Source organism: Zosterops lateralis (genome assembly GCF_965231275.1).
Source record: "Zosterops lateralis genome assembly, chromosome: 25".
Lineage (NCBI taxonomy): Eukaryota > Metazoa > Chordata > Aves > Passeriformes > Zosteropidae > Zosterops > Zosterops lateralis.
The window spans coordinates 1653359-1714306 of NC_139785.1; the positions used below are offsets into that span (position 1 = coordinate 1653359).

The 60948-nt window shown below is 48.1% G+C and overlaps 7 protein-coding genes across 9 annotated transcripts; 2 read left to right on the forward strand and 5 right to left on the reverse strand.

Annotated features, from left to right (window-relative positions):
- Positions 1 to 3225: 3225 nt before the first annotated feature.
- On the forward strand, positions 3226 to 9159 carry LOC310918952 (uncharacterized protein). Its single transcript, XM_083878002.1, has 4 exons — positions 3226 to 3468; positions 5356 to 5566; positions 7108 to 7166; positions 8152 to 9159. The coding sequence occupies exons 1-4, from the start codon at positions 3303 to 3305 to the stop codon at positions 8271 to 8273; spliced, it is 558 nt and encodes a 185-aa protein (XP_083734128.1). The 5' UTR covers positions 3226 to 3302; the 3' UTR covers positions 8274 to 9159.
- A 6695-nt stretch (positions 9160 to 15854) lies between these two features.
- Positions 15855 to 19849, reverse strand: PTS (6-pyruvoyltetrahydropterin synthase). 3 transcript variants are annotated; one of them, XM_083878075.1, is made up of 7 exons: positions 19747 to 19849; positions 18428 to 18507; positions 17732 to 17754; positions 17251 to 17307; positions 16892 to 16962; positions 16412 to 16590; positions 15855 to 16311 (listed from the first exon to the last, which is right to left on the reverse strand). In XM_083878075.1, exons 1-6 carry the CDS (start codon positions 19818 to 19820, stop codon positions 16452 to 16454), a joined length of 444 nt encoding a protein of 147 aa, XP_083734201.1. In that variant the 5' UTR covers positions 19821 to 19849; the 3' UTR covers positions 15855 to 16311; positions 16412 to 16451. The 3 variants fall into 3 exon arrangements, with proteins under 3 accessions (XP_083734201.1, XP_083734202.1, XP_083734200.1); XM_083878076.1 differs by having other exon boundaries at positions 15856 to 16256; XM_083878074.1 differs by having other exon boundaries at positions 15859 to 16590.
- A 2944-nt stretch (positions 19850 to 22793) lies between these two features.
- BCO2 (beta-carotene oxygenase 2) lies at positions 22794 to 37886 on the reverse strand (the record flags this gene model as incomplete). The annotated part of the gene is made up of 12 exons (XM_083878130.1): positions 37811 to 37886; positions 33404 to 33608; positions 31802 to 32013; positions 30740 to 30855; positions 29250 to 29352; positions 28043 to 28171; positions 27770 to 27930; positions 27080 to 27247; positions 24066 to 24203; positions 23728 to 23910; positions 23215 to 23325; positions 22794 to 22907 (listed from the first exon to the last, which is right to left on the reverse strand). Exons 1-12 carry the CDS (start codon positions 37824 to 37826, stop codon positions 22794 to 22796), a joined length of 1656 nt encoding a protein of 551 aa, XP_083734256.1. The 5' UTR covers positions 37827 to 37886.
- A 4531-nt stretch (positions 37887 to 42417) lies between these two features.
- Positions 42418 to 47266, reverse strand: TEX12 (testis expressed 12; the record flags this gene model as incomplete). Its single annotated transcript, XM_083877931.1, has 4 exons — positions 42418 to 42562; positions 42826 to 42877; positions 42981 to 43086; positions 47072 to 47266. 4 exons carry the CDS (start codon positions 47264 to 47266, stop codon positions 42418 to 42420), a joined length of 498 nt encoding a protein of 165 aa, XP_083734057.1.
- Positions 47117 to 51234, forward strand: IL18 (interleukin 18). The gene is made up of 5 exons (XM_083877889.1): positions 47117 to 47392; positions 48273 to 48346; positions 49447 to 49584; positions 50338 to 50483; positions 50601 to 51234. Exons 2-5 carry the CDS (start codon positions 48280 to 48282, stop codon positions 50826 to 50828), a joined length of 579 nt encoding a protein of 192 aa, XP_083734015.1. The 5' UTR covers positions 47117 to 47392; positions 48273 to 48279; the 3' UTR covers positions 50829 to 51234.
- Positions 51235 to 51979: 745 nt separating this feature from the next.
- Positions 51980 to 55897, reverse strand: SDHD (succinate dehydrogenase complex subunit D). Its single transcript, XM_083878105.1, has 4 exons — positions 55838 to 55897; positions 54993 to 55097; positions 53812 to 53956; positions 51980 to 52628 (listed from the first exon to the last, which is right to left on the reverse strand). The coding sequence occupies exons 1-4, from the start codon at positions 55881 to 55883 to the stop codon at positions 52463 to 52465; spliced, it is 462 nt and encodes a 153-aa protein (XP_083734231.1). The 5' UTR covers positions 55884 to 55897; the 3' UTR covers positions 51980 to 52462.
- A 630-nt stretch (positions 55898 to 56527) lies between these two features.
- Positions 56528 to 60281, reverse strand: NKAPD1 (NKAP domain containing 1). Its single transcript, XM_083877886.1, has 5 exons — positions 60125 to 60281; positions 59252 to 59352; positions 58854 to 59009; positions 58312 to 58365; positions 56528 to 57745 (listed from the first exon to the last, which is right to left on the reverse strand). The coding sequence occupies exons 1-5, from the start codon at positions 60191 to 60193 to the stop codon at positions 57220 to 57222; spliced, it is 906 nt and encodes a 301-aa protein (XP_083734012.1). The 5' UTR covers positions 60194 to 60281; the 3' UTR covers positions 56528 to 57219.
- Positions 60282 to 60948: the final 667 nt, after the last annotated feature.

The window sequence follows — 60948 nt, forward strand, 5'->3', positions numbered from 1 at the left end:
GTGGTTGAAGAGCTTTGTCTTCTTGTCACCAATTGAATTGGTCTGTGTGAAATGGTATAAAAAGAGAGACACATCCCAAAAATAAAGGAGTCACTTTTTCAGCCTTCTGAAATTCAGAGTCTGTGTTGTTGTGGTGTAAAACAGTCACAGGGCTGCTCCTGTGCTGGGCTCCTGCTGCCCCTTGGGCGCTGCTCCGAGCACTCTCAGCCCTGTCAGCTCCTCTCCAAATATCCTTTGGGCGCTTCAGCAGCTCAGGTCCCTCTGTAAGACACAAATCTCCACAAACAATTTTCTGTTTGCTGCCCTTCCTCCTCTGGGCCTCACACCCGTTTGATTGGCTCTGTTTCAGAGGGGTTTATCCCTGGCTGAATTAACAATTGTGCACTCACCTTTAGGGATAAAAATATTCCTTTTCCTGCTTCCCAGAGCTCTGTGGCTGTATCCTCTCCCCAAGGCAGGGCTCAGCTCCCACTCCCCCACAGGACATCAACCTGTTCAACAACCAACACGGAGCAAAAGCCCCAGAGAGCAGATCATGGAACAAAAATTGTCACTTCCACCAGCCCTTGCAAGGCTCTCCTCAGCCCTGGGGAGGTTTTTGTAGCAACCTCATCCTGCCTTTCCTCTGCCAGGTGGAATTCCCTGGGAGAGGGCAGGACACAGGCGGCTCCTGCCCTGTGACACCCCGCTGAGTCACCCCCACCACCCAGAGCACGGCACAGAGCTTTTGCAAGGAGGATTTACATGAAACTGCCCAGGGCAAACAGCACACGAGGGAAGCTGGGCTTGCAAAACCCTCTGCTCCCATTTCCATTTCTTTTCCCCATTCCCAAACCTTTTCCCCATTCCTTTCCCCATTCCATGTGCTCTCAGGTTCCTGACATGCCCCTCATGGTGCTCCCAGAGGTTTTCCAGCAGTTGGGAAGTGCAGTTCCCATTCCCAAGGAGCTGCAGCCCGAGGGCCCTGGGAGGAGCTCTGTCCCTCCCAGCCTGTGCTGACCCTGGGCACAGCCCAGGGAAGATCCCAGAGGGGCAGAAAAGAAGATAAAAACCACACAGAAATGAGGCTCTGCAGGAGAATGTGATCCTGGGAATTCAACAGACATGAAAATCTCCCCTTTTTTTGTCCAAATTTACCTTCAACCAAAGCAGCATCACTGAACATCCTTCCAACACATTTTCCTGCTGCTCTCTTTGACCTGAATTCTAGTCCATCCCATCCCACTCCATTCCATTCCATCCCATCCCATCCCATTCCATTCCATCCCATTCCATTCCATCCCATTCCATTCCATTCCATTCCATTCCATTCCATTCCATTCCATCCCATCCCATCCCATCCCATCCCATTCCATCCCATTCCATTCCATTCCATTCCATTCCATTCCATCCCATCCCATCCCATCCCATTCCATTCCATCCCATTCCATTCCATTCCATTCCATTCCATTCCATTCCATCCCATCCCATCCCATCCCATTCCATTCCATCCCGCTTCATCCCATTCCATTCCATTCCATTCCATTCCATTCCATTCCATTCCATTCCATTCCATTCCATTCCATTTCATTCCTCCTTTTCCTCCCACTTCTGCTCAACCTCTGTTGGAAGTATTTTACACAAGCCCAGTGGGTGAGGAGCTCTGGGAAGATGAGGGAAGGAAACCCAAACTCCCACTCAGGCAGCACCAGTGACTCAGCAGGGCCAGGGAGGAGGAGGAGGATGAGGATGGAGTGGGCTTGGCAAAGCCACACCAGGAGGGCATCAGAAACGCCAGTGAGATTTGTCCCCTTCTCCAGGGGAGGAGCAGAGGGTGTATTATTAAAAAAAAAAAAAAAAAAAAAAAAAAAAAAAAAAAAAAAAAAAAAAAAAAAGAAATCAGAAAAAAGAGTGCCCAGGCATTGGAATAATTTGCCCAGAGAGGTGGTGGAGCCAGGGGATGTGTCAGGGGGGGTGTGGGTCAGTCTCTCCCACCCTCGATGATCCCGGGGTTCTCTGATCTGCAAGGCAGACAGGGAGAAAGGAGAGGCCATCCCCTTATTTTGGGGGGGATCCAGCTCCTCTGAAGCCCCTGCATTGCTGATTTTGGTTGCTGGAGGCAGTGGGAGCAGCTCCGGAGCCGTCCCGGTGCGGGGCCGGTGACTCAGGACCATCACCTTAATTACCGCCCGTCCCACACGCCGGGTTTCGCCCCGGCCCGACTCTGCCCCTTCCCAAGGAGGTGGAAGGTGAGCGGGAGGAATGTCTCCTGTGACGGGGACAGGGACAGGGAAGTGCTGCCCTTGTCCCCAGCGCTGATCCCACAGCGCTGCCCCAACAGCTCAGGGAGGACTTGCAAAATCAGCCTCGAAATCAGCACCAAAATCAGCCTCGAAATCAACTCTAAAATCAGCCTCGAAATCAGCACCAAAATCAGCCTCGAAATCAGCACCAAAATCAGCCTCGAAATCAGCTTCAAAATCAGTCTCCAAATCCGCCTCAAAATCAGCATCAGAATCAGCTTTGAAATACTTCAAAATCAGCTTCAAAACATCCTCAAAATCAGCTTTTAAATATTTCAAAATCAGTTTCAAAATCAGCCAAGGGCATGGAGGGCAAAAGGAAAAATCCAGGAACTCAAGGGAAAGAGGAACTCGAGCTGGTTTTTTTCCTCATGTGATGCTGTTTGAGGTGCTCAGCCGAATTTACTCGAGGGGAATCACCCCAGGGCTGTGTCCCCAGCAGGAGAATGTCCTGTTCATCAGTGAGGGGCTGGGAAAGGGGCTCAGGAGAGACCAGCTCCCAATAGGGTCTTGTCCCTTCGTGTTCAGCTTTTACCGAGCAGGATCAGAGGCTGAATTGGAGCATTTCCACAAGGATGTTCGCCCTGTCTGGGTTTTTTTCACATTTTCTGGAACTTTTTGGCCTTCAGGAAAAGCTTGGACCAGAGCTGAGAGCAAGACTGGAGATTCCTCCACATTTCCAGGGCTCCTGCAAGGGCTGCTCACCATCCCAAGGGACACAGAAATGCACAGAATCTGATGTCCAGCCCACAGATTCCTCAGGAACATCCCACTGCCCATTTTAACCCCTCAAACACGGGCTCACTCCTTTATTTTCACCATTTCCCCCGAGGCTGGGCAGGTAGGAGGAAGTGTCTCTATCAGTGAAACCTCCGGGGGGGTGTGGACGTGTGAGCTGGACGGGGAAAATTTGCATTTACCTCATCCAAACGGCGGGTTATAAAAGGGGCTGGAGGAGGAGTGAGGCTTTCTCAGTGCCCAGGTGCAGGTGGGTGAGGAGGAGGAGGCACAAAGGAGGTGATGGCAGTTTTGTTCCTCCTGTCACCGCTGCTGCTGCTGCTGGGGACAGTGGCCGGGCAGGTGGTGCTGGAGGAGGACGTGTGTCTTTCGGTCGGGAATGCCACCGAGGGGAACTTCACCGTGGAAACAGATCCTGGCACTTACCAGCCCAACACCACCTACCTGGGTAAGGCAGCCCTGGATCCCACTGAGCCCCCCAGACTGTCCCTCACTCCTGTGCTGCTGCTCAAACCAGGCAGCTGTGACATCCTTTTTCTCTTTTTCAAACTGGGGGAGCTGTAACATCCTTTTTCTACTTTTAATTCTTCTTCACTTCAGACAGGAGATGGATAAATGCTGCTTTTGTCGCCTCTTTGTTCCTATTTCATAGTTCTGTTCTCTACAGCTCAATCCCAAATTCTCCTCAGGATGGTTTTTTCCCGTCTTTTTTTTTTTTTTTTTTTTTTTTTTTTCCTGAACTTGCACGGAAGGAGCCGAATGCTCTTGAAAAGGCAGAATTTGGGGAAGCTGTTTTGTGGTTTGGTTCCCTCCCCTCCGCCCGGACAAAGGGGAAGAGCTGAGCTCACTTTGATGCTGACAAACGTTCAGCATCCAGGCTGGGAAATGGATCTCGGGCTGCAGAAATGGAGTTAAATGCCAGCCTGACCTGTGTGGGCCCTGCCACCAAACCTCCCTCTGCCCTGAGCCCGGCAAAACCTCAGTGCTGAGGGAACAGCGGAGGGGAAACCTCCTGATCCCTCCCTGCAGGGCAGGGGGGACAGAGTCCCTCAGCTCCCACCCAGCCCAGGCAGCACCCACAGCAGTTGGTTGGGTGGGTTTGTTGGGTTTTTTGAGAGTTTTTTGTTTGTTTGTTTTGTTTTTGTGGTTTTTTTTGGTTGGTTGCTTGGTTTGGGTTTTTTTTTGGGAGGTTTTGGTTTGTTGGTTGGTTTAGGTTGCTATTTTTGGTGGATTTTTTGTTGGTTTTTATTTGTTTGTTTTGGTTTGGGTTGTTTGTTTGTTTGGGGGTGTTTTTTTGTTTTTTGTGGGGTTTTTTTTGAGCACAGAATTGAGGTTTGATGCCTCACATCAGCTCCTGGAGGTTCTGATGGCCTTTGGCAGCTTTGGCTGGGGACAGCAGGTCTGTCCTGGGGGGGGCTGGAGGCTGGGAGGGACAGCAGGACACCCGAGGGGACATGGGCGGTCACTGGTGCTGGTCAGCAGCTCCTCTCTGACCACAGCCCGGGAAACCCTCTGACCACAGCCCGGGCAGGGTGAGGCACAGCCCGCCGGGCTCAGGGCTGCCCGCAGGATCCTCTTCCAGCCCTTCCCATTTGCATGGGATGCGCAGGGCTCTGCTTTGTGCCAGGTGTGGCCCTGCCTGAGCCCGGTGTGCCGGCAGCTATGGGGCGGGTAGAGGGGAATTTCCTCCTCTGCTGGGGGCAGATAATGGGGTTTTCCCTCCTGTGCTGGGGCAGAGCAGTTTTAGGGCACATAAAGGGGTTTTCCCTCCTATGCTGGGGCATATAAAAGGATTTTTCCTTCTGTTCTGGAGGCAGATAATGGGGTTTTTCCTCTTGTCCTGGGGGCAGATAATGGGGTTTTTTTCCTCCTGTAAAGGTTTTTTTCCTCCTATGCTGGGGCAGAGCAGTTCTGGGGCAGGTAAAGAGATTTTTTCCTCCTGTCTTGGGGCAGATACTGGGGGTTTTCCTCTTGTGCTGGGGCAGACCAGTTCTAGAGCACATAAAGGGGTTTCTCCTCCTATGCTGGGGCATATAATGGATTTTTTCCTCCTGTCCTGGGGCAGATAATGGGGGTTTTCCTCTTGTCCAGGGGCAGGTAAAGAAATTTTTCCCCCTGTTCAGGGGCAGAGCAGTTCTGGGGCAGGTAAAGGGGTTTTTCCTCCTGTTCAGGGCAGGTAAAGAGGCTTTTCCTCCTGTGCTGGGGTCAAACCCCCAGTGCAGGCTGCTGGTGCCGCTGTCACCACAAGCATCACTCACCTGTGTGAGCAAACCCTGCGGGCTCGGGGTCCTGGCAGGGCAGAAATCTCATTTTGTCCACCCTGCTCATTCCCTAGTGAGAATAAAGGATGACAGAAACCACAGCAGCAGCTCGGGGCACCTCCTGCTGCATGCCGTGTCCCCCCAGAACGACTCTGTGGGGCACTGGGAGGAGGGAGCCACGGGGAACTGCAGCTTTGGGGTGACGGCAGTGCTGAACATCAATGAGAGCACGGCCCGCTGGACATCCCCGGACAGCAGCACCAACCTGAGCTCTGTGCACATCAGGTCAGTGTCTGTTCCAGTTATTGCTTGTCTGTGCCCTCCAGCTGGGACACAACCCACAGCCAGCCCCTCCTCCAGGGCAGGCCTGAGAAAAACCTATGCAGACCCTAAAAATAAGTTGGGGGGGTTTGTTTGGTTTGTTTTTTGTGGGTTTTTTTGGTGGGTTTTTGGGATTTTTTGCCCTGGTTTTTTTTTTGTTTTTTTTTTTTTTTTTTTTTTTTTTTTTTGTGTCAGAGCCAGGATTAAATGCTCGGGAGATGCAGTTTTTGTGTTCAGACTCAGTGTTTATTAATTCTTATCTATAGCACAGTCTCAGGAGCTGTGAACTCTGCTAACAAGGTAGAAAATGGCTTTGTCTCCAACTCCTTCCAAGGTCTTTTAAGCCCAAATTCTCTAATTAACAAAGGACACTTAAATTATTTTTACTTTTAACCCAATAACCAAACACCCATCATCTGCAACGTGGATTATTCCATCCAATTACAAGAAACCACCCAAATCCATGAAGAAAAGGGTGAAAAAAAAAAAAGTTAGCCAACACCCTAAATCCTCCATGTTGCTTTATATATATTACTAAATACAACATAACATAGTATAATATATTATTATATAATATACTATAATATAAAATAATATATAATGTATAATATGTTATATAAAATATATATTATATTATGTTATATGTTATATATGTTATATATAATATATAATTTTTATATTATATATATAGAATGTATTTTTATATATTGCTATATTCTAAAACCTCAAACTAAGTTTTCCACCCTGTGATATCACACACTTCTATCCAAACCCCACACCCACAATCCCAGTGCTGTCGCTCAATTTTGGGAGCCTTTTCCACAGCCTCAGGTCAGTGCAGTGTTTGCTTGGGGGAGTCAGTGCCTGTGAGCACAGAAAGTCTGGAATTCTCCATGCCCAGGGCTCTAACAGCCCCCTGTGTTTTCTCCCTCCCTTTACTGGGGAAAATTGTGCTGCCAAAAGCCACACCAAGTGTGCTCTGGGAGTTTGCAGACTCTCCCCTGGACAGAAGTGTGAATTAATTCAGTGGGAATGGCCCGGCCATTGTCCAAGGGAAGCCTCATCCTGCTCAGCCTCAGCCGGGGGAGCCAGGACAGCCCAGCCCCTGGCAGGAGGGTTCTAACCACAGGAGCAGATGGTTCCCAGGGAATTGTCACCCTGCCACCAGGCACCCTCAGCCCAGCCCAGAAATGGGATGGAGAAACAATTTCACAGGTTAAAAATACCCCCAAAAAACTCAGTGTGGCTGGAGGGGAACATGAGTGAGCTGAGGATGGCTCCAGAATTCAGAGAATCACCAGGTTGGAAGAGACCTTCAAGGTCGAGTCCAACCCAGCCCTGACACCTCAACTAAACCCTGGCCCCGAGTGCCACATCCAGTCTTTAAACACACACAGGGATGGTGACAATTCCTGTCCTTCATCTGCTTTCACTGTCCCCTCTCCATCCCACATGAGACACTCAGCTTCTCTCCCTTGAATTTGTTGTCCTCTCTCCTCCCACAGGGTCTATCTGATCTTCCCTGGTAACATCACCGAGCTCAAGATCCACACGCTGGACACAGGTAAATAATGTAAATAATGTAAATAATGTTCATTTCCAGCCCTGGGGAAGGACACACCCAGCAGGGGCTTCACTCGTGCTCTGGGCTTTGGGGAGAGGGCAGAGAGGGGTTCGGGGTGCCTGGAGCTGAGGGATATCCCACATCTCCAGCAGTCAGGCAAAGACAGAGCGTTTTCAGGTTGTAATTCCAACTTAAAACCTTTTCAATCTTCCTTTTTTTTTTTTGCTTTAAGGGATGTGAGACAGCCACAAAGCAGAGACCAAGGTCATTTATCTCTGCAGGGACTGGCACAGGGGTGGATGGGGAGCTGTGGCTCTGCCATCAGGGACGGGTTCTGGTATCCACAGAACACCAGTGAGGAGGAGGATGGTGTATTCAGACATCCCACTCCTCCACAGAGCGTTTGACCCCTCATTCCTGGGAGATCAGTCTGGGCCTGGTGTGAATCTGGTATTTTTTGAGCTTGAGAATTGCTAGCTCTTCTCAAGGGACACTTTTTTAACAGTTTTCTTTGAGAAGAGCTAGCAATTCTCAAGCTCAAAAAATATCAGATAAAATATCAGATCCACAGCCTGATATTTCTGGGTCTGAGGGATTTCAGCCTGCTGGCAGCTGCTGACTTTGTCCCAAGGAAAAATTTCCCAAGAAAGTTTCTTCTCCAAACAATCCTGGCAAACAACTCTCCTTTCTCAGAACAATCTTTCTCCAGGTGGTGTTTTGCTGTTTCTCTGGTTTAACCCATGGGATCAGAGAGGTGTCGTTCCTATTCCCCAACCATGTTCAGTCTGGATGGGAACACCTTATAAAAGGCAGTGAGAATTAGACAATAAAGCCTTTTTTCTGTGCTCTTTGCTTTCTGAAATATTTGGAGTCTCTCATCTTTCTTTTGTGTCCTACAACGACAAGATCAGAGTTAGGCACAACCTCCTGGAGAAGGTCTCAGCTGTTAAATCGATTTGTAATTGATTTATTTTTTCCATTGCAGGGGCTCAGAGCACCATGTCTCCCTCCACCACCACTCCCAACTCGGTGTGCAGGGCTCAGAGCAGCTCCCTGCTCCTCCTGCCTGTGCTGCTGCTGCTCCTCTCGGGCACCCTGCTCTCCTAGGGAGGGCACCCAGCTCTGCTGCCCCTTTTCCTGCTGGGCAGAGCCGGGGCTGAGCTGATTGACTCAGGAAAACTGTTCACTGCTGTGTGTCAGGGTGGTCAATGCACTTCCACAGGAAATAATAAAGTTTTGTGTGGTCTCCCAGCTGATCCTCCCCTGCTCCCCTCGCCCACAGCCTCGGCAGAAGGAAATATCTCAAGCAGAGAACCCTCTGGGCTGGGTTTCCAGACACAAAAACGGGAGAGCAGAGCCAGTTTCTGGGGCTCTGTGATCTCCTCAGCACCTGGGGCTCTGTGAAGCACAAAACGCCCGAAGGGAGGAGAATTCCTGCTCCTCTCAGGCCACCAGAGCTGCTGAGAAGCTCCAGGAGGGCTCTGGGTTTGCCTCTCCATCCCCTCCTGGCACTGCCCCGCAGCTCAGGGGCAGAGCTGAGCCTGGGGAGGGAAATCCTGCCCAAAACCCACCTGGGAACCTCCAGGGCAAGGCCAGGGAAAACCAGAGTGCAGCTCAACCTGCACTGGGGGAGCAGGGCAGGCTGGAGATCCTCCACTCCAACCCCCGGTAATTCATGCTCCATGTTGATATTTGGTCCAAAAAATCGCCTCAATTTTGTTCTTTCAGCAGATCACAAAGTTTCTCTTTGTTTTCCCTCTATTTAATTTTTATTTTTCTGGAAAGGCGAGGTGGGCATTTTTTTTGTTCCTTTTTTTTTTTTAATCAACAGCTGATTTTTTATGTGGGCCAATGGATGTCTTGATTTCATTGTCATTGTTTGTATTTTTATATGGGCAAAAACATTTATTTAGTAATTTTCCAACTTGTGGGAAGCAATTTTTGTTTTTCCCTTAAACCAATCTAAATAAAAGAATTAAAATTGGTTCTTGGACCTCCTGGGTTTTTGTTTGTTTGGTTTGGTTTTTTTTGTTTGCTTGTTTGTTTGTTTTGGGTTTGGGGTTTTTTTGTGGGTTTGTTTGGGTTTTTGTTTGTTTGTTTGTTTTTTGGTTTTGGTGTTTGGTTTGTGGGGGTATTTTTGTGGGTTTTTTTTTTTTGTTTTTGTTGGGTTTTTTGTGGGGGGGGGTTGTGGTTTTTTTGGGGGGGGTTGTGGGTTTTTTGTGGGGTTTTTTTTGTTTTTTTGTTTTTTTTTTTTTTTTGCTGGCTTCATTGTGATGTTGAGAGGGGTTGAAAGAATTCTGAAATATTTGGCTTTGATCCCAGAGATGAGCACATGAAAGAACAAACAGAGGTGAGGCCTGAGTGACCTCGGGGTGACCCAGAGGGTTTTTTGGGGGAAGGGTCAGGAACAGATCCCTCCCCCTTTAACCCCCCTGTGCTCCCTCCTCACCAGGCTGAGCCCCAACCACAACAACAGTTCAGAGCTGAAATGTTACACAGAGCCCTGGCTTTAAACTGCCCTTCCCAGCCCAAACCTGCCCAAATCCCCTCATTTCTGCCGAGTAAATCCTAATTCCCAAGTGACTGAGGAGCCTGGGAATAAAGGAGCCTGGAAATTTAACACAGGAGATGAGCAACACAGGAAAAAATTGTGCCTGTCCAGTTATATTTCTTAGGAATTCAGGGAAAAATGTGCCTGCACATTTATATTCCTCAGGAATTCAGAATAAAATTTTCTTTGCCCATTTATATCTCTCAGGAATTCTGAAAAAAAAATTTGCCTGTCCATTTATATCTCTCAGGAATTCAGGAAAAATTGTGCCTGCCTGTTTATATTTCTCAGAAATTCAGAAAAAAAATGTGCTTGCCCATTTATATCTCTCAGGAATCCAGAAGAAAATTTTCTTTGCCCATTTATATCTCTCAGGAATTCAGAAAATATTGTGCCTGTTCATTTATATTCCTCAGGAATTCAGAAGAAGATTTTCCTTGCCCATTTATATCTCTCAGAAATTCAGAAGAAAAAAATTTCCTGCCCATTTATATCTCAGGAATTCAGGAAAAATATTGTCCCTGCCCATTTATATTTCTCAGGAATTCAGAAAAAAATTTTCCTTGCCCATTTATATCTGTCAGGAATTCAGAAGAAAGTTCTTCCTGGCCATTCATATCTCTCAGGCACTCAGATATCAGGTCAAAGAAAGACTTTTTTTTTTTTTTTAATTCCCCCAGAATTTTCTGAAATATTCCCAGTAAAAGAGGACGGTTGTCATTGAACACCTGCTGAGGCTGGTTTGGCTTTCAGCTTGAGATATTACTCAACTCTCGCTTGTCCAAATTGTACAAAAACCGCAAAAAAATAAAGGTAATTCTCCCTCTCATGCCCTCAGTGTAAATTCCTCTTGTTTCATCCTAATTTCCACGTTTTTTCCCTGTTTCCTGCTGGGTTGTGCAGGGATGGGGCTGTGCAGGGATTGGGATGTGCAGGGATTGGGATGTGCAGGGATTGGGCTGTGCAGGGATTGGGATGTGCAGGGATTGGGCTCTGCAGGGATTGGGCTCTGCAGGGATTGGGCTGTGCAGGGATTGGGCTCTGCAGGGATTGGGCTCTGCAGGGATTGGGATGTGCAGGGATTGGGCTCTGCAGGCATTGGGATGTGCAGGCATTGGGATGTGCAGGGATTGGGCTGTGCAGGGAGTGGGCTGTGCAGGGATTGGGATGTGCAGGGATTGGGCTGTGCAGGGATTGGGTTGTACAGAAAGGATTCCCCAGCACAGTTTCAGAGATGAAATCTGAGCCCGGGGCTCTGCATTCGTGGAAAGTTCTCGCAGAATTTCAGAGAAATGAATGTTTTAGTGCCCGGCCATTACAAGTGGCATTTGTTTAGCAGAGAGGGTGATTAGCAGAGATAGGGACGGGCTTTATCTCCTGCTACTCCAATGCACAACACACAATAAAATCCTAATTAGTGCTGGAAATGACTGCCGGGCTCCAATCTTTCCGTTGATCCATCTCTCTCCTAAGATTACAGCCCTGGATAATAAATATGAAATCGCATTTAAATGTCCCTGTGGCCCTTTCCACATCACAGATTGTCCCGAGGTGGCTCCTGCAGCTTTGTCCCACCCAGGAGCCTCATCAGTGGCATTTTTATTTGTTTTTTACCTCATTGAGCAGCAAAAATTAAAATAAAATTTTATTTTGTCTCTTTTCCCTGCTAAAAACTCAATTCACAAACAGAACCAGCCTCAGCTCTGGCTCTGAGGATCTCCCAGATGAGCTCTGAGGACAAACCCTCCAGGCCACATCTATGAAATCCTCAGTTAACCATGAGCAGAAAGGTGTTACTGGCAGTTCTGAGCTCTTAAAACATTGATTAACCATAAACAGAGTGATAACAGCTGCATAAAACCCCATTAAAAAATGTTCCTACCCTTCCACTGACTTCCTGTAATCCCTGAAGTTTTAATTGTTGTGTCACCTCAAAACAAACAAAAAAAAATCAGCAGAACAACCCCAGATTTTTTGATTAGAGGTGATTTCTCATTGAAACATCTCCCTGTGGGGAATGGAAAAAACAAGTGGAATTTACACTCAGGGCATGACAGGGAGAATTACCTTTATTTTTTGTGGGTTTTGTACAATTTGGACAAGCAAGAGTTGAGTGATATCTCAAGCTGAAAGCCAAACCAGCCTCAGCAGGTGTTCAATGACAACCGTCCTCTTTTATTGGGAATATTTCAGACAATTCTGGGGGAATTAAAATAAGAATTCCCTCTTTGACCTGATGTCTGAGTGCCTGAGAGATATAAATGTGCAGGGAAAACTTTATTCTGAATTCCTGAGAGATAAAAATGGGCAGGGACATTTTTTTCTGGGGACAGCAGGACATTTTGGGTTAAATTTGCTCAGTTTCCACCCCGCCAAAACCCCACTGCTGCAGGGTGAGAGGGGGTTTAACCCTGGGGAATTCCTGGTGGAAAAATATCTGATTTTCCACTCTGGGCAGGGACAGGGAGAGCAGAGAGACTCAGGACACACCTGGGGCAGGAGCCTTTGGCCCAGAGGTGCCCTGGACTGGGGCAGGGCTCTGCAATCCTCTGACACCTTCCCTGGATTTTTTAGGTAAATTTACGAGCAGACACTGAGTGTTCCAAACCAGCGTGTGAATAACTGCAGGGGAAAAGCCAAGAAATGCACCTGAAAACAAGGGAAAAGGCATAAAATGAACCTGAACAAAGGGGGAAAGCCACAAAAATGAACCTGAAAACGGGGAAAGCCAAGAAATGCAGCTGAAAAGAGGGGAAAGGCATAAAATCAACCTGAACAAAGGGGAAAAGCCATAAAATGCACATGAAAACAGGAGAAAGCTCCAAAATGCAGCTGAACACAGAGGAAAAGCCACAAAAATGAATCTGAACAAAGGGGAAAGGCCACAAAATGCACCTGAAAACAGGGGAAAGCCACAAAAGTGCATCTGAGAACGGGGGAAAGCCACAAAATGAACCTGAAAACAGGTGAAAGGCCACAAAATGCACCTGATCACAGAGAAAAAGCCCAAAAATGTACTTGAAAACAGGGGGAAAAGCCACAAAATGAACATAAATAAAGGGGAAAAGCCATAAAAATGCAGCTGAAAACAGGGGAAAAACCATAAAATGAACGTGAAAACAGAGGAAAAGCCACAAAATGCAGCTGAACACAGAGGAAAAGCCACACAACACTCCCGAAGGCCCATCCCCGGGTGCTCTTTCTCGCTGTCTCCCCTCTGCCCGGGGTAATTGTGCCAATGAGCTCCGGGCACGGAGAGAACACCCTGAGGAGCTTTTCCCAGGGTGGGAATTGCTGCTGGGGCTGTGCCAGAGGGGCCCGGGGCTGCCTCTGCTGCGGGGCTCCGCAAAACGGGGAAATCGCAGTGAAGAGCTGGGAAAATTTGGGAATTCTGGGCCACAGGGGCCGCTCCTTTTCTCTCTCTCTTTTTTTTTTTTTTTTTTTTTTTTTTTTTTTTTTTTTTTTTTTTAATTTTTGAGGAAATTCTTTTCCCCAATTTTTTTTTTCCCTCTTCTCCTTGTTTGCCTCGTTCAGTTCCCTCTCACGGCCCTGCCACAATTCAGCCCCAAAATCCTGTGACTTCTCTGTAGCTCTCCTTGATTTCCTGGCACTGGACTCCCCCCAAAACCCCCACGTTAAGGAGGGAAATTCCGCTGGGGAGTTGTGAGATGCCGCTGGATCCCTGAGCTCGGGGGAGCAGCTCCGGCCGGGGACTCCTCACCCCTCGCTATTGGGTTATTGATTAATTCCCGCATTGTTTGGGCCACAATGGGCTGGAAAAACCCAGCCCCGGGAGCGGCCCGTGAGGCCGAGGGGCAGAACTGGCTTCCTCTTTCCTGCTGCTCCTTTTGGGCTCCTCCATCACCGTCAGTTCCCACTGCAGGGCTGCACCCTCAGTCCGCTGCCTTCAAACACAGGGAAAAAAGAAAAATAAGATTTTTTTTCTCCTCCTCCAGTGAGGCAGAAAGGGAAAAAGTTCCTCAAAGCAAAAATTAAATTAAAAGGAAAGCTGCTGTTTGACGGATTTCCTGGGCAGCCTCGAACTTTGCTTTTCGTTGACAGCACCAGATGGTCCCACAGGTATTAAATTCAATCAGCTGCATCACCCAGCCCTGCCCTGGCGCTGCTGCTCTCCCACAAAACCTGATTTATTTCATTTCATTATTTTATTTTATTTCATTTTATTATTTTTATTGTATTATATATTTTATTTTATTATTGTATTTTATATTTTATTCTAGTATTGTATTTAATATTTTATTGTATATTTTATTTTATTTTATTTTTTACCATGTGACAGGAAGGCAGAGCTGGGTCTTTCAGTCCCGCTGAACAGCACCGGGCACATTTCCCGTCGTTATTCCCCTGCCATTCACATTTACAAGCACTAAAGCTGCCGGTCTGGTTCCTGCAGCCTCTGCTGGGATCAGCTGTGAGCTCTCAGGGCTGTCCTGGCCCTCACTGTCACCTGAGTTCTCCTTCAAAGCCTTTCATCACTCAGTAACTCAGGCAGAGTTTAATGTTTAATTCGGGGAGTTCATTCCCTGCCATAGACCCCTCCCTCCCTCTCTCAGCTGGGAATGTGGAATTGCACCGAGAATTCCCTGCAAGGCCCCAGACCCCTCTGAGCAGGACGAGGGGCAGCACCCCATTAATGTGTAATCCCAATTACAGCCCTGGTGTTCCCGAGCCCTTTGACCCAAACCCCGGCCCAGCCCCCAGTTTATTCCCATTTCCCCAGAGCTGCAGCATTAAATCCCAGAGATCAGAAGGACTGGCACAGAAAATCCCCCGGTGCCCAGAGCATAAACACAAACACCCAGGGCTGTGTGGGGCTTGGCCGGGGCTGCTGAAATGCACAAACTCCCGGAGCCTGAGCTGCTTTTTCTGCCTCCGTGCCAATAAAAGCAGCGGGCTGGGCTGGACTGATGTAACGTTTGTTTGCTCGGCTTTTGCCAGCAGCTGAATGAATTCCTGCCCTGATAAAGGCACCACAGGATGTGTTTGAGTGTCCGTGACTCACTGGAGGGTGCTCTGTGAATCAGCAGCTCGAGTTTACACCATTGCAGCAGTGACAGAGCAGCAGGAGGGCTCAGGGCAGCTGCAAAGCCTCCCTGGATGGAGCCCACGCTGAACAAAAATGGCCAAATCCACATTTGGGGAGAGAAGAAAAGCAGGGAAAAGGGGAAAATGAAGTCAGCAGAGTGTTCATTTTGTCCGAGGCACTGAGCACTCTCTGCTTGGCTGACTCTGCAAGGAACCTGCAGCCAAATATTCCCAAAAGGATCATCTCTAGGAAGGGAAAAATCCCCAAAGCTGGAGCTCCCAGGGCACAGGTTTTTGCTCTGCCAAAGGACAAGGTTGGAATAGTCCTCATTTTTCTCACTGTTCCCTTTCTGAAGCTCTCCCAGGCAGTTTGAGGCAGGGCAGGGAGTTTGAGCACAGGACTGTCCCCAGGTAGAGCAGTCCCCACTGCACATTCCAGAGCAGTTTTAAAGCCAGCCCAGGGATATTTTGGGAGTGTAAACCCCACTTCACCTCAGCCTGGAGCAGAGTGTGGCCAAGGTGAACAATTAGGCAAGCCCCATTAAACCTCCCCAAAGGGGCTCTGTATTCAAATTCCCCATTCCCTTCTGAAGCAAGGGAATTGCTGCCCTGCTTATCAGGGTTTGGGGTTTTTTTATTAATATATGCATTAAGTTATTCTTGATGTCTGTTCCTAATTACTCCTCTGGACATTGCTTATGTGACAAAGAGAATCACACCCAGCACTGTCACTTCTGCCTCTGGACACTGTGACCTGATGGCCTTGAAGCACAGGAATTGTGCAATAACCATTCCCTCACTGCCTCTCCTCAGCTTCCCAACGCCAGGAATATCCAGGATAACTGGGGTAGTGTCCATTTAAACTCCTCTCCCAGGCTCATCCTGCTGCAACAACCTCCACTGGATTTTGGGGTTGATTTAAGGGTAGATTTAAGTGTTGATTTTGGGGTTGATGGAAAGGTTGATTTTGGGGTAGGTTTTGGGGTAGATTTAAGGGTTTATCCTGCTCTCCCTCCCCAGGGCTCTGCCACCACCAGGGCTGTGGCATTCCCACTTAAGTTTCCTCAGTTTTCCATCCTCACCCACCCCCTGCTCCCTTTGGTTCTCCAGTTTGGATCAGAAGTGGGGCTTTTTAATTGCCCACTGTACCAGTTGCATGCACAGAGAAAGATCTGCTGGCCACAGGAAGAAACGTGCCTGCAGTACAAAAAATCAACTGATAAGAAGCAAAAAAAAAAAAAAAAAAAAAAAAAAAAAAAAAAAAAAAAAAGTAGTTCCCACTCTCAAAAATGCTTCTCTGCTTGATCAAGAGGCAAAGCAGCACCAAAACTCACATTATTAAATATCATAAAATAATTCGTTATTTAATTAGAGAGAAATGAAAGACTTTTGTGATTTTGCCTACTCTCTGCAAAGCTGCTTTATTTATTTCCCATGGCACAATTCTGAATTTCACATCAGCTGGGTGGCTCAGCTGGGCAAAACAGGAAGGTCTTGAGGAAAAGCAGAGAAACCAACCCATTGTGAGAACCCAGATGGGGCAAAGTGCTGCGAGGGTGATCCTTGTGAAACATCTGCTCTTGTCCTGGTGTGAGCCAGGAGCCAGGGCTGGCTGCAGGGGACACTGGGCAGGGCTGGAGGAACCCACTGGGCTGATGGTGGAGCATCTCAATGAGCTGAGGCTGATGTCACTTCACAATTGTCTCCTCTCCCTTGTAAACGACCACGTTCTGCTCTGTCTCGTGCACTTCCACCTTGTACAGGATGCCCCGGGGCAGGAGCCTCTGCAGGTTGTCCCAGATGAACACGGCCACGTTCTCCGTGGTGCTGAGGGGGAACAGCAGTGGGGTCAAAGGGCAGAAATGACACCAATATTCGGGGCAGCTGCAGCCAGGCTGGGCTGGGGGGATGCTGAAGGGCAGCTGGTGACACCTGGATGAAATGGGGATTGTGCCATGGGGATTTCACCACCTGTGGGTGAAAGGGGGTGGAGGGGACAGGTCCTGCCTGGCCAGGCTGATGTGACGAGGGGCAGCAGGGTGTGCTCACACACAGCTGTGCTCACACACAGGTAAAGGATCAGGCCCTGGAGATGGTTCCAAGCCCTGCAGGAGCCCCTATCACCCACCTGACCACCTCAGAGAAGTAGGGCACATCCTTGTCCAGGTTTTTGTGGTCCAGCGGCTCCATGATCGCTTCCTGCAGAGAGGGGACAGTGACAACCCTGTCCCTGCCTGGCCTGAGGGCCAGAGAGCCACACACAGCCAGGAGGGGAAAAAAGGGAAAGAGCCCCAAACCCGGCTGTGAAATCCCCAGCTGGAGACGCGGCACTGCCTCACATAACACAGCTCAGGCGTTTAAGTTTTCAATTATTCCCTAATTTCTTTTTTATGTGCTGCCATCATCAGCTCACCACATCACCAGCCAAATTTCTGAGCTCAAATCAATTCTCCCAGGGGATCAGAAGGAAAACTGGGCTGTTTTTACCTGCATGTATTCCTTCAGGTCTGTCAGGTTCATCACCATCCCCGAGACAGGGTTGATCTGCAGGGGAAGCACACGGAGATTGGTAGCCTGGCAACAGGAATCAGACAGCAATATCTGTGCTCAGGCCATCCGAGCCACAAGGAAAACATCTCTCCACTGTCAGAGGCTTCCAGCTCCACCCCTGTGATGTTCCAAAGGGCTTGATACAGCCTGGGAACAATTCCAGAGGTTCTGCTCTCTCCTGGAAGCTGACACCAAGAAATGACTCCGTGGACAAAACTCCCTTCAAGCATGATGATAAAAACATGAAAACAGCATTAAACTGCAAATCCTCGCTGTGAACAGGACAATGGGCACAGAAAACCTCCTCTAGTGATGTGCACAGAGTTCCCAAAATACTCTGGGAAATCCAGGCGTAGAGCCAGAGCTGTGGGGACTCTGCCCCACTGAGGAACAGAAAAGAGATGCTGGTTGCACTCACCTCTCCACGCACAGTGACCACAACTGAAAAACAAAGAAAAGATCAGGTCACTGTGATGCCCATGGACCCAAAAACAAATCTGCTGCTGGGGACACACAACCCATTCCCCCTACACACTCTAGGAGTGGATTTATTTTTATAAAATAAGGGGATGCTCCATGAAACCGATGACTCAGAGGCACAAAAATCCTTCCCCAAGGTCTGGTGCCCCAGGCAGGTGGAGATAAACCTGTGTTCCCTGATGAAGCAGCTCCTCAGCAGAGGTTTCAGGGTGCCAACAACACAGGGAGCCACTCCAGGAACTGGAGGGATCTAATTCTGTGTGCTCGGGGTGTAGAATTTGTGAAAAAAACATTCCAATAATGTTTACAGGCTGTTTAATTTGCATGGCTTTTGCTTAGAAAAATCTCCATTCCAATCACAACGACTCTGCAGAGTGTAAACAAGCAGATTTGATTCAAGAAATGGCATTTGAAGATAAATATTTATTATCTATTCAGCTGAATACATGGCAAACCCGTGCTATGGTTCAACCCCCTGCTGCTGAGATTTCCTCCTAATTCTGACTAAAAACACAAACCCAGGCACTAAAAGCTGTATGAGGCTGCTGGGAAGGAGTGGCCCAGCCCTCCTGGGGGTTATCCCCACCCTGAGAGCAGCATCACTCCGTGAGCAAGGATGGAAATCATCTCCTACCTTTGTAGTTGTGGCCGTGGCCATTTGGGTTGTTGCACTTCCCAAACAACTTCAGGTTCTCCTCATCACTCAGGGATTTGCTGTGGGAAAGGCAGGAATGGCACGTCAGGATCTGCTCCAGATGTTCATGGATTGACTCAGTGATGCTGTTTTACACCACAACGACACAGACTCCAACTTCAGGAGGCTGAAAATGACTCCTTTATTTTTGGGATGTGTCTCCCTTTTATCCCATTTCTCACAGACCAATTGGATTGGTGACACAAAGACAAACCTCTTCACTCCCATTGGTCAGAGCAGAGGGACAGCAAGGAGAAGTCCCTCCTGGGGAAAGGAATGAATAACAAAGGTACAGCTACAAAAACATTTCTCCTGTTTATAGAAAATTCCCTGGGAAAAGAATTTCAGAAAACCAGAACACCTCAGGCACGGAACCAGGGCTACAATTCAGTTCTGCTTTCCAGCTCTCCATCTATTCCTCCTCCCACATTTAACCCAGCAGCCCAAAGGCACAGGGAGTGTTTGGCCCGTGAAAGATGCTGTTGACAGCAGTGAATCTTTTCTTGCCGTGGTTTTGTGTCTGTTTCACAGCAGCTGCCTGACACCACAGCTGGAGAAATGTTCAACATCTGGGCCCCAAATCCCTTAGGCCTGGAGCAAGCTGCACATTTGGGTTTACTGTGAATTAACGAAGCTCAGGGAGCCTCTCCAAGAATACAAAGGAATTCCCTCTGAATCTTCCCTTTGAAACAATCCAGGGGCTGCCCCCAGTGGTTCAGGTCAAGGCACATTTTGGGAACATCACAGAATCCCAGGATCCCTGAGGTTGGAGAAGAACTGAGATCATGGGGTCCAACCTGACCCAGAGCACTGGATGCCACATCCAGGAGTTCCCTGGGCACCTCCAGGTTTGGGGACTCCCTGGGCAGCCCCTGCCAAGGCCTGACCACCCTTTCCATGGAGAATTTCCTGCTGATGTCCAGCCCAAACCTCCTCTGGCACAGCTCCAGGCTGTTTCCCCTTGGCCCATCGCTCCTGAGAGAAGAGGCCGAGCCTCAAACCTCCCCCGAGGCAGCTCCAGCTCAAGGCCCTCTTTAGGAATAGATCAATTTGGGGGGAAACCAGCAGACCGGGGGGGCACAGGGCGGTGTTTACAAAGCGAAAGCGCCGCCGGCTCTGTTCAAACACGGAACTGCAGGCGGGCACTGACCGATGGCTGCGGGAGGGGCTGAGCCGGGGACACAACCGGGAAGCGCAGTCCGAGCCTCCCCCGGCGGGGCTCCGCTGTGCGGGGCCGCTCCCGGTGCGGGGCCGCTCACCTGTGCAGGCGGTGACAGGCGCTGAAGGTGACGGAGCGCGACAGCCGCGCCAGGCGGGCCGAGCGCGGCGACATCGCGGGGACTGAGCGGGGCCGGAGAGGGGACGGAGAGGGGACGGAGAGGGGCGGCTCCAGCCCGGCCCCGGGGCGGCTCCAGCCCGCGGGATCCGCCCGCCGAGACCCGGGGATGCTCCGGTCCCTCTGTGCCGGTGATGGATGCGGGGATGTTCTAATTCCTCCCCGTGTTCAGCTCCGGGCATGCTCCAATCCCCCGGTGCCCATGTCAGATCCGGGGATGCTCCAATTCCTCTCCATGTTTGGCCCTGGGGATGCTCCGGTCTCTCCGTGCCGGTGATGGACACGGGGATGCTCCTGTCCCTCCCCGTGTTCAGCTCCGGGGATTCTGCAATCCCCCGGTGCCCATGTCGGATCCGGGGATGCTCCTCTCCCTCCCCGTGTCCGGCCCCGGACACTCCCGTCCCTCCCCGTGTCCGGCCCCGGGAATGCTCCTGTCCCTCCCCGTGTCCGGCCCCGGGAATGCTCCTGTCCCTCCCCTGTCCGGCCCCGGGAATGCTCCTGTCCCTCCCCGTGTCCGGCCCCGGGACACTCCCGTCCCTCCCCGTGTCCGGCCCCGGGAATGCTCCTGTCCCTCCCCGTGTCCGGCCCCGGGAATGCTCCTGTCCCTCCCCTGTCCGGCCCCGGGAATGCTCCTGTCCCTCCCCGTGTCCGGCCCCGGGACACTCCCGTCCCTCCCCGTGTCCGGCCCCGGGAATGCTCCTGTCCCTCCCCGTGTCCGGCCCCGGGAATGCTCCTGTCCCTCCCCGTGTCCGGCCCCGGGAACGCTCCTGTCCCTCCCCGTGTCCGGCCCCGGGAATGCTCCTGTCCCTCCCCGTGTCCGGCCCCGGGAATGCTCCTGTCCCTCCCCGTGTCCGGCCCCGGGAATGCTCCTGTCCCTCCCCGTGTCCGGCCCCGGGAATGCTCCTGTCCCTCCCCGTGTCCGGCCCCGGGAACGCTCCTGTCCCTCCCCGTGTCCGGCCCCGGGAATGCTCCTGTCCCTCCCCTGTCCGGCCCCGGGAATGCTCCTGTCCCTCCCCGTGTCCGGCCCCGGACACTCCCGTCCCCCCGTGGCGGTGCTGCCCCCGGGACGGCCATGGACACACTGAAGGAGCGCACCCCGGTAATGACACTCCTGGAGTTCAAGCAGAGGAAGCATTAAAGGGTGGCGATTTTCAGAAAGCTTTGGGAGAACGGGGAGAAGGCGGATTTCTCAGCGCTGCAAGGGTTCGAATGCACATTCCCGTAATTCCTGGGAATTCCCGGGGATAGCGGAGTCTGTCCGTGTGTCAGGGTGGGGAAGCTCCGGCGCTCGGGGCAGGATCTGGGTGTGAGAGCAGCGGGATGCAGAGGAGCTGTTGGGGCGGCAGAGCAGAGCTGTGAGCACAGCCCGGGCGGGGCGGTGGGCTGGGGGAGCACAGCTTTGGACACGGCAGCTCTGGGGACACAGAACATTCCTTTGGGGACACAGAACATCCCCTTTGGGGACACAGAACATCCCCTTTGGGGGCACAGAACACATTCCCTTTGGGGACACAGAACATTCCTTTGGGGACACAGAACATTTCCTCGGGACTCTGGAGCCAGATGTGCAGCAGAGCATTCCTGGTGTAAAATATCTCATCCCCATCCCTAATTTTGCTCATTCTCTGACCAGATTTCCACAGCTCAGCAGTGTGATGTGCTCACAGTACCCAGCACTGGCAGGGAGCTGTCCCAGACTCTGCAGCCCTGCCCGGGTCCCTGCCTGCCTGGAACTCACACCAGGTTCCACCTGAGCCTCTGATCTCTTTTCGTTTCGCACCTCAACGAGGAAAAAAAAAAATAAAAAGAGAACCAGTGGTGCCTGAACTCCATTAAACATTTCTTATCATCCTTCTGCTGCCGGTCCTGGGGCTCCAGGAGGGCGGGATGATGTGACAGTGACACAGAGGCTGCAGGGCAGGGCTGCGGCGGCAGCACGGGAGCTGTTTGCCATCTAGTGGCTTCTGCATCAGCCTCCTCTGCCTCTCCCAGGGCAGCAGCCCTGCCTCCCCAGGGCAGAGGCAAAATCCTTTTTCTCTTCCCAGACCTGTGAGGAAGGTGAAGGAAGGTCAGAGGAAGTAAAGAGCCAAGGGCGAAAGGGCTCGTTTATTACTCAAGGAAATGATTCAAATAATTCTTCAGGCTTCTCACAACGAAGAAACAGAACTGGAAGTGTTCAGTTTTCACCACCCACCTGCAGCCCAGAGTTCAGGGGCTGGAGAAGCCTGGATGACACAGGGGGCTGGAGTTTGTCCTGCTCAGGGGAGATGCCCAAAGGGATACCAAGGCCACAGGGGAGCTCTTTGTGTTCCCAACTGGTGTTTCCTACTGGTTGAACTGGGAGGAAGGCAGGGACTGTATCCTGCTCTGGAGATGTGTCACCCACATCTACAGGACTGTGTGAGGGCAGGGAAAGAAAGGAAAATCTTCCCAAGGTTTTATTTGAGGGCATTGCTATGGGACAGAAAAAAGCACAAGCACAGCTTCTGTGAGTGTTTGCATCTACCCTCTGGAGTCCCCTGAAGGCAACCTCGATGCCAGGGGAGATTGACTCCCCTTCACTGGGCCCACCTGTCACTTTGGGTTTTCCTCCTCTCTCCTGCTTTACACATTTCGGCCAAATCCCTGAGCACTGATGTTATCTTCCCCTCAGAGCACATTGCTGCCAAAGGAAGGGGTTGATCAATTTCTATTTTCTCCCTTGCAAGCCTCAACCTGGCATCCTTTGTGAAATGCTGCTACAGCTGGTCTAGCAGGATAGTAAACAAAAATGTAGATAAAGCAGTGGGCTGTGGGAGCAGAGGGGCTTCTGCCTTCCTTGGCTGTGTTTTGATAGGAATACAGGAGGTTATGGTGGAGAAAAAGCAGTTCCTTCATCCCAGATGTCATGGAAAGGTGGGAGGTGAAAGCAGCAGAGGGTTTTTCTGAGCCTGGCTCAGCTCCAGGTCCCAGGAGGTGCCCAGGAGTTCCTCAGTGGGCACTGAAGACACCGTGGAACCCGTAAGGCATTGGCACCCCGACCTCTGCTCGCCCCAGCTCCTGGAAGGTCTCTGCATCCAGGACAAGCAGGAAAGCACTTTGGTTCTGCAGGAGGAGGAGAAAGGCAGAGTGAGTGCCCAGCTGAACTCGTTTGCACTGTGTTTACGCTCAAAGGCACAAAGCAGGCCATGAAGACCAAACCTGTAGGGCAGGAGCACTGAGACTCCCAGGTTGCACTTGGCAAACATGACATTGAGCAAAACTCCTACTTACACTGCCTGTGCCTGGCTGTGACAGAGCCAGGCACTCTGGGGAGCAAAGAACCATCTGCCAGGGAGCCTCAAGCTCGGTGTCGAGGTTTAAAAAGTGAATTAATGCTGTGTGACTTTGACAAACTACTGCAGCACGTTACCTCAGTGGGGGAGACCACCACAGACAAGATGACTCCGCTGTCCTCTGCCGTGGCGTTAGGCACTGGCACAAACACAGGCTCTGACGGGTAGCATCCCTCCTCCTGCCAAATCTAGCAATAACAGGAACATTTGGATGAGTTTTAGGGACACAGGGATGAGTATCAGGTACACAGGGATGAGTTTAGTTTCATTAATACTTGTCTGCTACAGGGAGCAGAGTTACAAGTGCTCCCCACAAAGGCACCTGGAAATACTTTGTACTCCAAGAAACTTAGAGTTCAACTTTTTAATACAGTTTTTTTTTTTTTTTTTTTTTTTTTTTCATTCCAGGAGTGTGATGGTGCCATCCTCTCCTGTTTGGTGACTGTGCCACGTTCACAAGACGCTGGGTGAGGGGTGAAGTTGGGAATCTCATCCCAGACCCATCTGGGCAAAGCCTTAAAGCCCCCAGTGAATGACACACCTTCAAATGCACTTCACTGGAAGGACTTGATGAGCTGACTTCACCTCACCTTGAAATTCTTGGTCTCCACATCAACCTTGATCAAGGAATCTCCGACCAGGTGCCCGAAGCCGCAGCCGTAGAAGTAGCGATACCTCCGGCCGTTGTACCCGCTGTAATTGATCTGGGGGAACTCCAGGCCCCCAACTTTCTCAAAGCCCTCAGGGTGGAGATTTTCGTGGGTGCACCAGACCTGGGAGGAAATGTGCAGAAATCACAGCAGGGTTGGTTCAGCTTGGACAGGGCAGGAGAGCTGAGTGGTCCCACCGAGCACTGCACGAGCAGAAGTGGTTGAAGCTCTGAGGCACAGGGCAGGAGCTGTGAATGAATTTATGGTTCGATACACACCTTGCCATCTGCACCTTTCACAGCCTTTGCCTGGGTGTAAGGCAGCGGGTTCAGGTTTTTCCCCACGGGTGTGTCTGGATCCACGTGCAGAGGGAGGACAAAGCGGCGAGGGAAGGCTCTGGGAACGGAGGCATAAACCTGTTACAGAGACACAGAGTGATGGTGATGGGGGCAGGACAGACACTTCAGCCCAAATGCGCTTTTGGGGAACAATTCTGAACCTTTAGACACCCCTGAATTCTTCTTCTTCTTCTTTTCCTTGTGTGTTTGACCAAGTTCTGGTAAGGTAAAGCACATAATGGAAAGAAGAAGTTCCCTGTATGTTCCAGTAATTTACAGCAGAAACCAAACCCACAAGAATTAAAAGGGTCAGCATTGCTCTCACAGTAATTAATGCTGAGTTGGGTATGAAAATCAGCCCATTATCTCCAAATCCAGCAGTGGCACAGACACTGCACTATGTTTTATTTCGTTAGGACAGGCTTATATTGGTTTATATCACTCTGTGGAGAAGCAGGAGAGTACTGTGCCTTCAGTGCCTGAAGTTACCCTGCAGGATTCCCTCTCCCATGCTCAGGTACACAGGGATCCATGGCTGGAAGTGCAGGGGAATGGTGATGGATTTACCTGGGGAGCAAAGTGCAGCCCCCAGTGTGGCAGACACATTGAGAGGGATAATTCCACCAGTGCCACTAAAGCTCTGCTCAAACCAAGTTTATAACCCATCATATTCTCATATAAATAAAATAGATAAGGACTCTGTTTTGGTGCCTTTCAGTTACCTCAGTGTGCAACTCACCAGCCGAGTTGTGAAACTTCACTGTAATCATGTGTGTTAATCCTGAAACTCTGCTTTCAAAACTTTTCTGGTTCACACAACCTGGATGAGGAACTGTGCCAGACAAAGCACCCTGCCAGGGTTAGTGAGCCAGAAAATTTGGGCAAAGGAGACAAGCCATGCCCAGACATTCCTGAGGCTTTTGATGCAGTGAAGTTTGAAATTCTCTGTGTGTCTGGGGATAAAGTGTGGTGGTGATGCCACTTGTCACTGGGGGAATGTGGGAAACACAGACCCAGTGTTGACACCAGGACACCTTCAGCCACATCAAATCCCACCTGGGCTGTGCTCAGAGAAGGGCAGAAAAAAAAAAAAAGCTGGGGTTAACACTCTGCCCTACTTGAATATGCTCAAAAAAAGGCTTGAAAAAAAACCCCAAAAGAAATGGCAGAAGAAAGCAGAACCCGATGGGAGACAGCTGTGCTCCTTTCAGGTCGGAGCTGGGTCGGTTCTAGACAGCTCAGGACACAGACAGAGGAAGTTCAGCCCTGTCTGGACATGCAGCAGCCCCCCCAGCACTCTGGGTTTCCATCTGCGGGGTGAGAAACTGAAAGAACCCCCACTTTTCCCGTGTGGGACCTCTATGCAAAATAATGCCCCTCACACAGCCTGAAATGGGGCTTTTCACAGAGCTGGACACAATAGATAATTTATTTGAACGTGCTGTTGTGAGGTGACTGTGGGAAACAGTGTGGGGGTTTCTGTGGTATTTTTGTGATTTTCGTAAAAACGGCTCCTTTTCTGAAGTAATGTCTTAAAGAACAGGGTTCCTTTTTCTTTTTCCATTTAGACGTCATGCTACGACTTACTTTGCATAATTTCTTAGGGGAAAATTGTATTACGCAAGGATAAGGAAAATGAATGTCATTAAAACCAAGGTTTTAAAGCAGAAATAAATTCTGCCAGGCTCTGGAGCTCTGTGTCACACACAGAGCCTGAAGAGTTCCAAGGGCACGCTCCATGGAGAGAGATTTAAAAGGAGAGAAAGCATCAAGAGATGATCATTGCTGTTTTTACGGAATTGTAGTTGTGTGTGGGCCTGATATTTCTGGGTCTGAGAGATTTCAGCCTGCTGGCAGCTGCTGACTTTTTTCCAAGGAAAAATTTCCCAAGAAAGCTCCTTCTCCAAACAATCCTGGCACACAACTCTCCTTTCTCAGAACAATCTTTCTCCAGGTGGTGTTTTGCTGTTTCTCTGGTTTAACCCATGGGATCAGAGAGGTGTCGTTCCTATTCCCCAACCATGTTCAGTCTGGATGGGAACACCTTATAAAAGGCAGTGAGAATTAGACAATAAAGCCTTTTTTCTGTGCTCTTTGCCTTCTGAAATATTTGGAGTCTCTCATCTTTCTGTCGTGTCCTACAGTGACAGTTGTGCTGTCCCCACATATAGTAATGCAATTTTTACACTTTTAGCATGTGGTTCTACATAGGGAAACATTCTCCCGGAGAGTGCCTTTGCAGTTTTAGGGACTTTTGAATTTGTATTGCTGAGGTTTTTTTATTTTTTATTACAAACTTTAATACAGTTTTAAAGATGAGTTGTAACTTTAAATTTGTTTGGGGGTTTTTTGGTTTTTTTTTTTTTTTTTTTTTTTTTTTTTTTTAGGTTATGCCATTTTAATTTCACTTTGTTTTAAAATTTTGTTCTGAGTGTTTTAGTTGCAGTAGTGTTTGGGATTTTTTTTAATAGACTTATTTCACAAGCTTTTTAAGATTTTTTTTAAACTTAAATTCTTGAATTCTTAACTTGTAATTAAAGTAATAAAAGATGTTTTGCTCTACTACACTTTGTTGGGTTTTAATTTTATTCACTGAAGTGTGATTTTTGCAGAATTTTAGGGTTTTATATATATATATATAATTTTTTTTTTTTTTTTTTTTTTTTTTTTTTTTTTTTTTTTTTTTTTTTTTTTTTTTTGTTACATGGCATCTCTGGACTTGGCTTTTTGGGATTTCCACTTTGCATCCCAGGACTGGTGTTACTAGTTAACTTTTGAACATGTCCAGAGGTAAAATGAGACCCTTTCCCTATTTGGAAGCCCTCACAGAGGTGTAGAGATTGCATTACCACACCCACAGTGCTCTCCACGTTCTCCATCCCACCAAGCCCAGCTTTGCTGCAGAGCAGCAGCTCCTGCCCCGGGTTTTGGGGAAGCAGAGTCAGGGATCTCACCTGGTCCAGCCCCTCGCCGCTCCTCCTGAGGTTCTGCAGCGTGTACAGGGCCAGGCTGGTGCCCTCGTCCTGGCAGCACAGGTCCAGCACCACGCAGCCACGCTCCTCAAAGGCGTTGATTTGGTGGAAGGTGACGAAGGGCTTGGAGCACCAGTGCCCCGGCAGCACCTGCAGGGACCAGGGACAGCTGCTCCTGCCTCTGCACCACCTCAGAGCTCACCTGGTGAGCTCCCAGCCTCACCTCACAGAGCCTTCTCCTCTCTGCCCCCCCCATTTCAGCCCCTCTCGTTGTCTGGGGTTTGCCTTCTGTCCCTGTGTTACCACAAAAGGGCTGCTTGAAGCCAGTAAGGAGCAAAACCAGAAGGAGAAAACCCAAAATATCAAGCAAGCAGCCCCTTGCTGTGCATCTTTCCCTTTTTACACCCTGTGGTATCTTGGGCCTGTATTTCAGTCTCATGAGCTCCAAACTGCTCCTTCCTGCCTGCCCTTTTAGGGCTGGCAAAGAAATGAATGAACAGAGGGGGAAATGCATGAAGAAACCCCATTTTTAACAAATCTACACCCCTGCTTTAAAGCCTTTACTGCAGTAACTTCTGGATTGATTATTAAACTCCTCATGGCTGCTACGTAGCACTTTTTTGGGATCTAAAGTTCCAGATTAGCTCCTGCAGGGGGCAAAGACCCCCTCACCTCCCCAGTGTGCTTGTTCACCACATGGAAGTAGGTGTTGTGCTGGGGCTCCCAGCTTATCCCATCATAAATGGCTTTCCCACAGAGCTTGGAGGTGATGATCTTCAACAGGTTCAGCTTGAGGGGCTGCTCGATGAAAATGATGTAGTTTTCAGTCATTCCTGAGGGGAGAAGGAAGGAATGTCACCCCAAAAACGAGGCAAGAAAACATCTCAAGGGCAGAGAGAACATTTCTGCACCCCCAAATTCCCTGAGTGTGGGATAGAACCTTACCAAAGCTGTGGTAGTAGGATGGCTTTGCCCTGTCCATGGGAGGGATGGAGCACACAACTCTGCCCCCCTCCAACGTGTCCCCGTGGCCTGGCTCCTGTGGGGGGACCCTGATGATGTTGTAGCTGGATCCTGGAAAGGGGAAAAAAGGTGTTCAAGGCAAACTCAGATTCTGCTCCTTCCTGTTCCCCAGGAATACTTGGAAGCACCTCTCCTAAACCGAGCAGAAACCCAATAGCCAGTAAAACATTCTACAGAGGATTTCTCTAGCCAAAGAAAAACAAACAAACAGAAAAAAGGAAGCTTGAGAGGAAGTAGAAGGATCTTGTCAGTCTAGGAGAATGCCAGCTCTGCCTGAGGTGCTCTCCTACAACAACAGGGGCAGGATGAAAACCAAGCTCACAGGAAATGAAAACTCTGAGCCTTGGTGATGCTCATTTAATAAGCCTGAGCATATGAGCAGGAAAGGATGGCACTTTTGAATAATAATAATCTAGAGTTTGCTGTGCCCAGCTGAAAAAAGCATGTGGTACAGAGCTGGACTTTGCTGAGGCCAAAAGGAAATGAAAGCAGCAAGAATGAAAAGTGGTCAGAAACAGGGAAAATGTGGAGCTGGCCCGAGGGATCACAGTAAAGGGCAGTGGCTGTTTGCAGAGGCCTCTGGAAAAGAAGGATTTCACACAACTGACAGAACTGACAGCTCTGAGCAGCCATGGGGCTGGAACAGGATCCTATCAAGATGCTCAAAGTTCTGAGAAGAAGAAAAATATCCCATAAAATTCAGCTTTTCTGTACAATAGCCAGGTGACCAAAATAAATTCTGCCTTCTCTCCTGCAAAAGCCCTTATTGGTGCTCATCAAAAGCCAATTATTGTAAGTGAAAAACATGTGAATAATTGTTAAATTTCTTCAGATGAGGCTTCAGCAGTGGGTGGGACTTTAAAAAAAATCATTCTCCTGTTTTCCAGCAAAGCTTGGGAGAGGAAGAGGAAAATTTGCTGGATATTCACAGGCCAAAGTCCAGAAGCATCCGAAACTAAATCCTGAGAGGAGCCAGCTTGATGGGACAGACTGACACTGACATTTTGACTCAGAAACAGCAATTTCCAGTTTTCTTTGGGTGTTTCTTCAGCAGCTGCTGCTGGAAGCAGCACCAGGAGGTCTCCTGTGTACCCTGCCCAAAACCCCAGCCTGGCCATGCCCAGCTTACCGTGCTTCCCATAGGAATTGCCCATGTTGTAGGTTGTCCCATCAGACTCGTAGTGGGGATGAGCTGTGGCCCCATTCACTGCAATAAACTTGCTCCAGTCCACCTGCAAATGCCAAAGGTTTTCAGTCAGTGCAGAACTTTCTGAAGGGTCATTTTTGTGGAAGTCTGAGGAGAAGAGCAGATTTGATTTTATTACTATTAATAATGTGGCATCTGCCAGCCTTCGTTCTGCCTGCAGTCATCCTGAAATCCTGGAAAATTAGGATATTTCTCTATCAGTAAAGCAGGACTAATAGCAGTACAGATTCCTTGGAAGACACAGATGTTCCTTAAGATAAAGTGCTGGCTCAGTGGGAACATTGCACATATTAAGCACAGGCAGGTGTGTGAAGGGACAGTCACTGCCCCAAAAAGTCACCACGAGTTTTGTCACTGGAAGCTCAGAAAAACAGGTCCTATTAAAGCATTTCAAACTGGGGAGTTTAAATGTGAAATCATCCCTTCCATTTCTTCATTAACCAAAAAAAAAAAAGACAAAAAAACCAGTCTGCATCTAAAAAAAAAACCAGTTTGAGGGGATTTTTTTTATTGTTTTATGACAGGATTGTTCAACAGAGCTGAACCTAAAAATCCCCACGTGTCCTTTCTTGTCTGCATTCTGGTTTATAGTCAGATCAGCTGGCAAATCACCCAGGACACCTCAGCAGCTGTGCTTTGAATACAGAAAATTCATGACTCACTACTGATCCTGCAGGGAGGGACTCTTGGAGCAGCTCCCTAAAGGCCTGAGGGATGCTGAGCTGGCATTTTTTGGTGTCAAACAGAGTGAGCAGTAAATAGTGATTTAGGAAGGGCAGAATCCTCACTCAGCCTTCTCACAGCTGTCCAGCCCAAACCCCCTCTAAGGGTGCAGGTAGGGGGGACATGTAGCTTATGCTGTCCTGTCACAGGTCACCTTCTGTCACACCCAGCCACATCCCTGGCAGAGGATGCACAGGACACAGGGAAAAACTTCTCTGATGTTTTGGTCATTTCCTGGCAGGGGGAGAAAATCAAGTGGCAGCTGAGCCACCCCTTTGCAACAGAGGGTTTGATCAAGAGCAGCTTTGGAGTGTGCGAAGCTCGAGGTGTAAAAAGCAGATAAAGGGAATTGATATGAAAACAAAGCACCGGGAAAAAGGCAGATGTGAGATCAGAAATGTTCACTTTTTTCTTGCAGACAGGAAAAAGTAGTTTCCTGTTCTGCTGAGGGGTGCAGACAAGCCCGGGCAAGCAGGGAGAGCAGAGGAGAAACACCAGCTGTGCCCGGCCGGGCAGTGACAGCACCTCCACCCCCGAGAGCTGCCTCGCTGCTGCACAGCTCCGTCAGGGCTCAACAGAGAGATGCTGCTGGTCCAGACAAATTCCTTGGAACTGGAACTCCCCTTGATCCAGCAAGGTGTGGTTCTGCACCATCTGTACCCCAGCTCCCTCATCCCACCTGCCCACACCTTTTCCTTCGTTTCCAGCGTCTCTGGGTCCACCTTGTGCATGAAGATATTCTCATTGCTGACGTAGTAATCCCCTTTGTACAGCACATAGTTCACACTGCAGTTGTCACTGGGCTCTGAAACAGAAATCCCGGAGTTGTGCACAGCTCTGTGCAGCTCATGTCACATTATGGAAAGTTAGATGTGTTTAAACAAATAAACCCATTTGCAGTGACATTAATCCCCTGTGTGATTGATTGGAAATATCTCACTAATCTACAAAGAGAACCTGTCTGTGCAGGGACAAGGGTTACAGAGACAAGGACAGGGATGGAAATCACTGCTGAAGCTGGGCAAAGGCAGAGAGGGGATGTGGACAGGTCTGGAATGTCCTGAGGGAGCTGGGATGGGAATCCGGGAGGTGTCACCAGTATGAGCACTTTGGGAAAGGCCAGATGACGTGGCAGGAGGGGAGAGGAGAAACAGAGGATGGTCACAGCACGAGCAACAGGCTGTGAACTTCAGGCCTGTGCTGCTTTTAGTGGGGAACACTTTGCTTGCATTTAAGCCTCTTTCTTCCCTGACGTACAGAGAATCCTGAAGGTACTGGAACTTCCATTCCTGTGCAGCACCATCCCTCACCCTACTCAATAATCTCCTGCCCCTTAGTCCAGGAAGGGAGGGATTAGCCCACTTACCCTACAAGCTTAGCAAGGCAAGGTGTTCTAAGGGCAAAGCTGTGTCTCAGGTAGAACAGGGTGTAATGCTCATTATCAGCACTGCACAGGATGTTCTCTCAGGGAGAGCTTTCTTTGGGAAATTCGCAAAAAGGTCCGGGACTGAGTGAGCTGCAGTGGCGCTAAAACATTAAACTCTGCCTCCCCCAGCTGAGGCTGACACCAAATTTGCATAATTTTGGCATTTGGGTCACATTCGAAGAAAAAACACAGGCTCACAGAAAGTCTGCAAGTCTGCCAGACTTCCTCAGCCCTCCCTTTCCACCTAACCACGAGTTCCTCCAAGAAAATCTGAGCAGGCTTCTCATCTTTTACAGAACACTTTACAGTTTTTACACGCCCTTACGGATGGGCTCAAAGCGGGACAGGAAGCGCCCAAAGATGCTCTTGCAGGGATCTGGCATGGCCAAGGTGCCAAACTCTGAGGCCACAATACGGTTGTGCTGGCTGTTCCTCAGGTAGGAGCTGCTCTGCAGGAACCTGCTCCTGTAGGTCACCGTGCCATGGGCCAGCTGGAACTGGTGCAGCAGGGCCATGCCATCAAACCAGTGGTTAAACCTGCCAGGAGGGAGAAAAAAGAGATTTAGAAGAGTTGGGTATTGTGTGATGCTCTGTAGTAGCCTCTTTTAGGTTTAGTTTGATATTTAGTAGGTATTTGTAAAAGCTGAGTCCCAGGTCCCCTGTGACCTTGTTTTACACCACAATGACACAAATTCCAATATTCAGGAGGCTGAAAATGACTCCTTTATTTTTGGGATGTGTCTCCCTTTTATACTATTTCACACAGACCAATTGGATTGGTGACACAAAGACAAACCTCTTCACTCCCATTGGTCAGAGCAGAGGGACATTAAGAAGAAGTCCCTCCTGGGGAAAGGAATGAATAACAAAGGCACAGCTACAAAAACATTTTTCCAGTTTACAGAAAATTCCCTAAAAAAAAATTTCGGAAAACTAAAACACCTCAGGCATGGAACCAGAGATTCACCCTGAACTATTAATCAGGTATGGCTTTGTTAGGGAAAACACCTGAATCAAACAAAAAACAAAACAAAACAAAAACAAAAACAAAAACAAAAACAAAAAACAAACAAAAAAAAAAAAAAAAAAAAAAAAAAAACAAACAAAAAAAAACCACAAAAAAAACCACAAAACAAAACAAACAAAAAAAAAAACCACAAGTGTATTTGCAGCTGTGTGATGTGATGTCTGAAAACACTGTGTGTAAGGTTTTTTGGGAAATAATCTATATACAGGTAAACCACCCACTCCTGCACAGGGAATAGAGTTTGTGCTGTATTGTACAATAATACAAATCATTACTGCAAATCTAGAGGAGTTCAGCTCTCAGCTTCTTGCAGGATGTTTTTGTCTCCAAACCAGGGAATTTGTGAGGCTCCCAGAACACCTGCTGGTCTAACTCTGGGAATATGATGAAGAGCTTTGGCCAGTTGCTGCCATCAGCTGAATTGTCAGTTACTGGAATGGCACATTCCAAGCCACAGGGAGTAAGTGCCTTCTGGGAATATTTGAGTATATTATTTTTAAAACTGGGTAGATTTGCTTCTAAAGCAGCTCACACCATTTGGTGCAACCAACTCTCCAAATTCCTGCCCTGGATTGCAGAGTGCCCAGGGGTGGATTTTTGTTCAGGGCAGAGGAGCAAAGCTGGGGATGTTTTATTCCCCATCCCACCATGGTGAGTGGGTGAGAGCCTCTCTGCTCTCAGCTTTTCCAGCCTGGGTGACTTCACCATCCAGCTCCTGTGCAGGAAATGGGAGTTTCCAAATGTGGGAGGAGCAAGTGCTCTCAAAATATATTGATAATTCTTCCTTCCCTTACGTAAAAAGAAAGTAGAAGATGCTCTAAAAAGTGATGGGGGGTCCCCTTGAGGTTTATGCAGAGTTTGGGCCAGAACCATTCAAAAATTCATTTCGAGGACACTCACTTGTCATTGCCAAACTCGAACTTGCCGGGGCCATTCCTCAGCAGATTTCCATTAATCCACTTGGGAATATGTCCTTTGATCTTGGCTGGGATGGGCTCGGGGGTCTCCTCCACACTCTGCACTAAGGGGGAGATGCATTGCAGCCCCCTGGGTCTGTGGCAGAGGATTTGCTCCTTGGATGGGCTGGGCAGGTAATTCTTGAAACCTGCAAAGAGAGCAGGGAGAACAAAAAGCAGGGCATTGAGATTTTCACTGGAATAAAGTGACAAATGCTGGATCTCGGGACTGGGTGTCAGGGAGAAGAGCATTCAGCATCTGCAAGCAGCCAGGTTGTGGTGGATACTCAAGGTAAAGCCACAAAGCCCAACGTACCCACAGGGAACTGAAAATTCAGTGGATTTTTCTCTGCTCCATTTAATCCACAGGAGACACTAGTTCTGCAGCCCATAGGAGGTAACAGAACACAGGATGATAGAAAAGATAATAAATTTTCTTTTAATCAAAGAATATAATATATTTGGATTGAATTTCATAAATAACTGAGAGAAGAAGAAAAAAATAACTGCAACCCTAAAAAAATGGAAGAACACACATGAACACAAATGAGCCAAAGTCCATTTACAGGACAAAACAGATTTACAAGTTCTATTTGGCAAGGAAATAAGCAGAGAAAGATAATTTCTGATGGAGCCTCCGGTTTGACTGCAATAACCCCTTCTGAGTCCCAGCTGGAGAACAAAAGCCCCAGGAGAGCATGAAGTGATTGGAATGCTGTGAGCTACCAGTGATGTCAGTGATTGGCTCCCACAGCCTGGTTTGCAAAGCCTCATCAACACAAGGATTGTTTCAGCAATCCATTTAGCTGCAGAGGTGGATTTACCCAGGGGTGCCTCCCTGCCCGGGCTGGCACCTGCCCATCCTGCCCTCAGAGCAGCCGCTCTGCTGCTCTCCCCAAGACCAGGGTGCAGAACCAGCCTGGAACTGCTGGGCACTGAGGTGGCAGTGAAATATTGCTCAAAAAGGCATGTGGCAGGCAGAGCTCCATCACCCAGGGCTGGTGCAGACACCACACACTGAATGGGGTCCAGACTGCTACAGAATTCATTCTGATTTTTTGCTCTTTCACCACTGCTGCTTCTGGTCCACATCCTTTAATCCAGGTGACGAAGTGTAGCTGCTGCCCAATTTCCCTCCTCTGAAACGCTTTGCTCAACATCTCCAGGGGAAATTTGCTATTTCAGCCAGGATATCTGCAAGAGAGCTGAGCTGGCAGGCAGGATTCTTCTGAGCTTGTTTGTCTACGCAAAAACACCCACAGGTTGGGTGTCAGGATTACAGGAAGGTAAAATGCAAGATTCCAATGTAGCTCTCCAATCTGCCAATCCCAAATCCTCCCTTAGATCTCTGAAGTGTTAGCAGAAATGCACGTTTGGCTTGCAAAGGTACAAAATACAGATTAAGGAATGAGAAGAACAAATCTGTAAGGAGACGTTTTTCATCCAAGCAGAAACGAAGATGGCACGACTCAGGATGGCACTACATCAAAAGTTCCTGGAGAGCACCGTAAATGGAAAGTTTGGAAAGATCATTCCACAAAAGAGCCTGACTAGGGCTGGAAAAGACCTCCTGAGTCCAGCCCTCCCAACTGCTGTCCCAGAAATTCTTATATAAGAACTCTGTCTTAAAAATTATGATGCCTACAAGCATTTATTCCCTCTTTGGATAACTGTTCTTTGTTCAGATGATCAGGAAAATCTTCGAGTTTACCAAAGGACATTATTCTTGTTTTTCTGGCAGCTCTGGTGTGGGGTTTTGGTAGTTTTCCCTTCTTTGTGCTGTATTTAGGGTGAAGAATCATATCACTTCCTAAGCTAAGTAAGCCAAGGTCTTTTTGTTTTCCTTGTCCTGTGATAACCATTCACGTGATCATCTCAGTAATCCTTCTTGAAATCTGATCTAGTTAGAACTCATCTCCTTACAATTCATTCCAAAGCATTCCCTACAAAGTGGAGTTTCAGTAGAACAGACTATAAACAGCAAGAATATTTAAGGGAATACCCCACACCCAGGCCAGAGAGGGAGAAAGAAGCACAGCAAGAGAATGGATCATTTCTTTTCTTTTGGGCACCACTCAAATGAGCTGAAGATCTTGGCAGAAATGAGTGCAAAATGGGAGCCAATCCCAACGCCCAGATGAGCCAAAACAGAAGCTTTCAGAAATAAGACAAGTCAATGCAGACATAGCTAGGAGGAGGGAAAGCATGCAAGAAGAAAAAAAAAAAAAAAAGGTCATATAAAAATATACATATGTTCCCTATTAAACAAAGATAGACCTGATTAATTGCTGTTATCATTAATGTACCTTTGAATTTATCTTTGAATGCATTGAGGACATGGAACGCAGAAAACTCCCCCTGAACACAATGTTTCTGAGTAATTGCAAAGAAACGTTCCACCTTCAGGGGAAAGCTCATAAAGTCATAAATTAAAAGCCCTTGTAACATCCAGCTCCCCAAGAAGGGCCCAATCTCTTTGTCAAGAAGGCAGAAGACAGACTGGTATTTGATATTAAATGATACGTAAATAAAATTACTCCTTCTGTTCTGGCCACGCTCTGAGATGGAAGAACTTGAATCCACAATTAAAGCCCGACATTGCCAGAGGGGCTCTCTGTGTGTGCTTGAACGTCTGAAACCCAGCTCAAGGTCACAACCTGCCTTCTCAGAACCCTCATTTCTCCACCATAGTTTCCATCCCACCTCAAAAACAGGCTTAAGGTCTTTGGCATATCCAGCAGAGGCAGTGCCAAACACGGAGCTGTAACTTTTCTCCAATCTCTTCTAAACATAGCAGGCATTCACTGCAGAGTTATCCCTGGTGGCATTTTCAACTCCTGTTTCCCTGCACAGAGTGACGTGGTTTCACTGTCCCAGAACAAACTGGCAGCCCCAGCATTGATTATTTATCGATTGTTTATGTCCAGAAATAGGATGGAAGGACCAAGCTCATGAAGGGAAAGCTGCTGTGGGGGCAGGCACCACAAATCATTCATTAAATTATACTTCAACACCAGTGGGTGGGACGTGAGATCTGGGATGGTGAGACAATTGCTAACACTGGGATCACATGGGAGAGGGCAAAACCATTTTGATTTTAACCTACACTTTCAAACCCAAGGCTCAGGAATCACCACTCCACGCACAATCTAGTGTTTGACTCAGAAGGACATCCAGAATTAAGGGCAAAAATTAGAAAATAGACTGCTCATTATATTCCTCAAGTAGGGAGAGTGAGGCAAGAATTCTGTTTTCCCTGAGGATCATTTGAACTGGGAATAATCCTCTGGCACAGGCTGAGTTTTGCTCCCTATAAAACACAGATTGGCACGAGACAGAAGCAAAGCAGTTTTCCCCGACCCCCAGCCCGAACAGGAGCTGTGGGTTTGTGCTCTCCAGCCTTCCCCAGGGCTGGAGCTCGGGGCTCCCGCTGGGATTTCCAAGGGAAGGGGCAGCACTTGCCTTGGGCGTGCCGGGCAGTGCCCGAGCCGGGCTCCGTGTTCCATGCAGCTGCTCGGTTCCCCATGGCCAGGGGCTCAGGCACCCACTTCCTCGCTAACAGCCAGAGGAGCAAAGGAAACAGAAAAGAAACAACAGAAAACACAGGGGAAAAAATAATAAACGGAGAAAAAAACAGGGGAAAGCTCAAAGGAAGGAAAGGAGAAAGGCGACAGTGAACTCCAGCACATGAAATAGCTGCTGATTTCCCAGCAGAAATCGGGTCTACCCTTTGGGGTATTCTGGTGGCACAACAAGGCAGATTTGAATTTTTTTTCAGCGCTTTGGATACCTCAGAAGCAATGCTTTAAATTTAAAAGGCACAAAAACACCGCTACCATCAAAAAGTGGAAATTCCCATAAGATCTGCCACGATTTTTATTGTTTCCTAATTTCCGAAAACAGGGAAAACAAATAAACAAAACAAAGGAACAAAAAACCCCAAACAAAGACAGCTCAAGCTGTGCAATGATGACACAAAGCGCAGAGTCGGGCTGCGGTATAAAATCCTTTGGGGCAGTTCACCATTTGCACGTTCGGGTTAAAGCCCCGGCAAGGATGCGGCTGCAGAGATCCCTCTCCCTGCCCGCTCCCAGCTGGCTCCTCCACGCAGAGAATCTGCCCTGTGCTGCCTTCCCAGCTCCAGACCATCTGTACTGCTGTAATCCTCGCCTCTGCCGTCTCTCCACACAATAAATATCAGACATTTCCTGCCATCTAACACAAAGACTCCGCATCGCTCGGTGGCCAGTTTCTGACGGTGGGAATTGTTCTCCCGAGCCGTGTCAGCAGCAGCAGCAGCCCCTTTCCGAGAGGATGGGATGAAAGGGATCGTTTTAAACGCGTTTTTTACCTGGAATGAATTGCATCAGAGAGGAGAGGAAATGCAGCAGGTGAGCGAGCAGGAGGCTGCCGGCGGACAGAAGGATTTTGGCGAACATATTCTGCGGGGCGGAAGGCACGGGCAGGGAGCGGCCGGGCGGAGGTAGCGGTGCCAGGGCAGCGAGCAGGAGGCAGCGATGGTCGGCAGAGGTGAGCGCTGCCTCTCATCATCCTTTCACAATAAGAGCCGTGCCCGCAGCACCGGCAGCAGCAGCAGCGCCCTGCGCTCCGCGGGCCGGGGCGGGTCCTGCCGCCGAACCCTCCGCGCACCTGGGCCAGGTGAGCTGCCACTGCCAGGGCACTGCCGCGTCCGCGGAAAGCGCTCCAGAGCCCTGCGCTGGCCGCAGAGACGGGCACACAGGCGAGAATTGGATGGGGAGCTGTGTGTCAGAGCAGCCAGGCTTCCAGGTGATTCCTTCGGGAATTCCCGTCACCTCGCCTTCGTGTTCGCCTCCCAGAAATACTTGGGATGCAAAATATTTGTTTCAAAATCTGAGGAGCCATCTTGCACCTTAACGAATCTCAGGGTTTCGGGAGCATTGGTTGCCACCTCAGATTCCCCCAGCAGCAGATCCAGCAGCTCTGCTGTTCCCGGCTGAGCCGGAGCCAGGACAGACCCTTCCCTGCGGGATTCCAGGGGCTGCCGGCGCTTTGGAATTGGGATGGAACATTTCTTTCGTTTCATTAAGCAGCTCTTAAAGGCTGCGCTGTGCCTGGAGAGGGAGCAGGGCGGCAGGCACAGCACTGCAGGGACCCCATTGCACAGACGGATTAGTTCTCATCCGAAACCCGCTGCGAATTAAGCTGATTTCTCCCTGTCCGCCCTGCACTTCTAGAGCTCATCTCTTATTATTCCCTCCCTTGAGTTGTGCTTTCTCTCAACAAACCCAACCGCTTCAACCTTTTCCCACAGATCATCTTTTCTCAGCTCTTTATTATTTCTGGTTTCTGGAAATCTTGATTTTCACTCGACCCTTCATCTTCTTAAGATTACAATGAATTTTTAATGTATGTTATTGACGCATTTGGGACTTTTAGTGTGCTGCTCTTTATTAAATAAATTATATCCTCTAAAGTCCTTTTTCTAAATCATTTGGGATAATGTGGAATAAGCAAAGCTGGAAGCAGATCACTATACAATACCACATGGGCTGATCTATGAGGAAACAAAAGAGTCTTCATTGACTTTTTAACTCATTTCTTTGCCCCTACTTGCTGATTGCTCTTATTTTCTATATCATCATACACAATGGTGTCAATGACCTTACACCAAGCTGTACCCACTGGTAATTTTTCCATATTAAGCCAGCTATTCTCATAAATGAATTTTTAAATTTATTGTTAAGAAATTTCCTCCAGACTCTCTCCAGGATGGGATTTAGGCTGACTGAGCTGTGGATCTTTGCCCTACTTTTTTTTCTGGGTGTTCCCCTGATGATGCAAAATGCTCACTCTGTTCTTTTCTACTGCCACCTTCAATGACAATTCAAAGGTCAAACATTCTACCATTAGCAAAATTAAATTTTGATTAGTTCTGGACAGAATGTCCTGAGCCTAAACACCTCTATTCCCTACTAGATTTGGTCTTTTTCTATTCTGACACACATTTATGCCAAAAAGGAGTTTCATTTTAAGTAAACAATCAAAATCAGCCTTTTCTCAGGAAAGAATTATCACTTATAATCTAAATGCTCTGCATTATGTAATTTCCCATTTTTAGCGTTTAGATAATAGAAGAAGCAATGAGAGGAACTGAGTTTTTCATCACTTACACTTTCCAGCCTGTGAAGAAATTCACAGCAAGCTCAGAAATGCAAAGGCTCAGTGTCAAGATCCCCTTGACTCCAAGAGGGTCGGAACGTCGTCTAAGATGCTTCCAGATTTTAAGAAAAATCCATTTATATTCTGTTACTGATCTGTCATCTTAGACCTTCTTGTTAATTTATAGGCTGGAGCTTAAACGAGGAGGGGAGAAGCTTAAAAGAAAACGTAGTTACCAGCAGAGCTTTGCTGATCAGATTTAGCAGCTTTAAAGCCAATTAATTTTCTGTCCAAACCTCCTGCAGTAAAACTGGAAAGCGGATAGGGATGGGATGGGTGCCAGGTGGGTTTCTCACTCCTCAGGGAGACCATGAAGGAGCCTTTAGGGTCAGATCAGAAGATAATTTTTTTTTTTTTTTTTTTCTCCCAATAAACACTGAAATCCATAATAGGGCAAATCAGCAGCATCATTCATGGCCTGGATGAGTTGTAGTCAAATAGGAAAGTGATAATTTTTTTTATTTTTTAATGGTTTAGAGGGAAAACAGTGTGTAATGAGCATGTCCATGTATTAAGATATTGAGTGGAACACTAAAGAGCAGCCAGCAGAAAAGTGCTCTGTATAATTCAATTAATTAATAATTATAGAAAGCTCCCATTAATGAGGGAGAGATAAAGGTATGATTAATGTATTTCCATTGCTGAAATGTTATTTAACTTCAGAAGAGGAGAGGCTGATTTATTTTCAATGGATGTTTTAAACTTTCTGAACTCACCATTTCAAGCCTTAACTCTATAAAATAGATATTTAATTAATTTTACTTATTTTAATATATATATCTCCTCACTTATATTTGTGTAGCAAAACAAGAAGTTTTGTTGCTCTTAGTAATTAAAAAAAAAATCAATAATTACAGCCACACTGTTCATAAGCTCACCTATATTACTGTGGCCATACTCTCTGACTTTACTTTCAACGTCTGTTCAAATTCTAAATTCCTCTTATTATCCACTCTATTGAATGCTATTAATTGGAATGACAGACAACTGGACAAGAAATCACTGTAGAAAAACAAGAGTAATCATTCTGAAAATATATCTTTGATTGAACTGAACTAAGCAGTCCTTCATTGTTTTAAAAAGTGGAGTTTTACTCATTTTTGTTGGATTTTATGACTTTTCAAATAGATCAAACTGCTGCGACAGGAACACTTGATCCCCTAAGGGAAAAAAACTTATGAAATTATTGTATCTCAATATCTAAGTTCTGACACTTACTAATAGTTGGATATATTGGCCACATAAACTAAATGGAGATAATCCCAATCCAGATGACCTAAAAAGGCTGCACAATTTCCCCGAGCACAAACAGCTAAAATGCAACAACAGGCTGATGTTCCTCAGCACTTAAACTTTGTGTGACTTTTCTTTATTACTCATAAATAACTGTGTGTAAGTGTCTGAGTTCAGGCCCTTGGCAGACGTCATTTGAAACCCTGGGTTGTGTCATCACTGCAGATGAGAAATCACTACAGGTTTGAGAAACACTCAGCACAATATTTTAGAAAATGTCACTTCTTAAATCCTCTCCTTTTCACCCACATATCTCTGTATGAACAGAGAAGTGTGAGAGTATCAGGGAAAAAAAACAGGAGACTGCTGAATATGATGGCAGAGCAGTGGTGAGACTTTGGAAAGCCTTCAGATGCTAAAGATGCAGATAGGCACCTTATGGGATTTTCCAAAATTCCTAAGCGGGTAAGGCGCTTACACCATGCTTAGGCACTTTGAAAATCCTGCTAAGGACATATCTGCATCTTTAGGGATCTAAACCTCACCCTACATGTCCAGTTCCTCTCATTCTTTGCTTTAAATCATGTTGCTGTGACACGTAGCACACTCGGCTCGGAGCTCAGGAAAGGAGGAAAGGAGGGTGGATTAGGTCTGAGAGGATTTCAGGAGGAAATCACTGCACACCACTGGGGTGAAGATGGAAATATATCTTGTTCCAGCACTCCTCTTTATTACATAAGCCCCATACTTTGTACAAATGATCCTTTGTACTTTCCATGTTTCTTTTTTTTTTTTTTTAATCAGAGTCCAATGACAAGAAAGAAAAAGGGCTCAGTGTTCTCAGAAAAAATGAGTATCAGCAAACAACACTCAAGTAGCCAAATGACAAAATAACACTGTAATTCTAGATCATGTTAACATCATCTATTTATTTATTGACATCACCAGCAAAGCCTTATGGTTTATATCAAAATGGGCTTGAAATGTAACACATGTACCAGTATTACAATGCATTTGGAATTATGACTTTGTACTTTCTCCAAGTCCTTTATAGAACTCTCTTATTTCTAAGTTGATCTTTTCAACCTGTTTACATTCTGAGGCAAAGTGGAAATAACATTGCAAATATATTCTATTAATATTTTAGCACAAAAACTTTTTTTAAAGTAGAAAGGAATTTTAAAAAAGCATAATCAGAAAATGGTTAACATGAAATAATCTGAGGTCATTTCCCACTTACATTGTAAGTTTCTATGTTTCACAGAATTTTTGCTATGTTTAATGGGTTACCATAGCTTAATGCCTTAATCCCTTGACTCACAGGATTTAAAACAGATATTCAAAATTATTTTTACTAACTACCACTACACTATGTATATAAACACTAAGTAGCTGCTTAACTTGTTGGAAGTTTCCTGAACTGACAGAAATATTTATACAAGAAACTGACATCAAAACACTCGTCCAAGTTTGTTTTCATACACAGACAAAACTTTGGCTCTGCATTTCCATAACAAACTCCATTTAGCTTTGCAGACTATTGGCGATGACAGCGAATCTCTGTTTCAGCTTCTCCCTTTTCTGCTTTAAGTGGTCGTCTATGGCCCTGGCTTCTCTCAAGATCCCATCAAGTTCCCGGACATAAGAAGAATCCAAAGCTGCTCTTGAACTTAAGTGAAGAAATCTGTAGTTAAAAATCAATGCTAATGCCATTAACTTTCTCACTACTTTTATGTTTGTCTTAAAAATGGGTTGTCTATCAACACCCAGCTTCTGACCAAATTAATCCTCTGTTGTAATAAAAATCAGCATTTTTCTTTCAAGATCTATGTTTGACAGTTTTCAGTGTTAATTTCCCTAAACGGCAGCCACCCATCCATCTTATCTAGCAAATTTTAAAATTGCTGTGCAAATAACACTAAGTTAACTTGCCTTATAATGTCAGCATACTTTGATAACAAGTTATTAACTTCTTGACCCATCTCTGTTAGGAGAAAAAAAAAAAAAAAAAAAAGTATTTAAACATTAGGATGAATCTCAACTGGAAATTAGGTCATTCCATACTTACTTCCAGTACATTTAATCACCATTTAAAACCTTTTCCAGTGGTTCAGGCTTGGAAAGGGACTGCGAGTCCTCGGAAGGAACGAAATCTGTTTTGTCAGACAACTGAGGATTTTCTGAAGCTTCATTCTAACAACAGAGCACATTAGGAGAAATACAGATTCTCAGATTTAAAACAAGCTTTGCACACAGAGTTTAGCTGAGAGAAAGAAGAGGTTTAAAAAGATCTTTGAGGGTGTTTTTGGAGAAAATGCGAGTGGGTTCACAGTATCGTGAGCATCTTGGGGAATGGGTGGGAAGTACCAGATTGAGATCTCTGTATATAAACACACTTCTTTATTTATATATATGCACATATTTATATATATAGATAGATACATGTAGTATATATCTCTCAGTAAAAGCTGGTGTACTTCAGAAGCTCGCTGTCAAGAAATTTTACATGAATATATCCCAGTGCTTACCCAATTTTGTTGGGCTTCAAGCCCCCAGAGAAACTGCAGTTTCCCCACATGAAAAAGTTGTTTCTGTTCCCCTAAAGCTCCCTAAAGTGCCGTGGATCTCTGTGCCTTCAGTGCTGAGGAGGACTTGGGATGGGGGGGGTCCTCCTCCACACAGCACCGCTCACCTCCATCTTTTTGCTTTTATTTCTAGTCTTATCTGCTTTTTGCGAGTTGCTCGCCAGGGCTGTCTCACGAAAAGCACGCGGTGTTTGCCGAACGGCCACGCTGGGGAGAATGTTTAAATAAAAACGTGTAAAACCTGCAGCTGGTTCCTCTCCAAGGGCGCTGCCTTCACGGGGCGGGGGCAGCTCCTCGGAGGGGCCGGAGACGGCGGGGGAATGGCGCGGCCAGCCTCAATTCGATATCCGAGGAGATTTAGTCCTTTCTCATCCCTCCAGAGGATGGAGATGAGAGGGCTTTGTCAGCCCTCCAGAGCCTGAGGGCACCGAGGCGGCCAGGAGGGATCCCCGCGCCTTCCCCTTCAGGCGGGCGGGCCTGGGGCCGGCGGCGGCCCTGAGGGGCCGGACTGTGGGGCAAGGGAAAAGGGGCGAGAAACAGGGAACAAGGGAAAAAGGACAAGGGAAAAGGGGCAAGGGACGGGAAACAAGGGACAAGGGACGGGAAACAAGGGACAAGGGACGAGAAGGAAGGCACAGGCGCTCCCCTCAGGCCGGCAGCACCCCCGGAGGCCGGGCCGGGCCCGGTGCAGCGCCGGGAGCGGCCCAGGTGCCCTCAGAGCCCGGGGAGCGGCCCCGGCACCGGCGGCTCCAGCCATTAAAGCTTTAAATAGTCCCTCCAACATCTCCCGTCAAACTTCACCTTCTAAGCCAAATCCTTGGAATGCGTTTCATGCTCGGTGGATCTGCCCCGAAACAGGAGCCAGAAATGAGCACATCACCAAAATGAGTGACACACCTAAAATGAGTAAAAACACTAAGATGTGTAAAAACACTGAGTTAACAGTGAAATGAGTAACACCAGCACAGTGCACGGCTCCTAAAACCATTTTCTCTCCCTCCAGAATGGAGAATAGAGCTCTGTTTCGGCGAGGTTGTGTTTCACTTCTGTAGGTGATGATGGTGTTTGGTTTCAGAGAGAAGTTCTGTGTGCGAGGGGAGGAACAGACACCGCAGCCCAGGGGAGAACCTTCTACGGGCAAAGGGATTACATTTCTCACCACAGGAGAGAAATTTCTGCGTGCAAATGGATTAAACACCACGGCAAGTCACTGCTTTCCTAAATCGTGTCTTTTCCCTACAGTGAAATAAATAATCTGAATTTATGTTAATGTCAAGGCCATGTGATCCACGTAATTAAATGGTATTTTATGAGATGTGATTTAAGTTGTGGTATGTGATGTTACGTAAAGTTTGCTTCTGGCTTTTTTTTTTTTTTTTTTTAATCCTCTCTCCTTTTCTTTTAAAAAAATTCTTTCTTCTTCTCTCAATCTTCTGTTTTGAAGAGAAGAAAAGACCTGAGTCTCACATACATACACCCTGTGGCTCCTCTGCAAGAGGAACAAACAGGACACCACAATTCAGGAGAGAACTTTGGGCATTCAAAGAGATTAAACACCACAGCAAGTCACTGCCTTCCTAAATCATGTCATTGTCCACTACGTTGTCCACCGTTTCAGTGAAATCTGAATTTATGTTATGCCATATTATGTGATTTGCATTATGGTATGTTATTTTATGATATTTGATTTTAAGTTATTGTATATGATGCTATGTAAAGTTTGCCTCTGACCTTTTTTTTTCTTTTTCTTTCTTTGTCTATCTTCTATTTTGAAAAGAGGAAAGGACCTGTATCTCACATACACCATCCAAACAGAAAAATTAAATTATCAGCATGAGAAATCAAACTGCTGAAAGAACGAGAAGTACATACTTCCTCAAAGTAGGAAAAACTTTTAATAAGCTGCCATGGCCCACTTCATTTAATTGTCAAATATTTAATAGGTAATTATGTTATTAGCATTACTGTCTAAAGATAAGAAACAGATATTATAGGAGGTGTTAGGAGAACATTTTTGACACATTCACTTAATTGTGTTATGCTTTTATTAACAGAGCAGCTGAGGTAAAACAAGTCGGAACATCTGAATTTTCATTTCCATTATCTTATGGATATGATAGTCTATGAATAAAACTCAGACTAAAAGTAACATTAAAAGACAATTATCTAAGGGGAGAGAGTTCACTCGTACTGGAGTTCCAGTTCCTTTAATATTAGAACAAAATATTCTAAGCCCTTACTCTAAAAGTAGTTTCAGTTCCTCTAAGATTGGAGATATTAAATTCCAGGAGAAATAAAGGTTTCAACTGTCCCCCAAAAGCTATTGTATGAGTTAGATCTGGTCCTGAAAAAATGCAAATATGTGCACAAAAGAGAAGGAAATGCCTTTTATTCAATGTGTTCAATGAACTAATTCAGGAACTAATTTTAAGGCTGACATGAAAGACCAAATCCTCCTTCCTGATAGTTTTGTATGGAGTATCAATAGGCCGAAAATATTAGTGCCAACAGCCATAGAAAAAAAAAATCTGAATGTCTATTTAAACTTAAATGATAAATTATTAGCACAGCATTAATTTTTGAAAAATATTTTTGGCTAAACAAGCCGAAATCCAGTGTTATTAGTAAAAGAGGCAGTGCTTTTGTCTTTACAATTTCAAACAAAGTTGGAAGATATGCCTTGAACCTCAAAATCATCTCCCATGTTTGTCATACAGATATTAAAGTATTCCCTATGAACTCTGAGGGTTTTTTTTTTTTTAACTCCAGGAGCAGTAAAAGGCATGTGAACAGCTGAGAGAATGTCTGGGGGACTTGGGTTTGGGTTCGATGTGGGGATTTGGAGGTTTCCATCACCCTCACAACTTGGGGCTCCTCAATTTACCCACCAAGCTGCAGGGCTGGGTGCCCCAGCCTCTGACCAGCGGTAGAAACACCAAATCCAGGCATGGAGATGTAACAAATTGGGAAATTATTCAGTCCTAAGCTCGCTGCCCTGGCTTTTAGGGCTTGTCCTGAAAAAAAGAAATGCAGCCGCAGCGTTTGGCGCTTTCAGCAGTGCCCGGGATGCCGGGACGGGGCGTTATCTCAGACCGGGAGCCGAACTCCTCCCACGCAGCCCCGCTGCACCGAGGGCTGGCCCGGGACATTCCCCAGCCCGTGCCAGCATTCCCGGGCACTGCTGCCACCGGCAGCGCGGTGATTTCCATCCCACAGCGCCTTCCAGGGAGCCGGCCCGGGGGAGCCGGGCGGGCACAGGCAGCACCTGCCGCGGAGGCTCCGCGGGGCGGCCGCAGGGGCTGTGCCGGGGCCACGGGGCGATCCCGGGGACAGCAGCGCCGCACCGAGCGGCACCGAGCCTCCCTGGTAACCCCGGATTTGCATAGGCGCTGGCTCCCGCAGCGAGGAGGGGAAATGCCGTGCGAGAAAAGCGGACGTGGGCAGAGACCTCGGGAAGGGGACCTGATTTCGGCCGCCCCAGGCGCTATAAAGCCCCTCCCGGCAGCGCCGAGCAGCGCTCCGTTCCCTGCGGCTGGGGCATCCCCGGCGGCGGCGGGGCACTGACCGGGGGTGGCCCTGGCACAGCTCCGCACCTGCGCCTCTGCCCGCTCCCATCGCCCGGCTGAGGCTCCCGGGGAGCCAGAAGGGACCGCCGAGAGCTGCCTCTGCTCCCACCCGCGCTTCTCCCGGCTCCCATCGCCCCGCTGAGGCTCCCGGCGAGCCAGAAGGGACCACCGAGAGCTGCTTCTAATCCCATCCACGCACCCTGCGTTTCTCCCGGCTCCCATCGCCCGGGTGAGGCTTCCGAGGAGCCAGAGAACGCTCCCGAGGAGCCAGAGAACGCTCCCGAGGAGCCAGAAAGGACCACCGAGAGCCACCTCTGCTGCCAGGCGCGCACCCTGCGGCTTCTCAGGGTGAGTCATTTTACCTCCAATAGTCGGAAGCTCCTTTGGGATTCTGCCCTTAGTTTCAAACGTCCTCGGTAAAAGGTCTATATAATTGTCTTTTACTACTCAAGGTTGGGCTTGATGATCCTGCAGGTCTTTTCCAATTTTTTTGATTCTGTGACCAAGGGGAGAAGCAAAGTAATTTTGTTTTACCCACTAAAATTAAACCAAGGGCCACTTTTTCTTTTAATCCTCTGTCAAAAATCCTGCCCGTGCTTGCCCCTGAGCTTTAGAATAACAGGACTTTGTGGTTAATGTGCTAAGAATGAGGCTTGCACGGTGGGGAGTTGTGGTATCTCGTTTCCAAGGCCTGGATGTGCATATTTGCAAACAAAGATGCTGCTGGAGCTGCCGCCTCTTCTGCACAGCTACAGCTAGATCAAAAACATAGAAATTACAGAGAGAAAAAAAAAAATCACTCTCAAATACAGTCCTCAAAGTGCTTTGCTAAAGGGACAAAGAAAACTACGGTGATTCCCCACCCTAATCCATCTGGGTGTGCGTGTTTACTTACACTGATATTGCTCACTTTGTATAGAAAAAGTCATTTTCAACTCGTGAGAAAGCTTTGGAATGAGCTGGCGATTTTGATTGCACAATAAAATCCCAGTACAAGAGTCAGAGCTCCCCATTGTTCACCTGGTTTTAAGACATTTATTATCTTTAGTGCAAGGGATGACATTTCTTGGGGGCATTCAGAATGGGTTCTAACTTTTGGGTATTTTGGAACTCGTGCTTTTCTAGGGGGAACCTGGTAAGATCAGTCTGTGCAGACTTAACTTTTATCCCTTTATGGGGTAAGAAGCATCGAGCTTAACTCTGATTCCTCTCCCTGTGCTGTGGGCAGGGTGAAGATGAATCCTGAAGAGATTCTGGTGTATGCAGTAAAACTTGGGGAAAATTTCTGCCTCTATTTTGACGGTAATTAGAGCATTTAATAACAATCTTTTCTGTCTGAATTAACTGATTTAACACAATTCCTTTGTCAGTCTGATTTCCATAAGCTTCAGCTTTAAGTGTTGTTAGCCAAGTATTTGAGTCAGGAGAATATTTGTTGCTTGTTTGAAAAAATCTGGGGACGGACACTCAGAAGCATTGGAATACTGGAGGGTGAACTTGGAGTGAATGAGTAATTTCCGGCCTCATGGAAAGACGTCAGTTAGAAAACAATTTCTTCTTTAAAAGCAACTTGTAATGAGTTCTTCTTGTCCTTTTGTTCACTTAAAGGCACCGATAAAACCAAAACATTTGCATACAATTATTCTTCCGTTTTAGGCTTGGAGTGACCTTCTTAAATAACCCTAAAAAAGCGATTTGCATACCTCTGGTTTGGTGGTGACTGCAGCTCTCAAATGATTGGGTTTTCATTTGTTTTGCTCCCAGATAAACCCTGTTTGTAGTGACAGCAGCTCAGCTTTGGTGGCACTGGGCTGAGGGAACACGTAGGTGGCTGCCTGGGCTCAAAGTGACTTCTTTTGTGGGGGCAGAGCTTAATGTTGTTTTTCTTTCCTTTTTTTTTCACTGCTCACATGGAACCAAGACGACGATGGTAAGCCGAGAACTCATCTTTTGTGAATTTGTTACTCATTTCACACTTACTAACCCAGAGAGGACAAGTTTCAAACTGAGAGTGGCTGCAAAAACACCAGAGCCACAGCTCCACTGCTCCTTCTTGATGCTGATGTTGCATTAATTCCTCATAAGACACTGGGTAGTGGCTTCCTTTCAATGCACTTCAATTGTTGGGCAAAAGAGAACTGATGCTTCCGAATTCTCATTAACCAGCACTAACAAACACAGCAGCTTTACTTGCTTACATAAATAAATTCCTGTATTCTGGAAAATCTGCTTCAAGCAGAGGGGTAAAAGGTGATGCTGCTTTTCCTTTTGTTTCAAGTTGTTCTAAGAACTAGTTTCACATGACATCTGTAATGCCAGGATTAGGCTGGCAGCAAACTGCCAAGCTTTGGAGAGGAGACAGCAGCTAAAATATGAAGACTTTTCCTTCATTATTCCTGCAGAGCTGGAGTGTGATGCCCTGTGCAAGGAGAAGACCCTGCACCGAGTGCTGAGGAATGTGAACAGCCAACTGCTGGTGGTGCGCCCTGACCTGAACGTGGCAGCCTTTGAGAATGTGACAGACCAGGAGATGCAATCTGGTAATTTCCAGACTGAAACCATCACCACTGCTCTGCTGCTTTATCCCAGACGTGGTTTTAGTCTTTGTGATCATCTGCTCAATGATGGGACTGAGAATAAGGACTTAGAACTTCATTTGGAAGAATAAAATTAATCTGAGAGTGAAATTTTGTGTCTTAGGCATTAGTGATGGATGAGATTTCTGGGTAAGACCAAAGCCTGCAGGAGGTCACATGCAGAAAAAGGGCTGTTAAGAGTTTTGCTTGGCTCTGATCACAAAATTCTTAATTCCTCTTTTTTTTTTTTATACTGGAGTGCAAAAAATCATTTTAAAATCCACACAATGTATTGGCACTAAATTGTCTTTCTTTTAATATTAACTATAAACTTACCGTTTTGGTTTTGACTTTTTGGGGTGCTTCAGCAATTTATTTACAGCTCTATTTATTGGACATATTTATTTCTGGATCACCTATATTCAGCTCTGTTTTACTGACAGCCAGTCTCCCTTTCTGCATGCAAACAAAAGGGACTGACCCCTCCCCACCCTGCCTGGTGACCTCAGCTGCCTTGGAGGACCCTGGTTATTGCCTGATGGCACAAAGCACAACCAGAAGCCATAAAAATTCAAGTCCTGGCTCTTCTGTCAGGAAAAATATTCTGGCAAGGCAGCCAGAGTTGGCAGAGGAATGGTAAAACATCACTGAATTCAGTTATTCAGTTGTTGCAGCTGCCTTTGAGCAGCTGATCAGTAATAACCCATTTATTTCCAGGCAAAGGGATGCTTTTCAGCATTCACTGCTACAAAACCACCACGCCCTTGGCAGGGCTGCCCGTGGCCTTCAGTGTCCAAGTGGAAGACAAAAGTTATTACATGTGCTGTGAGAGGGAATGTGGAGAAATGACCATCAGGTTCAAGGTGAGGATCCACTTCCCTCTCCTCATCTGTACAAACCCAACAGGCAGAATTAACAACTGGAATAGAACTGATCAGGGCTTGTGCTGGGATTAACCTGTTCCCTTTTTCCTTCCTCAGGAAGGAGAAGTTCCCAAGGAAATTCCTGGTGAAAGCAACATCATCTTTTTCAAAAAGACATTCACGTCTTGCTGCCCCAATGCATTTAAGTTTGAATACTCAATGGAACGAGGAATGTTCTTGGCCTTTGAGGAGGAAGGCAGCTTGAGAAAATTAATCCTAAAGAAACTGTCCAAAGATGAAGTGGATGAAACCATGAAGATGAGTTTACAAGTTCGGTCAGAATGAAAATCACAACCTATGATGGGACACTTCAATGGTTTGAAAATACAGTTTGTTTTTTTATAAAGAAAACTTTTGTCTGTCTTTATTCAAAACAAGTCAGCTTTTTGTTTTAACTACTCTCAGTACTTATTAAAAAATAAATGCAAGTTCTCGGTAAGAAGCAGAAGAATGTTTTCCAGTCAGACAGAAGAGAATTACACACTGAAGAAAGAAGAATGTGCGTGTCTATAATGTGCTGTAAAATTTGATCCCTAAAATCTTTAATGCCTGTTGACTAAGCAGCTTTTGAATTAGGTTTGGGCTTTTACATTCCCAGAACTCTCAGAATAATGAATTTCTCACCACAATAGCTTAAACACCATGCTCAGCTGCATCCTGTGTGATGAAATCTCACTTTCCTTGAAAAAACCCTCAGCTGACCCATGACTCATCATCTGCACGGTCCTCCCTGGGCCAAAATAACAGATGCTGGCACTTACACCAGACCACAGCTCTGATTACAACACTAACAAAAAATTTGCCAGCTATGTCCTTTTGCTAATAATTTCCAATCCATGTTTAAAAAATAATAAATAAATCAGAAATTCTTGCAGTGAATCAGAATTCAAACAGTGACTCGGTCGTTCTGTTCATTGCATAATCACTGATGGTAACACAAATTCTCTTCCTCTCACTATTAACAGGGCCACAAAAGCACCATGAGAATGTGGAAAGAGCTTTCCACTCCTTAGCACTGTGAAAGTCAGGCAGGACGAAGCAGAAAGTTAAAAAACACAATCTCAGTTCCCCTCTAAAAAATCCCTAAAAGAACAGAGCATTCCCTCAGCCTCCTCTTGTCTCTTCAGTCACACAGGACAACACAGACCAGAGTATTTAGAAAATAAATCTCAAAAAAGTGTTGCAGATGAACATAAAAACCTTGAAAGTCGAATGTTCCCAAAGTCAATCTGCAAAAGTATTTTTATTCTATGTCAATCCTTGCTGTATTTTCTAAGGGACACTAATTATTCTTGTATTAAGTCTAAGTCACCTCTAAGAATGAATTCATACAAATATTCTTTGTTTTATGAAGTAAGGCAGAGCAGAGCTATCTGCAGAGAAAACATTTCAGGCAACCCAAAAGCAGTAAAAATGGTTCAGAAGCACACACAAAATTTCTGTAAATTCTTTATTGAATGGATTAAGAAAAAAAGTATTCCCTTTTCTACATCAACTCCCAGGGTCCCAAGAGTTACAGGGTCTGCCTTACACACTGATGTCAGAAGCAGCAGTTCAGTTTTCCACAAGCCAAGCTCGTTATACAGAACAGAAACCAACCAACAGTTAGAAAAACACTCATTAAAGCTGGTATTACAAGGAGAGTTCCCTTTAGCTATGCAAGTCTGCCACTGATGTGATTAACTCATCCCAATTTACAGTGCAGCTCGAATGCACTCGCTCTCACTGGGCATTCTCCAGTTAAATCTGTTTTTTGTTTTTGTTTGTTTTTTTTTTTCTTCTCTATATTCTAAACTAGCTCTGAGCCCCCTGCAGGCTCACTGGGGACCCTTGGCTGTTCCTTTGCTGTGCAGGATGTCGCTCAGAAGCTGATGAAGCAGAGGCAGCAGAGGACAATCTGTGTGTCAGGGCTGGGCTCCTCAGAGGCTCCAGAGCATGGCCACGGCCTTGCAGATGCCCACGTCGTGGTAGTTGAAGTGGCAGAGGCCGGCGAAGGTCAGGGCAGACAGGACGTACAGCCCCACGTTGGCCACTTTAATGGGCACGTCTCCGTGCACATAATCTGTAATTACCTGGCCCAGACCCCTAAACAAGAGAGAAAAGCTCAAATCAGCAAAGTTCACTCACTGGAATCCAGACACTTCGTGTCCTCATTCTACCAATTCACTTTTTTTTTTTTTCCCCCTGCTGCCACCAGCCTTTCCTGAAGGATGCTCAGTTCCCACTCAGAAAGAGGATGAATCTATTTCAAAAACAAAACAAAAATATTCCACAGATTCTATTGAAAATGCACAGATTGGCTCAGAGTTTTCTTAGGGAAACCAAGCTGTGCTGACCACAGCTCTCCAGACAACAAAACCCTTGGAATCTGCCTTCTTATGAAGGACTGGAAAAGAAGAGAACCAAGGAAATATCTGGGACTAGCCACTGTCACAAAGACACAGAAGACTCCTGGGTATGCATTTAGATTAGAAGAGTGGCAACCAAAGAAATCAGCATATTTTCAGGTTTTTTCTACATCTGGAAGTGAACTCCTGTCCAGATTTGAACTATTCAGCAATAGTTGGACACAGGATGCTTGTTTTGGAAAAAAGCTCCTGGTCAGAGCAAGGAAAGTGCAAGAATCCCTGGCACAAATTCCAACAAAGGGCAAAACTGAGGTTTAAGAAAACCTACCACCCGTAAAGTACCACAAGAATCTGCTTCATCCTTGTGGCAAGAACTCCCAAACCAGGATCACCTCAGGAGGGGGGATGCTGCCAGTCTGGCCAACCCACAGAGCTGGATCCACTCCTAGTTAGAACTACACTGAGCAAACATCCATCCAGGAATAAAGGAAATAATCATCCAGGTCTCCTTAGTGAAAAATTTGCTGTGAGCTCTTTGTTATGCAGAACCTCATCACCACTGAGATGTACAAAGCCAGCACACAGAGCTTTAGAGGCAGAATACTTTTATATTATTTTTACACAGATCTGTCCTCTTTCTGTTCCCTCTATTCACACAACACTGGTTAAAACCACCCAGGATTCTTCACTCCCAGGGGCAAGGAGGTGCTCCTAAGAAAAAATTTTATGGATTCCTTTCCTGACTGAGAGAACAGTTTGAGAAAGGAAGACCAAAGCACGACCACTCCTGCCAAAGATCAAGACTGTCACAGAACCCGGGAGACCAAGGACTTTTTCCAGGTGTTTTACACTGGACCAGGATGAGGTTTGGAGCTACCAAACCTCCTTTTTTGCTGTGAGTTGAGCCCTGCTGTGCTTACCAGTGGCCGTGCAGGGTGAGGGCTGCAGCCAGGGAATAGTCCACGGCCGGTCCAGGGTACAGGTAGGCTGCAGGGAGCAGCCCCAGCAGCAGCACACTGACAGCTCGCTCCCCTGTCCAGTGCAAAGATGCAGCCTTGGAACTGCCTGCAAGGAGAAACATTCTCAGGGAAAAGCCCCTCTGCCAAGGGCTGGAGGGATGGCTGTGAAATCTGGAGTGTTTGTAAACCAAAACCCCAGTGTTGAGCAACACTTGGAAACACAACAAGAACACCAGCCCAGGCTGAAACCATCAAGAATGGACTCTCTGAAATTACCAATGCAACACCTCCAAAGTGCTCAACTAACAGATATCATTCATCCACCTAAAGCAAAATGCAAATGTTTTCCTTCGTTTTGGCACAGAGAAAAGAAATCAAGAAAGTGACAAGACAAGGAAAGCAAAGGATCTGAAGTTTGGACTTGGGCAAAGTGCAGCCTGCAGAGCTGTTAACTGGTAACAGTGCTGCTGGAGGTGAGGGTACACACACTCCTCGCAGCCTGAGGCACCACAACAGCACGATTATTTATCACAAATAACATCTCTGCACAGTTACTGCCCTATCTAACAACGCTCAGCATTTCACGACTTTTCTCTTATATCAATGGGCATTTAGGATCATTTTTTCCTTTGCTGGTAACACCTGTAACCCTCCAACACACAACAAGACATCAAGAAAACCACTGTACCATGGATAAATCTTTTCTGTTCCTTGTTACAGCTGCCACTTAAAATCTCCTAAGCGCCCAAAAAAACTACAGACTCAGCCTGGTTTGGGATGGGAGGGACCTTAAAGCTCATCTTATTTTTAAGTCCCTCTTGGGTACCAACTCCATCCCCTCTGTCCTTCATCCCTGCCTCGCTGTTGGTCCCTTGGAGGACCCAAGCCAAAATCTGGTCCTTTATAACCCACCCTTGACAGAATCACAGACTATTTGGAAGTCGGAATAGACATCTCTAAAGGACCATCTAACCACAGCGCCTGCCTCGGGCAGGATGCCTTGTGCTAGACCCGGGTGCTCTGAGCTCCATCCAGCAGCTCCGGGGATGGGAAAAGGGTCCTGATCCCGGGAAAGCGAGAGCCCCGCACACAAACACCGACAGACAGACACAGACAGACAGACGGACACAGACGGGCCGTACCGTGTCCCTGGCGGGGCGGGCCGTGGCTGTCTCGGCCCGGAGCGCAGCGAGCGACGGCGGCACCGAGCGCGGCGGGGCGGCGGAGCAGGGCCGGGCCGAGCACAGCTGGGGACAGCGGGGAGGGGGGTCAGCCGGGGAGCCCGCGGTCACCGGGGGTCCCGCACCCTCCGGGGGTTCTGCACCCTCCGGGAATCCCGTACCCTCTGGGGAGCCCGCACCCTCCGGGCATCCCGCACCATCCGAGCATCCCGCACCCTCCTGGCATCCCGCACCCTCCGGGCATCCCGCACCCTCCTGGCATCCCGCACCATCCGGGCATCCCGCACCCTCCGGGGAGCCCGCACCATCCGGGCATCCCGCACCCTCCTGGCATCCCGCACCCTCCGGGCATCCCGCACCCTCCTGGCATCCCGCACCCTCCGGGCATCCCGCACCCTCCTGGCATCCCGCACCCTCCTGGCATCCCGCACCCTCCGGGGGCCCAGCACTATCCGTGATTCCGCAGCCACTGGGATCCCGCATCCTCCGGGGGTCCCGCGGTCGCCGGGGTCCCGCACCCTCTGGAGATCCCGCAGCCACTGGGGTCCCGCACCGTCCGGGAATCCCAGAGCCACTGGGGCCCCGGAGCCACCAGGGACCCGCACCCTTCGCAGTCCCGCACCCTTCGGGGTCCCGCAGCCACTGGGGTCCTGCATCCCCCGGGAGTCCCGCACCATCCGGGGAGCCCGCCCCCTCCTGGTTCCCGCATCATCCGGGGGTCCCGCACCCCCCGAGTCCCGCACCCCCCGGATCCCGGTCCCCCCGGTGCCCCGCTCCCCGCCCGCCCCGCTCCCGGCCGCACTGACCCAGGGCAGCCCCGCAGGGCCGTGCCCGCAGCAGCGCCAGCGCCATGTCCGCTCCAAGGGCACCGCGCCCGGACACGGAAACGCCGCCCGAGCTTCCGCTTCCTCCGCCCGCAGCGCCGGGACGCGCGGCCCGAGCGCCCCGCGCAGCCGGGAACGGCCGGGCCTGGGGACGGAATCCTCCCGGGGAGGGCGGGCAGGCCCTGGCACGGCTGCCCAGAGGGGCTGTGGCTGCCCCAGCCCTGGAAGTGCCCAAGGCCAGGTTGGAGCAGCCTGGTGGAAGGTGTTGTGCTCACGGAACTGGATTATCTCCAAATTCCCTTCCAGCCCAAACCATTCTGTAATTCTATCTTTAATCCCTCAACACCCGCAGCAGACCCAGGTGCTGCTCACCTGTGTGTTCACTACTGAAACACCTTTGTACACGCCATGAACACCTCCGTGAACATCCCGTTTTTATTTCCATTTGAAAGGAAAAAAGGAACAGCAATCAAAGCTTGGAGTGAGGATTTAGGGCCACTGATGCTGTTTTGTGTTTTTCCAGGACACAACAATCACTCCACACATTTCCCCAGTGCCCTGATTTCATCTCCTGCCAGTGTGGTCAAGCAGAAACAAACAGCACAGGGAGAACACAGGCACCACCCAGGCTCCCTGTGCTCTGTCCCTGGGCTGTGCTCCAGAACAATGACAAAAGCATCAAACACATCTGGATTTATTTGTTTTATTAAAAGGCTTGGCTGTTCGCTGCAGGGAGAACGGCCTGGTACCAGTTTCTCCAGTAACACACTGGGCAGGGCAGAGACAGGACACAACACCCACCGAGGCCTCTCTGTCAGCACAAATGGTTCCACATCCCCAGAGAGAAGGAAAGAAGGAAGGTAGACACGGTGGCCAGCCCACAGCAGGCTCTGGGCAGGAATCTAAACCGAGCAAATGAACTGGTGGCTCTTTTCATTGTTAGAGAAGAAGTCACTGCCCCTTCAGCAGGAATGGGAATATTCCCTCAGCTCCCCTCTGTGTCTGTGCTTTTTTCCCCACAGCTCTGCTTTTGGTACAGGATGGAAAGACAAAACTCCTGTGGGGGTTACAGTGACATTTCCTCCATTACCAGCTTGATTTGTCAGCCTGTCCTCTCTCCTACTGGCCATTGTTTTGGTGAGCCAAAAGAGCAATCTGTTCAAACATAATTTAACCAAAAAAAACCCCAGCCTGATCACAGCCAAAGAATGTGAAGCTGTGGGGCAGAGAGGTGCTGTCCTGCACTGCACAGCCAGGCTCCCGTGGGCTGGCAGGCTGTGTGTAAACCACAGTGTTGGAGCAGTGCTGAGTGACAAAGACCTGCCTCTGCCCTCCCCTCCTGCTTTGAGCTGCACCCAGACCCCTCAGTCCTCATCAGAGCTGTCCTCAGATTTCTCATCCCCTGCCACCTTCCAGTTCTTCCTCTTGCTCCTCTTCTCGGGCACCTCGCTCGGCCTCTCTGGGGCTGAGCTGTGCCGCTTCTTTCTCTTCCTGGGGGGCCTTTTCTCCTTTCTGCCCTCGGGTTCAGTGTCCTCAGAGCTGCTGGTGCTGGAGCTGCTTGCATGGGAAAAGTCACTCTCCTGCCCAGAAGAAGAGGTAGGTTCCTTGGCAGGCACTTTCCTGGGCTTTTTCTTGCGCTTGTGTTTTCCTTTCCGGGCGCTTGGAGTCTCCTCTTCTGAGGCCTCGCTGTCCCCCCGGGAGGAATCTGTGGAAGTTCTCCCCTGCTCCTTTTTCTTTTTCTTCCTCTTTTTGTGTGAGCGCTTTTTTTGCTTCTTCTTGTGGGATTTCTTGGTTTTTTTCCTTTTGTGGGACTCGCGGGCTGTTTGCTTCCCCAGGTGGGATCTCTTCTTCCCATTGACAGCGTTTTGCTCCTCTCCCTCCTGCTGATCACTGCAAACAGAACAGGAGGAGGTGAACTGAAAGCCACTGAGTGATGAAACTCATTTATATCCAATCTGTAAGCCTGAAAAATATTGATGATTCTACTGGGTGTAGCTTAAAAATATTTCTCTCTTAAAATCTTGTTTATATCCAATCTGTAAGCCTGAAAAATATTGACGATTCTGCTGGGTGTAGCTTAAAAATAATTCTCTCTTAAAATCTTGTTTATATCCAATCTGTAAGCCTGAAAAATATTGATGATTCTGCTGGGTGTAGGTTAAAAAAAATTAATTCTCTCTTAAAATCTTGTTTTTCCACTCTCCAGGATACTGCAAGAATTTATTTACCTCCCAGACTCACAGATTTTGGTAAATCCAGATAAACCTGTGTATCTTAATTACTACAAAAGATTCTCCTAAGATTCACACCACATTAATGGATTTGAGTTTTTTAACAGTAAGGCTTTGCATTCAAGGCTGATCTCTATTCAAAATCTAACAGTCAGTTTGTAAAATTCCCTGCAGAAGTTGTCAGAAGGCAGATTCTGGATCCATCAGTAGGGGTGTCTGCCTTACCTGTCTGTGTCAAATTCTTCAGGATACAACTCTTTATATCCACTGTGCCCCCACCTTTAAGAAAGCAGAACCATCCATTAAAAACAGACAACGTGTCTGAGAACAAAAATGCCATTCTAAAAAGGCAGAGCCACAGAATGAATCTGAGTTTAGACAGGGAGAAAGGAAATGGGACTGATTTGGTTGGTGCTATTTAAATACACCTTATGTTCTCAAACCACAACTCAGATTTCTTTAAAACAACCCTGCACTTGTGTTCCTTTTTTCTAAGCTTTTTTTTTTTTAAGCTTATTGGGCAAAGTAACAAATATTAAGCTTAGGGCTGGGCTTTTGCAGCTTAGTGTGGCTTAGAAACTCCACAGATGAGCTCAAATTTGTTATTCTGTGACATGGCAGAAGTTTTTACAAGTTATTCATTCTCAAAACAAGCTCAAGCTTATTTCATCACAGCACACACCAAACAGAAACGTGTTATTTTTCGGTACAGGGCTCCAAAAAGACATTTGAATTACAACCACAGAACACAGAATTCCCCCACAGACCTGTCTGGCATGTTGGCCTCGCATTCATAGAGCTTTTTATTCCAGGATCTGGCCCTGAGGAGATCATCTTCCACCAGGTCGAGGAGCTGCGGGTTCCTGGATTTCCAGTCTGCCCTGTGCCCCTCCTCGTCGAAGCCGTCGCTGCGCATGCGGCTGCTGCGGAGGAAAGAGCTCCTTCAGGGGGAACAGCTCCCAGCCAGCCCAGAGCCCCTCAGAGCCTCCTCATCCTCCTGGCACCTCACACATTCCCCTCCTTCAGGGGGGACAGCTCCCAGCCAGCCCAGAGCCCCTCAGAGCCCCCCATCCTCTTGGGACCTCAGACATGCCACAGCTAAAGGAGCACAGAAAGGGCCACCTCTTTCCAGGGAGGAAATAAGTATTTCTGTGGTGTGCCTCACCTGGAGGTGTCTGACAGCATTCTGCTCTGCCTTTTCCAGTAAGTCTCTTCTGTCTGCTTCTCCCACTCCCTTATTTTCCACATTTCTGTCTCTTCCTGGAGCTGAAAGTCACAGAAAGGGGAACGACTTTAACATCAGGGAAGATTCAGTCATGCAGCACCAACCTCAAGACTCCTGGTAGGAAAACTCACAGCCACCTTTCCTACCATCCCCAAACAAAGGATTATTTACACACATTTGTAGCCAAAAGAGAACTTCCTGATGGTGGTCAGACCTGCTGAATTATGATTCATGAACTAGTTTGCTAAACTGAATGGAGTTGCTTAATCTTGCACTAAAATCCTGCCTGTGCACACAAAGTTCAAACTGTTTCATGCAATTAAAAGCACATAAACACTGCAGCAAATAAAACCTACTAAAGATTTGCTACTTTTTAAGTAAATACAGACACATTCCCTCACCCCGGGGTGAGGACTCAAGAGAAACGGAGTGAAACTGAAAGTCGGGTAAAACCGGAACAGGGTTAAACCTAAAGCGACCCCGAGGACGTGGCCGAATTACCAAACTCCTTTTATTTCTGCCAAACATTTCCGCTCTCCCCTGCAGGATCAGCAGAGGGGCACGGAGCCTGCCCCGCACCTCCCGATCTGCCCGGTCACCGGGATGTCCCCACACCCCGGGATGTACCGGGACCGCCACCGGCCTGTCTCCACACCCCGGGATGTACCGGGACCAGCACCGGGATATCCCCACACCCCGGGATGTACCGGGACCAGCACCGGCCTGTCCCCGCACCCTCCCGCTGTCCCCACAGCCCGGGCGGGCCCGCTGGGCCCCGCAGGCCCCGCCGGGCGCGGGCGGCCCGGGCCTCACCTTGTTGTGCGCTCCGGTGTGGCGGATGACGTTGCGCAGCAGTACCTTCCCCACGGGCACTCGGGACATGCTGCGGGCGGTGCCGGGGCCGGTGGCGGTGCCGGTGGCCGTGGCGGGGCCCGCCGTGTTCGCGGTGGCGGCGGGGCCGGGCCGGGCGGGGGACGCGGAAACGCGCGGGGCCGCGCGCGCGCCGCTTCCGGCGCCGTCTCCGGGGCAACGGCGCCGCCATGGCCGCCATGGCCGTGAGGGCCGCGGGGTGCGGGCGGCCGAAACGGACCCGAACCGTCCCTAAACGGACCCGAACTGCCCCCAAATGGACCCGAACCGTCCCTAAACGGACCCGAACCGCCCCCAAACAGACCCAAACCGGCCCTAAACGGACCCAAACTGTCCCTAAACAGACCCAAACTGGCCCTAAACGAACCCGAACTGCCCCCAAACAGACCCGAACCAGCCCTAAACGGACCCGAACCAGCCCTAAACGGACCCGAACCAGCCCTAAATGGACCCGAACCGCCCCTAAACGAACCCGAACTGTCCCTAATTGGACCCAAGCCGCCCCTAATCAGACCCGAACCTCTCCCAAACGCACCCGAACCGCCCACAAACAGACCGAACTGTCCCTAATTGGACCCGAACCACCCCTAAAAGGACCCGAACTGGCCCTAAATGGACCCGAACTGGCCCTAAAGGGACCCGAACTGGCCCTAAAGGGACCCGAAGCGCCCCAGCCCCGCGCTGTCCCCCCGGTGCTCGGACCGCCCGGGACACGGCCATAGTGCCGGGACTGCAGGTGGCGGCTCCAAAGAAATCCCCTTTTGGGG

What these genes read in the sequence shown, in the direction of transcription:
- LOC310918952 (XM_083878002.1), top strand. Translation starts at nt 3,303, where the DNA reads ATGGCAGTTTTGTTCCTCCTGTCACCGCTGCTGCTGCTGCTGGGGACA. An exon ending in CTGAGCTCTGTGCACATCAG is followed by an intron (nt 5,567 to 7,107) that starts GTCAGTGTCTGT and finishes CTCCTCCCACAG; the next exon opens with GGTCTATCTGATCTTCCCTG. An exon ending in GATCCACACGCTGGACACAG is followed by an intron (nt 7,167 to 8,151) that starts GTAAATAATGTA and finishes TTTCCATTGCAG; the next exon opens with GGGCTCAGAGCACCATGTCT.
- PTS (XM_083878075.1), bottom strand. Translation starts at nt 19,820, where the DNA reads ATGTCGCCGCGCTCGGCCCGCCTGGCGCGGCTGTCGCGCTCCGTCACC. An exon ending in GCCTGTCACCGCCTGCACAG is followed by an intron (nt 18,508 to 19,746) that starts GTGAGCGGCCCC and finishes CCTTTCCCACAG; the next exon opens with CAAATCCCTGAGTGATGAGG. An exon ending in CCACGGCCACAACTACAAAG is followed by an intron (nt 17,755 to 18,427) that starts GTAGGAGATGAT and finishes TTTGTTTTTCAG; the next exon opens with TTGTGGTCACTGTGCGTGGA.
- IL18 (XM_083877889.1), top strand. Translation starts at nt 48,280, where the DNA reads ATGAATCCTGAAGAGATTCTGGTGTATGCAGTAAAACTTGGGGAAAAT. An exon ending in TTTCTGCCTCTATTTTGACG is followed by an intron (nt 48,347 to 49,446) that starts GTAATTAGAGCA and finishes TTATTCCTGCAG; the next exon opens with AGCTGGAGTGTGATGCCCTG. An exon ending in AGACCAGGAGATGCAATCTG is followed by an intron (nt 49,585 to 50,337) that starts GTAATTTCCAGA and finishes ATTTATTTCCAG; the next exon opens with GCAAAGGGATGCTTTTCAGC.
- SDHD (XM_083878105.1), bottom strand. Translation starts at nt 55,883, where the DNA reads ATGGCGCTGGCGCTGCTGCGGGCACGGCCCTGCGGGGCTGCCCTGG. An exon ending in GCCCTGCGGGGCTGCCCTGG is followed by an intron (nt 55,098 to 55,837) that starts GTCAGTGCGGCC and finishes CGCTGTCCCCAG; the next exon opens with CTGTGCTCGGCCCGGCCCTG. An exon ending in CTCACCCTGCACGGCCACTG is followed by an intron (nt 52,629 to 53,811) that starts GTAAGCACAGCA and finishes TCTCTTGTTTAG; the next exon opens with GGGTCTGGGCCAGGTAATTA.
- NKAPD1 (XM_083877886.1), bottom strand. Translation starts at nt 60,193, where the DNA reads ATGTCCCGAGTGCCCGTGGGGAAGGTACTGCTGCGCAACGTCATCCGC. An exon ending in ATGCTGTCAGACACCTCCAG is followed by an intron (nt 59,010 to 59,251) that starts GTGAGGCACACC and finishes TTTCCTCCGCAG; the next exon opens with CAGCCGCATGCGCAGCGACG. An exon ending in GAGGCCAACATGCCAGACAG is followed by an intron (nt 58,366 to 58,853) that starts GTCTGTGGGGGA and finishes GCTTTCTTAAAG; the next exon opens with GTGGGGGCACAGTGGATATA.